Raw genomic sequence first — 72,089 nt, 5'->3', positions numbered from 1 at the left:
TCCGCCCCTCCCCCCCCAGGTTGGTTAGTCTCTCCCAGGATCTGCCTGTATTAAGAAAATGGTATACTGGGTTGTTTAGGTGACATAAAAACTGATAGTAAATTAATAGGCTTTGTATGTGCTATTAATAATGCATTTCCGTTCTAAATGCAGTTTTCTCATAGTCATAGAAATTAGGATTGGAAAAATATGTATTATGCCATTCAGTTCACTCTCATCCACTGTAAGGTTGTCTTGGTATATTTAGAATGTATATTTCCCAGTGCTTTGTTTTAATTAATCAAGAGATGAGGCTTTCAGTATTTATCTTGGGAAACTAATCAGGAGAGCAGTGGTTCCCACTATTAAGTCATTTTTATTTTCTGCAAAAATTTCTCTGCTCCTCTCTCTCTGTCCACTTTTTTTCTTTAAAGTTTCTTTTAAGCAGCTTTTTCAGCATGTTCTCAAAATCTATAAACTGTAAAGTGCTACACCTATGTTTTTTGGTTTTTTGGTTTTTTTTTTTTGATTGAGCTTTGGGTTTGTTAGTAATCGGATAGTGGAAATATCTCTACACTTGTAGGATGGGCAGATAAAGATTGCTATGGGGTTTGCAATGTGGTCTACACGTTTAGTATTTAATGTAGATTTACATGCCATGATAGCTTGACCTGAAGTTGAATTTGGGTATACTTTTTTTTTCTAAGAAAGCTAATACCTCTAATGAAAAAACCTCAAAAAATCTAAAGGTAATACCTCTGGAAGGATTTTGCTGAAAAGAAACAAAAAGAAACAAAGGTGACATCTGTTCTGGATAAATATAACTTAATATGTTTTCTATTTTTCAGGTTATTCAGGCTAGGAATTTACTGAAAGATGAACAAATACTGTCCAAAGTATTTTCCTATAAAATCCTCTTTTCTGGATGTCGCAAAGCAGATATGTATAATTTAAAACGGTGATGATATTATTCTGTTGTTGAAAAGTCACTTGCCTGAGTCCAGCACCAGTTGTTGTGTGGAAGAAAAGGAAGTCAGGTAATGGATGAGGAAGAATAGATAAAGAACTACTCCAGGCATCTTTGACAGCCACCTCATAACCTGGGCTGAATTTTGGCACTGGTCTTGCCCTTGTTTGAAAGGATTCTAAACTGCATAAAGCTGTTCCTGTAGTGCTGGCAATAGGTAGTGACTATCTGCGTGCTTTGCAGGCATTAGTTACTAGCAAAAATGTGTGCTGAAATCCTAGACCAACTTGGAAACTCCTGAAAGAAGTTTTGATTTAAATATGAGGAAGAAAGAGTACCTTGTTACTGTTAGAATTGTAGTTACCAGATGAAAGGAACTATTTAATAATGAATTATAATATAGAACTATTTTATTGAAAAAAATCATTAGAACAGAGTGATCATGAAGAAACATTCAAGTTTCTTTTGTTCCTGTCTTTTTTTTTCTTATCCTATGTATTGCTTTTCTGCTTAGAATTCTTTATGCAACAATATAGACTTGATTACAGCAGACTAGATTATGATTTTCTGTTTGAAAGGATATTTATGTTCATTATGCAGAGATCTTTGTGTGCTTCTGATTGTCTCCAGTGGTTAGGCATTTGAACCTCCTGGATAGCTGCTAGTATAATCCAATGCTAATAAAAATGTAGTTTATGCATATCTCAGGAAGGTTTAAGGCAGCTGTGAGCTATTCATACTCTCTCCCCAGGAGAGAGCTAAAATTCTCTGTTTTAAATAAAGTACCTTCTTCAAGTTAACTTTAACTGAGGCGAGGATGTGTGTGTGTGCGTGTGTGTGGAGGGGGGAGATTTCTGACATCTCTAAACTCTTCTTCCCCACCGATGTTTAATTGACTCTGGATAAGTGACAGAACCATCCCTTTTTTAGTACAGTAATACAGTTCCTCTTTTGTTGGGCAGATACTTGAAGGGATTTTGATGGGAAGGGGTTGGGGAATATAGTTAGTCTCTTGACTTGCTTCTGGTCCAAAGTTAAGCAGCTATGCTGGATGGGTTTTTTTGTTTCCTAGTTACTGTGCTTTGTATTTTTTTTTAATATACATATATAAATCTTCTAACATAGCCATCTGTGCTTTTTTTATGCAATGAAATCTGAAAAAGAGAGATGTCACAGATACATGTAGGTACGTTTCCTGGGTGGCTGTTACATCCAGTGTGCAAATGCAATCTTCGGGTGTAGATGTCCAGGAATGCCACGCTACTGGAAGCTGGTAGCGTTCAGCAAGGGAAGTATCGCTGTGTTTGTGTGACCTATACTCTTTCCTAACATCTGATACTGGTCTCTATTGGACCTATAGTAGTGAAACTCATGGATCCTTGTTTTGATCCAGCATGTTCTGACGCAAGCAAATGGACATCTGAAGAACACAGTTGTAGGTAATGGTTAAGAGAATATATATATGTTTTTCATGTGTCTTAAGGATAAGAAAACATAATTTTTTTATTATTCAAAGAAAGGTGTCATACTGTTTATTTTGGGTGAATTAGGTCCTGGTGATGACAGTACCAGAGCTTCAGGATGTTTCTGATCAGTGAATTATTTCTAAAGAGCTCTCTTCCTACCACTATCCCCGAAAAGTAAGGACAGCCTTTTCTGCAGGCTCATGCCTGCAAGTATGCATCCATTTTTTAGAGGAATAAACAAGCTTAGGGTTCAGACTAGGACTTGAAGTACAGCTTTTGTAACAGAGATGCTATGCCTCAGTTCATAAATCCAACTTGATGTATTTGTAGCTACGTCCTGTTTCTGGGACCAAGCTGGCAGCTTTGCATGGCGCTGGACTGTGCTGCGTTCTGTAGTTGTGGTAACACAAGTGTTTATTGCTTCAGGGATCTCTGCACCTGTAAAACATTCCCCTGCTTTCCATTTCTGCATTCAGCCTTTTTTTCCCCTAAGACTGATAGCAGAAATGCTAGCTGTGATCATCATCTATTGTAAAAACCGATGTTCAGCTCGACAATTCGTATTATTTATCCTCATGAAACAGGCATCAGATGAAACTAACTCTTGGCCATCATAGGCATGATTTGATATCGAAACCACAGCCTGTAAACAAAAGGTTCTCTAGCCATTAGCAATCCCTTGAGCTATTCAGTGTTTTATAAGCTAAGCAAGATGATCTGACACGTTTGAGGATTTGTCATACTTAGATGTTAGAATACTTGAAAATTCAAACTAGAAACCTGTGAGGGAGGATAAGAAAATAGAGACTGAAGTGGGTTACGCATCTAGTTGTGTAAATTGGGGTGGGGGTGCGTAGTGAGAGAAGAGAGGAGACCAGAAAACCGTTATCTCTTTAAGGAAATGCTGCTGTCTGGCAATGAGAGAGGGGAAGAAGGGCATTGAAACAGTCATCAAAGCAAATAAGGAGACTCAAGTTACTGTAAAGAGTTTAGCAAAAGATGTGGGTTTTTTTATAAGCAGCTTAATGTTGAGATTATTATCTGAAGTTAAGTTCTGAAGGTTCTCCGATCGCAGTTATAAATGCAGTGAGACTGAAAGGGGTGCAAGTACACTGCGGAGAACATTCAGTAATACTTTTATAACTATACACTAAGGGAAATGAATAATTTTGCCAATATGTGTTTTTTCCATTCAAGAATCTGCAGCTTCCCAGCTTATAGGTGCATCAGCTAGTATCTTGTGCAGAGATCTGCCTGGCACTCCTTTGCTTTTTTTAGTCCACCTTTTCAAAGAGAATTGTGAAATATTTGAACTTGTTACATAGTTCTGTTTCAGGTGAAAGAAGCAGAAAACCACTCTCGCCTGCAGGTACACAGAGCATGCTGGAAAGATCAGAATCTGAGTAAAACAAGGATCAAAATTTTGAATATGAACTATAAAATGAGGATTCATATGTTGTCTATCTCAGGCTTTGTTTCTGCAGTCTGACTCTTGGATAAACTAACAAGATTATTTTGATGACTCTTATTTTTGCAGAGAAATGTATTTATAAGCTATATGTCTTGAAAAATAGGAAATAAATGCACAGGTATCTGAATCTGTATTTTCTTCTTGACTAAATAGAAATTCTGTACATTTATGTGAGATATCTGTTACTCCTGCACACATCTCTGATAATTACCTAGTGGCTGTATGACACTGGTAAACCTGAAGCTGGCTTGTATGGGGAACCTTGCCATAACAAGACGTATGCACAATGCACACATTTCCTAAATGTTTGCAAAATAGTCTCTTAATGCTATGTTGCAGTCAAAACATGGAAAGGCAGATTAAGTGAACTGCAAAGTAAAGAGGTTTGTATCGAAAACAGAAATTGCATATCACCTTTTTTTTTGCAGACTTTACCTGGAAATCTGTGTAGTGAAAACAGATTGCGTTAAGAAAGAGTATTTTGATAAACTCACGCAGATTCAAAGACTGAACAGGAAATCCTTGTCCCCTGTCCCCCACCTAAAACATATTGAAGTTTCTCTGATGCCCCCATCCCCTCCTGCACAAGATTGGCTGTATCGACCTTAGGACCTGGTTTTCGTACCCTGTCTCTGAATTGTGTGTACACGGAGGGAGGAAGGCTCCCTGAGATAACGGAGACAGCAATGGCAGGATGTTCGCTGAACAACTGCTCTAATTAGAGTATGACACTAATTAGGCGACAAAGATATGTCTGCGTAGGTCAGAGAAAGAACAGCAACAAAGTGAAATAAAATATTTCTAAGGGGGAGATACAGGTGACAGCAAGAAAAAAGTCCACATTTTTTATTACTTTGAGTGCTTTTAAGTTGAACTTTCTAGTGGATTAAAGATTTTGAAGTTGTTTTTTTTTAATGTTGTAGTACTTTGTAATTCTATGACTTGCAGTGAAGTTATCTAGTAAGACAGTTTTGCTTAGAAAATAATGGGAAAAAGGTATTCGTGTTTACTATTAATCTTTGTACTAAATGTGCTTAAATTATGAGTTAGTCCTGATTTTTCTGACTGATATCAGTCCAGGAAAGCCAAGGACTACTTCAGCTTTGAGTTTCAGTAGCAGTATGGATTCCTAAATCAAAATTTACATGATAGCACAATGACACAGTCGAAAAAGCAACTAAGCATTCCTATTTCATTTGTGTTGGCTTTTGAGCTGTGTCTTAAATTGATAGAATTTGAGATTTGCAGGCACTACTTCAACTCTTGATGAAAAAATGACGGTTTTTCCTTTGTGTTTCTGTGGTCTACAGAGAACGTAGAATTCTAGCACAAAATAAGCATTTTTGCAGTGAAACTTTTGCTTATAACGACATTTTAAGATGTGATTCTTGAGTGGAAACCAAAATCCTCACATACTGTATTCATTCTTTTAACTAAAACTCCTGAGAGTGCAAATGGTGCAGCAGTGTCTTTTAGGAGTGCGAAAAAATATTCCATACTGTTGATGGGGATTTCCTCAGCAGTATGCTTAGCACTACTATTAGATTTTTCTGGCATAATGACACTGCTTGAATAATGTCCTTTTTTGTCATTGCTGTTTTGAGAGGTAAACCATTTTAGTGGTATAGAGCTTATCCAGCTGTCCCGTTAGCTTTTTAGACATTTATGTGCGGGAATTCAGTCTGTGTTTTGCTTATAACTGTTTCAGAGAGGCCAGGGGAGATGAATTTGCTCACAGAGGATGCTCTAGAGTGTTGGAGACGTACCAAGAGCTCTGTCAGTAAGTTCCTTCAGTTGCAGTCAGGTGAATACTTTCTCAATGCAATTTACTGTACTGCTGAGGAATTAATTATGTCCAGGGATAAAATTTTGTTATTTAAATTAAACTTCAGACTGTGGAGAATTCCTAGAAGGCTATTAATTGAATCATTACATAAACAATATTCTTAGGTGTGTTTTTCTTCCTTTTTGATCAGAAAATAATTTTGATGTGTAAACTATCTCGTATAGAAGTATGCAGCTAAAGTATCAACACTGCAAGGGAGTTAAATGGCAAAATATGATACACACCATACCCTTTCTATGTGCTATATAATTATCTTTTACTGTCCTAAATACATTCTACATCTTTTCTTTTGACCATTTTCTTCTGGAAAATTCTAGATTTATTCATATAATAATAAACAGGCTTCAGATTTTGTGTATGGATGGATGTGTTTTCCCTTTCATAAAGGGAAAGAAAAGATAGTGAAGGTTTTTATGGTTTGACTATGATTCATTGCTAGGAAGGAAGTTTGTTTGCTGTTGGTTTTGTTTAGAGAATACAGGGAGAGGTATGGATGATGATGTGTAGCTTTTGTGTCAGATTTCTTACGAATTCAAATTCTGGTTCACAAAGGAAAGAGTGATGGAAAAGACCATCATCTATTACTACTCTGATGGTCAAAAAGATGACAAAATCCTCAACCATCCTTTCTGTATTAATTGGGAAAATGATAATTTCAAAATATTATATAATCTCCTGTTCTAAAGGAATTTATCTTGGATGGGTGGGGGTTTTTTTGTGGGTTTTATGTGTAGCACAAGCATGTATTTAATCTTGTAGCAGAGCAATACTTTAGCAGTTGTAGCAATAACAATCCATTGAAATCATGAAGCTGAGATAAAAATTCAAATCTTCTACAAGTATTCTATCCTGAATAAAATTTTTGGCATTGCCTCTGGCAGCACATCAAATATTTGTGGACTGTAAATTGACCATGAGGAGAGCATACTGGCTGTATCTCAGCAGGATGTATACTCTATTTAATAGTGAGGATCCCTCACTTACAAAGAGTATTTATATGCAACTATCTTTTATGTTCCATAACGGTAGAAAATGAAAGGTTTTCGTGTGTGTGTTTTTGTTCAGTGCATTAGTTTTTTACTCAAAAATATGTGTGTCTTCCAGCTCTGGGAATTGGCAGAGGTGAAATTTGGGTCCGTATTTATATTTTTGGTTGCACACTGAAATAATATATCTGTTTAAAAGCCCACATTCTTTGGAGATGTTATTCTTTGTTAGCAGCTTTGCTCTGGAACACCACTGAACTTGGTGGCAGCTCTGCAGACACAGTAGCTGCAGAACTGTACCCTCAATAAGAGAGACGAGTAGTATTAGCTGTTAACCAAGGGCTCCCTAGAAAGCTTCAGGAAAGCAGATATCCGAGGGCTGTTTTTACTAGGAAGAGCAAAATGACAAAAAGAGGAGATGGATGACTCCTAAGAAGCCAGATTTCAACTTATTTTAAAGGAGCATAAGGAAATAAAACAACCTAGTAGACTTTGTAGCCAAATGGAAATGGCAGCAGGTTTACTGTTGTTAAAAAAAAACGTCTGTGGAAATGAAAATGTCACTTAAATTGAAGTCCAGTTTTCCCACAAGTGCTTACAATGAAGTCTTGTCTGTGTGTACATGCTTATTTTTATTTAAAAAATGACTGAATGACATTAAAGGTGTAAAAAAAGAAACAATATCTTTTTCACTGACAAAATATAAAATTCAGTTGGACTGTAAAATTTCCCTTCAAATTTAGGAGTTTGGCTGCTGAACTAACAAGCCAGACCTCAATCTGCCTTCCTAGGGGTTAACATCACTGTGGGTGTCTCAGAACATTCTGCGTTGCTCTAAAATTCTTCAGGCCACTCATGGTTTTTAAAGCACTCAATGCCTTTTTGAGACAGAAGCTAAAAAATGGAGCAATCTCCATTTAGATGTCTAAAAGTGAATATCAATATCTCAAAGTATATGCCATCAGAACTCTTAATGAAAGTTATGGGTAACTGAGATGCAAGATATCTTTTATAACGGTGATATGTATTCTTATCCACATTTAATACATAGAAATCAAAACACACCTATCGTTTACTGATGCGTGATCAGATATATTCAGGTGAAACTCAATTTCACTCGGTTGCGCAAACAACACTTAGCATTGAGTGAGTATTCACACTTCCGCCAAACGTAATGTAATTCTTCCAGAGGTAACCTGCAAACAAATTAGTTTTCTTTTGCCAGGCGTACTTGAAAAGGTTGCAGGAGAGAGTGGGAGATCAGAGAGCATATGTTATTGTTCAGTAAGCCATGCAGCAGGTATCAGGAATTAATGAGGCAAAGAAAGCAAAGGCGGCAAGCAATGCAATCAGCGGCAAGTGAATTTGGAAAAAGCTTGAGTGTTCTGGGAGACAGGAACATTAAGTGTTCTCTCACTTTTCTATATGACAAACTCAAAAACATGGAAACTTCAATAAAAGCGTTAAAGTAATTAAACATGGAGGGTGTCACTGAATTTCTAAACAAAACTCTAAGTTGCTAGTGCTATGTACCAAAATTAAAATGAGCAAATGAAGAAATACAAGACAACTGGATTTGTAAATAGTGTAGTTTCATAAAACAAATTTTCTAGATGGGATGAATAAGTTAATGTTTCCCAGAGAAGCATCAGAATGCCAATTGCAGATGGGTTGCTCTCTTAATTCTGAAATTGTAAGCAGTTTATAAACAGCTGTCTTCGCTGCTTTGCTACAGAAATGTTTGTATCTTCCATCAAATGGAATCACAGCTTAATGATTTTTATGGGGCTGCAGAACGGTATGAATTTACTGATGCTTCGTCTTAGGGAATAGAAAGATACCTTCAGGCCTCTTTCCATGGAGGGAAGAGGTGACCTATCTGAGTGGCACACTGGGTGTCAGTACTGAAGAGGCCAAGGGTAAAGAATGTTGAAATTCTAAGATACGCACAGTGCATGTTGTAAGTCATTCAAAGTAAATAAATGTAGATGTTTCGGATTTTTTATTTTGTTTTCTGAATTTTAATGAAAGAGAAAGCCTTTGACACCAGCTGTTGCACTAAAAGCCGCACTATTTTTATAAAATTAATGGTAGGTTTTCTGAAGCAGTTTGAGCTTTGCCTCTACAAATATAAGTTAAAATAAATTAAGTTTATGGTTTTATTGGTATTTAAGTGGGCTTTATCACACAGGTATTATGTGAAGTTCTTCAATTCAGGTAGTGAAACCATTCTACCGCTTTGTGCTTTTGATATTTGGAGTTTCAAAGTGAGCCTATTTCAAGTACAGCTCTGCATAGCTCAAAACAATTTTATCTTACGTAGAATAATTTTAGACCTGTGTATATCTTTGCAGAATTATTTGATTAATTACGAAAATGTCTACAAAACTCATCTTGCTTTTAACTGCTTGGTGGATCCCAGCGCTACATGGAGGTTGACAAAATCCTAAGCTTCATTATTGTGTAATAAAGCAGCTCAGTTTCAAAATTGGTCAGTTTATTGATTTTTAGTGCCAAGAGATTTGAATGCACTGACTTCGTAGGCTGTTACTCTCCTGCTTTCAGAAACCAATCTACTGTTGTGAGTAGTGAATTAAACATGGAGATATTATGATAATTGGAGAAAATGAAATCTTCACACTAGGGATGTATCTCTGAAAAATTGTGTGGAATATGTTTTCTGAAACCTTTGTCACCAAAAAAAGACTTTAGCTTAGATTATATTGTGGCTTTGTTGTTATTCACGTTGGAAAAACTAAAAGGAAAATAGAAATGTTTTAATTAGTATTTTGTTTATTTTTCCTATATGCGGCACTTGTAAAGAGTCAAGTTATTTATGTAGTCATTCCATTGCCATTCCACCTTCTCCTCTATTTTTTTTTCTGGTTAAAAATCTTGGAATATATTCTATTTGCTTTAAATGCAAAGAGAAAGAAGCAATCGATTTACCACAACAGAGATGTTAGTTATGCTTTCACTAGGTCAGTCTATGGTACAGGCTACGTCTTGCCTCAGAATGTAAAGATAGGAAAAGTCCTTTGCATGCCCGCATGGTCTGAATCGTACAAATTATCCCAATCAGGGCAGAGTGAAAGAAGCGGAAGGGTGAATTTGTTTCTAGACAGTTGGCTATTGCCTTCCTCATGGAATGGTGGTTTTTTTTGTTTTTGTTTTTTTTTTTAATTTATTGAAGATAAGGGACCAGGCTCACTGCGAGCCACGGCTTAGCCCCTGCTGTGCTCTGGCCCCCATGCTGCTCTCTGCTGCCCGAGAAATACACAAACAGGAAAAAAAAAAAAAAATCCCCACTGAGTCTCCTACACGGTGAAATCAAACTATTTAGATAATTGCTTTTCTCAGATGGTTTTATTCTGATTATCTAGAACTTTTGTATGTTTAATTTTGTTGTGGGTGCTGGCTTTGGAGATCATTTTCCATAAAATTAAATTACAGTAGCTGAAGAAACAAAATCTTATTAGAATATCTAGCCTAAACAAGCTCTACTTTGAAATTGTTGTGCAACATTAAGGGATGCATTCATTAAAGGCTGTATCTGATTTTTTTGCTTTTAGATGTCCTTTGTATTTGCATACCATTTCAAACCTTCAGAATTGTGCAGTTAATGTGACTGAACAGTTTTCATTGATACCATCTCCTCAGAATCCATAGTATAGTGCTATGAATATTGATTTTTAAAGATACAAGTTTTGAAGTAAGGTGTTGATAATTTGAGTTGGAATGGGTCCAGCTAGGTGCAGTCATGAAGTTTGATGCCTACTTGTGCTGTGAAATGTAAGCGTAAAGGAATAGTGTAAGCATCTAAGGCAAAATTCAGATCTTAAGTTTCTTAAATTTGCCTTGAAAAAGGAGGGTCAAGGAAGCTACGTTGCAAAATCGGAAAGGAAACCTATTATTTGGTAGTTAAAGTCTTTTTTTTCATTAGTCAAAATAAAAAGTGGATGCTAGATAGTTTATTGACAAATGCTTTCACAAGTGTTTAATAATTTGTTCTGGTATCTGTTTAATGTGGGCATTAATAAGGGTTTAACAAATATCCAACATGGATTTTCAAGAAAACAAACATGTGAAACTGAAGTAGTTTTTATCACAGACTGTTGGATAGGTGGGCCACAGCAGCTGTGATACATTTTGACTTCAGAGAGGTTTCTTACACTGGTCTCTGGACATCTCAGAAGCAAATCACCAAGATGTAAATGCACATGATGCTGAGATGAAAATGTCTGTTTTCCTTTGTGAAGTTAGAAAGGTATTCATTATGGACGGAGTCTTAGTTTGGTGGTGTTATAGTGCAAGGGGTAGCAAGCACTCATGAAGCGAGGTTAGAAATTCAGAACCATCTTGGTAAAAAAGAATTTTGTGATTAATTAGATTATTGAAGACAAATGCAAGTGAGAAGATGGGGAATAATTAGTTATGCAACAGTGCTGCTGAGAAGGATAGCAGCTCAGTGCAGTCCAAGTCAGCAATATGTTGCTATTCTAGAAAAGCCAAAAGTCATTCTGGGCTGTATTAACAGAATAGGAGTTTCGGAATATAAGAGTTATTTTTTTCTCTGTTTGGTCTAAGTTGAAGATCTCAGATATGCCTGTAAAAACGATGATTTAGAAAAGAGAACATAACAAGAAGTATTGGTAGAATTTTAACTAAATAAAAGAAAATCTGAGAGGTTATGTGATATCAGCCTTGCAATTACATTGGTAGAACGAAGTGGTCATCAGCTCCTTTGGAGTTTGCTTTGCTGTTTTTTTTGGTTTTGTTTGGAGATTTTTGTTTCCTTACGTTTCTTTGCTAATGGAACTGGGTAGGATTTGTATGATTTTTGAAATCCAAGCTGTTTTAGAAAAACCTTTCCATCTGGAAATTTAAGCCCTGGAAGTTCTCCTACAGGAGACTCTACTGGGGGATTTATAAATACCCAAGCCCAAATAAACTTAATACTACAGATTTGAGAAACTCACCTGGAATATGGGACATTCAAATGAGGTTACCATATCATATGACAGAGACTCCATATATCATAATTAGGCTATTCAGTGTTTTGGAATGGGATATAGTTTTTTTGCATTTAATCTGAATATTTCCTTCTGTTGCTACTAATGTAACTTTCATATGTTTTAGATTTCAAAAAATCTGTTTTTCGTTAAAAAAATACATTTGGCCTCAAGCTCTTGACAAACCCAAGAAATTTAGTATTTGTATACATTAAAAGCTATATAAGGGATTAAATTGCTGTTTGACAATGAACGCTATATGTCTTTAAATTGTTATTCCAGCTAGGCACCCCTAAATCATACAAATGACCCTAAAGATTTGAGTCTTTTAATCAGTCAGCTCTAATTTATACAGCTTTGTGTTTTTTATACCAGGAGGAGTTTTGTCAGCCCTTTTATGAATTCACAGTACTCGGAGTGATGAATAGTTGAGGATAAAGAGGGTGAATTTCTGTTGCTTAATGTATTAATACATTATTGTCTACATATGATTATATATATTATATAATTTATAATTATAGATGCATAACTATATATATAGTTGTTCCATAAAAATACTCAGAGTGCCAAAGGACTGAATTAACTCTTTACCCTCACAGCTACTAAGTAAACTGGAGGATGACAGTTAAGTCTTCCAAGTTGATTACTTGGTCTTAGCATAAGCCACCCTGCCCTGCTATAACTCTTCTATCGGCAGGGCAGCACCTAAAATTATATTAGTATATTAAAACATAATATTTAGAAATAATATTTATGCAGCTCAAGATTTAAAACATAGCCTCGTTGACTATCTCTAGAACATATAAATGTAGGTATGCATTTGCTTGAGTATATAATAGCATGTAGAGTTTATACTTGCATAATAAGTTTTTTGAAGTATGTTGTCTGATCATCAAATGGCATTAATCGCAGTTAAAAGGAAGACTTATTGTATTTTCTGTGCAGTGGCTGACCTTGGGAAGACTTGTGAAATTGCTTCAGGAGAAGAGGAAAATACAATCTATTTCTTTGGCTTCTTATCTATATTCACACTGAATAATACTTAAAATAAAATTTGGGAAAGTGCGTCTGAAATCTAAAGAAAACAGTAGCTATGATGAAACTGGCTGTGGCGTTTTATAGCTTTTTTCTTAAAAAAAATCTTTATGACCACTCTGTTCCCTGCAGTGTATCTGTGAAGTGCAGAAAAAGTTCACAGCAGACGATTATACTAAGGTACCAAAGCAAGTGAAGTGTGAGATAATCTTTTGAGCTGAGAATTAGTGTCTCGAGCAACCAAGCGAGAAACCAAACGGGAATTTTTTCTTCGGTGAAGTTTAACATCTAAGACACACCTAAAGCTGTATTTCTTTATTACTCTACAAATCGATACCTTTGACCATCTGCTTACATGTTAATAAAGGTTTTTTTGATGGGAGGGAGTTGTTTTGACAGGAGACACTGGCTTTGCTCCAAAATCCCATTTTGATTTTGAAATCTGAATTTCTAAATTTCAGATAGATTAGAGTGTTCTAACGCAGATGATATAAACTTTACTGGTTTGTTGTACACACTGACCAAATGTGTGTATGCAATGGACACATTCCGGTATTTTCTTTGTTAAAAAAAAAAAAAAAAAATCAGGAAAAAGGAAGGAAGAAATATGAGTATTTAAGTCGATTCTGATTTTTGTTCCTAGACTATATTTCTACCTTTTTTGTTATTTTTTTTTCTTCCGTTCCACTTCTGAATCTCAGAAATGTTAAAAGAACAAGTTTCTGGAAGAAGTTTTTGACTTTTTAACAAAGTCTGTTTCTCATCAAGACTGGACGTGACTCCTTTAGTACTGTCTAGTGGAACAACCTGAAATCACAGGTTAGGGAGTAGCTATTGACAGTTTCAAAGTTTATTTCTTATGGTAAGGCTGCAATGATATAAAATAACCTTGGCTTAGTGTAAATTATGGAAAACTGTTATGAAGTATGTAACGTTGATACTGGTTTCCAGATTATGTTCATTCACGAGTTTTATGAACAAAGAGCAGAATCACAGAATCAGTCTCTTCCAGGGCAAGTTTGATTTTTCTCTCTCAATTCAATGGCATGAGAATAAAGAGTTGAATGTAAGGCAGTTTGAGGGGATATATCAACCATATGTAGCACGGACTTGAAAACTATATAGAAAATGAGGGAAAAATAGAGTTTCTAATACTGATGTCTTTTCAGAACATTATGTATTTTGCTTATGGTAATACTGTCACATGTATTTGCTGAAACATAAACTTTGGTAATAGAAGTTCCTCTACCTGCTTTTTTTAAGTTTTCCTGTGCTTTTTTTCAGTGATTTGTCAATCACTTTGTGTATTTCTTGATCCTCTTTCAACATGTCTCAACATGGACTCGATGATCCAATGGGTCCTTTCCAACCTTGTGATTCTGTGATTCTATGTCACCTTCGTATTTTTACAGCAAAAATTGATATTAAATATTCTCTCAAAATTTAACATATGAGACCAAGGATGGTTAGAGTTGTTAGCTGCTGATAAAACATCTCACATACCAGACAGTTTTTGAGTAAAACACATAAGCCTGCTTTACAGTTGTAACTAACCCACTAATTACGTGTTAGTGTCTGTGTATGATGCTGCTGTGTGAATTGAGCGCTCCCCATTTCTTGACTTGTGAGGGACTATAAGTAGGATAATAAGCGATGCTTTAAAAAAACAATTGAAAATTAAGAATCAAATGGATATAGTGTTTGATTAACTGTTAAAAAATATTTGCTTGATGCATGCTACCAGCAAATGCTCCACCTAATCTTCCAAATGGGATGAAGCAGCTGGAGTTTATTAGTGATTAAAAGTGTGTATGTTTGTATGTTGTCAGTGCTGTTTCAGAGCAAAGTCTTTCTTTTTATGTTGCCTTACTTTCATATGCTCTCACTCAGAAGCCTGTTCCTTTCATACTGTGAGATGCATGCATGAATTATTGTGCGATTGATATAGAATCACAGAACAGCTGATGTCAGAAGGGACTTCTGGAAGTCACCTAGTCCAACCCTCTGCTCAAGCAAAGTCACACCAGGACAAGTTTCCCAGGACGGTTTCCAGATAATCAAAAGCTATCTCCAGGGATGGAGACTCTACAAGCATTCTGGGCAGCCTGTACCATTGATCATTAACTGTCACCGTGAAAAAAAGTGTTTTCTTATGTTCCAAAGGAACTTCCTGTGTTTCCGTTTGTGCCCATGTTGTCATCTTGTCATTGGCACCACTCAAAAGCATCTGGCTCTTTACACATTAATCATTTTACAATTTATAGCTAATGGAGAAATATGCAGAAAATATTTTAGGAGGAAGGACCACAACTTTGACCCTCCCAAATCACGCAGAAGTTTTTCTAGTCATGTGGCCTATTTATGAGAACCAATTCCTGTGATTTCTACATTAATGGCTGACATGCCAATACTAAAACTTTGAATAGGATAAAAAGTGAAAATACATGCCTCAATGTTCAAAGAACTTGACGGAAAGGAAAAAGTACTGCACCATGAAATTGCCTTTTATGTATGGTGACTTCTGCATGGTAGTTTAGAGTGGCTGGGAACTCTTTTTCTGTGAAAGAATCTTTCCTAAGCTTTATCTCTGTAAAGTACGTGCACACAGAGTAAGAGAGAAGTAAATAAAAGTATCTGCATGTGTGTATATCTATATGAACATATCAAAATCCTCATTGACTGAGGGATAATCTTGCATATCTTGCTAATGAGCATTCTACTTCAGTCACCATTGCTGTGTTGAGAGAATGGAAACTAGTCTTTCTCATTGCTTCCTGCAATTTACTGCGCTTTTTTCCCCCCCCATTCTTTTGTGCAGTTGAATGAGTCTTTGCTAAAGCATTATTACATTTTCCCTGGATCATGCTAATTTTATGAAATCAGGAGACTTCATCCTTATGGCTTAATGTGAAATTTTTGATTGAGTACTGAATACATGTATTAGGCCCTTACAACAACCATGACACCCGTTCAGCGTTCCAGAGGACTGGCAACATTGGCTGAGGAAGGTCGCGCATCCCCTCTCATACATCCACAAAGGACTTCTGAAAGTCATGAATAAAGGAGCTGGAAAACTCATCGTAAACTTGGTTGAGTGCAACAGACTCTCTTTGTTTTGACTCAGTTTGTTAGTCCTCTTAGTTTCATTGCTCCTTTTACAGTGTCCAGTACCCCTTCGCAGAAGACCTTTACTTGCATTAGTCTTACCACTTCGTAGAGTGGAGAGAGATATCATGTCTTGCCAAAAGTTACATTTCTGTTTCTTCACTGCTCAGAAGAGTTCATGTTGTCTTATATTCATTAGAAAGCTTCATGTATTCCTTAGGTTAGTGGTGTTGAGTGCTTTTAATGCTTCTGTGATTTCTGTTAAGATTATTTAGAGAAAATTATTGCTTTGCAGGAAAGGGAAGCAGCTTTTCTGAGAGCACGAGGATTCTTAGCCTAAGGCTTGAGCTCATGGCTAAGTGGCAGTGCCAGAGCAAACTGTGTTACCAGTCTTTACAGGGACCGATATAAGTGAAAGCAACAGAACTTGCATAAGAAAGAGGAAACGAAGGGTTGTGCTATTGATGTGAAGCATGCCGTGTTCCGGGTGGCAGAATGGAAAGAATCAGATGAGGAAATAGATGTATATAAAGGAAAATCTTCACTTAGTAATATGTAAAATATTCATGTACTCTCCTATGTGACTTAAAGTTCGGATACTCTTCCAATGAGACTGTTAGAAGTGTGAATCCAGTGTAAGTATACATGGAAATTTTTGTTGTTAAATTCTATTATCACTAATGGTTTCGCTCTAACAGCTTAATAGAACATTTTAAGGTTGTCACGTGCATGATAAGGAGGATAAATTAGGTATCCAACTGATGTAGCTACACTGTGACCTGCCAGTAGTGATAACACCTAGAGTGGATGTGACTGCCTACTATCACATCGTGTAAAATGATAAATGGCAAATGAGTTAAGAAATAAAGTTGCACTCTTCTCATTCTGATTTTAGGGACAAAACCTTGTTATGTCCAGTAGTAAAAAAAAAAAAAAAGGTGTTCTCTGACATTTTTTAATGGATATTTAAAAAAATATATTTTTGCTCAGTTTTTGTATTATTGGTATCTTTCTCCCTCTCCTATTCCCAGTTCTGGAGAAAATGTATTTTAGAAGGTGGTTGTTTCCCAGGCAATGAGTATTTGCTATCCAGCTAACTTGGCTGTTGTGTTTGTTTGCTTGCCCTTTGGATCAACAGATGCTTAGCAGCTCTCAGTGTGGCTGCTTGCCATGTGGTGGAGAGAGAGAAGTTTTCCTTCCTCCAAAATATCTCTTGAAGTTTTATTTCTTTGCCTCACGGGGGAAAATCCCGAGGAGAAAAGGTAGGAGCTTAAGTGATCCTCATGAAGGTTTCTCATTAAGGGCGAATTTTGCAAAGATTGTTACCTTGTTGCCTGCTCTGCCATTCCAGACAAGCAGCAGCATCCAGCGTTTCTGCTTTTATATTTATTTTATTTTATTTTAAGTGGGTTGTCTTAGGAATTCTGCTTTATCTCTGCTGTAGCTTGTTTGTGACAGCAAGAATACGGCTTTGCTAAAGAAAAGCCTCATAGCCGAGACTTATTTCTGTAACACAGAGAATTTTCTTTGACAACAGAACAATTTTTTCTATTGACTGAGGATCGTAATAGACGTAAGTGCTACTCACATGCACCTTTTTTGCTTGTATTCTCAGTCTGCTTCTAAAACAGAATAAACTAAGCTGGCTGCTGAAGATATCTACTAAGCACTTGACAACGTTTATTATTCATTTATTTCCTTAGAATAACTGAGATGCTGCTAGCAATAAACAAATATTATTTTAAATCACTCAAGATTTTTTTCTTTCTGCTAATTAAATTAGTTTTATGACTGGTAGTTTTCTCAATTAAAGATTTCCTTTATCCATTTGGATAAAGGATGGTTTTGGTATTCGAAGTGATCATTAATTTTGATTATTCTATTGGAAATTACAGCCCACAACTTGTGACAAACTGGATGAGTGACTACAATAAGTACTTTCAGATCTTTGAAATGTGCGTTAATGAAACTTGAACTTATTTATACTGGCAAAGATATATATATTTTTTTAAAGGCTTCATTTATTTGATTAAAAGTACTAGTAAATTTCCATATAGTGGAAATAGTTGTCTTGGGGAAGGAGATGTAATTAAAGTGAAACGTAAATATAGAAACTGAGATTGATATAGATTAGAGGTATTGAAGAGAGTTTCTTGTGCAGTCAAAAGGTTTTGAGTGAAGCAGCGAAGCAAGCAAGGAGTTTGCCTGGCTTTTCATCCTGGATCTTGTGTGGGGAGCTCCTTGTTGGGTTAGAAATGTGTTGAAGATGTCTTTGCAGATATGAGATAAGTCAAATACTTATGAAGGCAATGGACGGGGATCAGTGCCTAAAGGTGTGCTGGGAAAATTGTTCAAATTTGCAGCTAGAACAATATATTTAATGCTACTTTATATATATTGCTGTTGAGTGTATGTTCTTTGGTATACAGTAAATCGAACTTCTATGGATATGGTTCATCTGCGGTACAATGTGTAAAAATGGTAGAAATTGGGAATGTTACATTTATTCTCTGTAGTTTTAGTTTCTGTGATATAATCACGGTATCACGGACATGCTTTACATGTAATAACATTATGTGTCTCTAGACAGGGTCAAGCCTGTTTACACTCTTGTTGTGGTTTAACCCAGCTGGTAGCCAAAATCCATGCAGTTGCTTTCTCGTTCTACCTGCCCCCCCCGCCCCCACCTTAGTGGGATGGAGTGGAGAATCAAGGGCCAGGGGTGGGTGGGAAGTAGAATTCACGGGCTGAGATGACAACAGTTTAATAGGATGGTAAAGGAAGGAAAAAAAAAGAATAATGATAGAAGAGTACAAAAACCAAGAGATGCATGGTGCAATTGTTCATCACCCATCAACTGACCGCTACCTAGCTCATTCCTGAGCCCTTGACCCACTACCCCTATCCATAAATTGTATACTGAGCGTGACATCATATGGTACGCAATATCCCTTTCACCAGTTTGTCCTGGCTAGGTTTCCTCTCAGCTACTTGTACACCTGCTCACCAGCAGTGTGGGAAGCTGTAAAGTCCTTGACTTAGTATAAGCAGTACTTAACAACTAAAACCATTAGTATGTTATCAACATTATTCTTACACTAAATCCAAAACACAGCAGTATACCAGCTGCTAGGGAGAAAATAAACTGTATCCCACTTGAAACCAGGAAAATTCTCTATCTACTTCTACCAATTACGCTTTGCTAATGACTTATAAGAGCAGAAGGTAGGCAAATGGAGTACATTTATTTTTTTAGTCTGAACATTTTTTTTGTTGATTATTAATTTGTTGTGGTAGGATCAGAACCCTGTCTCATTGTGTAGAACTAAGGTAAGAAGAAAGCAGATGATGTGCTCAGGATCCTGTACGTAGTCATGTAAATCTGCATTATGACCTCTTTAACCACACTGGAAAACTATGCTATGAAAGATTATGAAATGCGTCCGGACAGGAATATCAAATCTAGAAACTGGACCTTGTAGATGCTTTGTGGACTGTGCCTGAGAGTCTAAAATCACTACTGTTTTCTTCTAACTCATGTAAACAAGTAGTTTGGTATGGTTATATAAACCTATCTGCTTTCAGTGTTTCTAAGTGACTTCTCGTTCATTTTCCTTAGAGTTGATTTGTTTTTACAAAAAGGTTTATGAAAAAAATTATGCAGAAAATTAGTTTTCGGAAAGGTTATCTTGATTTTACTGCTGTTTTCATTTTCAAAGCTATATTTAAACAATTTTTAGAGAAAATAGATTTGTATTTCGTAATGGTTTATTTTTTCGTGGTGAGTAATACGCAAAAGAACATAGCACTTTCATGATGGATAAGTGTTAAATTTTGTCTTTTAAATGTTGTGTGTGAGAGAGCAACATAGAACAATATTTTAGTAGCAAACAGAAGTTCACTAACAAGACTTAATTAAGACAAGTGGAGTTATTCAAATCAGGCTTTGAAGTTTCCTCAAATTTGACTATTTCAATTTTTATTAATATTACAGACTGATTATATTAGAGGGTATTTGCTAAATATATTCAGTTATTTTCCTTGGGAGTTGCATATGAATGTGTTAATATTATCTGCTAAATCCAAAACCACTGCTGAGATGAAAAAAATAGAAAGAAAAAAAAAATCACAAATACAATACCAGTAACCACATATTCGGTAAATACTGATGCTGGGAAACAGAGTAGTTTTTTAACGTGTATTTAGAGGATTCAAGATTGTCAGTCTCAATAAGGAAGACAAGGCTAATGTCTTTGATGTATCCAGTGTATTTTAGTATAGCATATTGGATCGTTATTTGGTTAGCTGATGTAAGAGGAAATGTTTTTCTGAAGAAAACTCGAATAGTAAGAAGTTCTTATATGTAAAGAGAAAAAACAATGCTGTAAGGAATGCACATTGCTTTTGGAAGGAGAAATTGTGAGGTATGCTATACATAGCACATTAGTGTATTACTTGTAAAATTAAAAATATTTTGATAAGATTCCTGCTCTTTTTGTATCCTACTGTCTTTCTTTCATCTACAACTGATAATACTGTTTTAATAATTTCTCATTTGTCATTAATATGCATACACATTTTAACACCACATTTGAGTGCTCTCATTTATTTGCCCTCCACAGCTGAAGAGGAAAAAAAAGAAAAGACATTCTTTGTTGCCTTAAACACATCAGGTTAAAGGAGCAAAATCTAAAAAGCTGTTTCGTTGGAGATAAAAGAAGGAAATTCAGAAAACAGGCTGTGCACAACTAGCAACAAGAAACTTGTTTATAAGGGAGAAAACCCTGGCTATCTGATATAAATGGAAGGACAAACTATGAAATGTGTTTGTATGTTTTTCTCACTTTGAAACTAATGGGAATTAGATAACTAAATGCCTTTTGAAGTCTGACCCAAACATTGTAGGTGAAAATTTTTCAAAATCTCAAGAAACACTATGTATTTTCCCCGTTTCACCATTGTTACTTGAAAGTAGCTTCATTGAGGTCAAGAGTTGAAGTCCTTTAAGATGTATGTGGAAGGCTGTGTTTGTCTTGAAGATTCAAAACATTTGCATTATAAAGGAAAATTTTTCTCTCTATATTCATAGTTATCATCAAAGAATATCAATAACTGAAACTCTAAGGAGCTTGCTGCTCAGACTTGTTTCTATTATAGACAGAAGTATTTGGATTTAAAAATTGTAAGCAGAGAGTATATTCATTTACTTTTATGAACTTGTTCAGTCCTTAAGGTTGCAGTAAAGTTCATGATCCTGACTTCTTTATGAAAAGTTATTCTTTTCTACTGTGGACACAGTAACTCACAAGAGGAGGAAATACCTGCAAAATTAATTCCATGGTTTCTTATGGGAAATCATTACAAAGTAGTATATTATACTTGAAAGCCATGATTTTTTTCTCTTCTGATTACATGGGATAAAGCTACTTGAAGGTAGCATTTTCCTTTAAGGCTTTTCTTTCTCTGCTGTACCTGAAATGATTTCTGCCCATGCTTGAAGAACCTAAAAAAGATTATCCAATACCTTAGAAGAGACTTATTCAATATTTCTCGGCCAATAAAAGACAATACCCCAAAATATCTATATCTATCTATATCTATCTATATCTGTATCTATATCTATCTATCTATCATCTATATCTATCTATCATCTATATCTCTATTTATATCTATCTAGATATATCTCCTTCACTCTTTGTCTGTCGTTATATATATATGATAGGAATTCTTTGGATCTCAGACAAAAACTGATTTTCAGTACTGAATATATATATATATTTTACTTCTGCTGTACACAGTTTAAAACACTGAGCTGTTATACAGCAAGGTGAAGTGGCATATTCCGTTATTTGGATAGCCGCCTTAGTTCTTGAAAGTCTGTATTCCTCTCTTTTTATGCTCTGAGTTGTCTTGTCCAGGACACTACTTATTGTCATAATTTCTAGATATGTGCTGTTTGAATTGGATGGATGGGCAGACTTACTGTATCATTTTTTGTCTTCTAGGCATGCATTTCTGAGGCTCTTGGCTCATCGCTTTTTTTAATACATCATAATGGCCTGATCTATTTAAATGAAATTTCCTCTAAAATTACTTCTCCGTATTTGACACGCTGTCAGTCGAGATTGTCAGATTCTGTTACATCAAAGAGAACCTGAGATGTCAAGTGATCCTTCTTCTAGAACCAATGCATATCTATTTTATGTCGACTTCCTTTGTGTGCAATAGCTCAGTTAAAATACATTTCTCAAATGGCCCTCATCCATATGAAGAGATAGTTGATGGTATTCGGCTTCCATTGAGTGAGGAGAATTTTTGGCTTAGCACACAAGAAAATAAGGACCATAAGGAGGCTGACCAAGCTGATGAGATAAAGCAGTTAAGGAGATTGTAATATTTATCCAAAAAAAAGAGAAGCCCACTCTCACCTCTGGGGTTATTGATGTTGATTCCTGTCTTTAGCTGCTTGTTAGACTAATGCATCTATGGAATAGAATAGAATATTTCAGTTGGAAGGGATCTTACAGTGATCAGCTAGTCCAACTGCTTGAGCAGTTCAGGACTGACCAAAACTTAAAGCACAGTATTAACAGCGTATTATCCAAATGCCTCAAACACTGACAGGCTTGAGGCACTGATTACCTTTTTAGGAAGCCTGTTCCAGTGTTTAGGAAACATTTACTGATGTCGAGTCTGATCCTTCCTTGATCCAACTTTGAACTATTCCAACGTGTCCTCACCAAAGCCATTTTCAATTGTTTATTGGCAGTCCTGGCTCACTGGAGAGGTCCCACTTGATTGGAGATTAGCAAATGATTCCCATCTACAAGAAGGGCTGGAAGGAGGATCCAGGGAACTAGAGGCCTCCCAGCCTGACTTCAGTGACAGGGAAGGTTATGGAACAGATAATCCTGAGAGACCTCACACAGTACGTACAGGATAACCGGGTGACCAGGCCCACTCAGCATGGATTTAGGAAAGGCAGGTCCTGCCTGACTAACCTTATCTGCTTTTATGACTAAGTGACCCACTTAGTAGATGAGGGAAAGGTGGAGGGTGTTGTCTACCTAGAGTTTAGTAAAGCCTTTGACACTGCTTCCTACGCTGGAAGGAAGACCTGGAGGTATAGGTCGATAGCTGGCTGAATATGAGCCAGCAGTGTGCCCAGATGGCCAAGAGGACCAACAGCATCCTGACTTATATCAGAAATAGTGTGGACTAGGGAAGTGGTTGTTCCACTGCATTCAGAGCTGGTGAGGCTGTACTTCAAATGTGGTGTTTAGTTTTGGGCCTCTCACTAAAGGAAGACATTAAGGTGCTGGGAGAGGTGCAAAGAAGGGCAATGAAGCTGGTGAACGATCTGGAGCACAAGTCTCATGAGGAGTGGCTGAGAGAACTGTTATTGTTTAGTTTGGGGAACAGAAGACTGAGGGAAGACTTTTTCACTCCCTAGAACTCCCTGAAAAGAGTTTGTAGTGAGACAGGTGTTGGTCTCTTCTCAAAAGTAATAAGTGATAGGATTAGAGAAAATTGCCTCTTGTTGTGTCAGGGGAGGTTTAAACTAGATATTGGGAAGTATTACTTCACAGAAGGGGTTTGCAAGCATCGGAACAGGCTGCCCAGGAAGGTGTTGGAGAGTCACCATCCCTGGGGGTATTTAAAAGGCATGCAGATTTGGCACTTGGGGACATGGTTTAGTGGTGATTTGGTAGTGCTATGTTGAGGGTTGAACTTGATGATTTTCCTTTTCTCCAAACGAGACAAACCCAGTCCTCAGCCACTGCTGATAAGACACTCCTTCCAGGCCTTTCACCAGCTTTGTTGCCCTCCTCTGGTTGCAACAGCCTATAGACTTGATGTTTTGGAGATTATGACTTAGTTTGCTTTTTGAGGATGATGGATGTAAAACAGGAAGTTTTAGCATCACTACATGGTTGGTTTGGTTGTTTTTTCTTCCCTTGAGTGCCTATTGTTGGTATCTGTTTCTTCCTGTGCTGTTGGTGGTGTTACTGATGTGGTCAGCCATTTATTTCCTTGCTGTGGTTGTTTAACTGTCTCCCTTAAATATCTCTGTGAAGGAGAGGCCAAAGGATAAATGATAGACTTGTTTGTGGTTGCTGGTATTGGAGGGTTTAAAAAGTGTCCAGGCTTTGATTGACGATTGCCTACCGCAGAGTTTGATATTACATATTTTTATGTGTAAGTTATACATATGTAGTCTTTTTAGTATCCACGAATGTCTCACTCCTATCTAAAGCCAAATGTGTGAATTGTGTTAAAATGTCATGCACGTTTCACCGTTAACTGGTTGAAATTATCTAGTCTAATTAAACAAACTGAAAACTGTAACATGCCTGTAAAGAACATAAAGGCATAACACGCCTGTAAAGAACAGGCATGTTATGGGCAACAAAAAGTGGTTTTTGAGAGGGGAAAAAACATTTCATGTATCCTTGAGGTACGAGAAATTTTTGAAAGTGTAAGCTTTCACAGTCTCCTACTTGACTCTTAGGAGCTAGAAGTAAGTAGTAAATCACGATATGCTCACATATTTAAATCCATATAAAAAAACCCAAAGCCTTTACCCTCAAATCCTGAAAGCCAGCACCTCTCCTTCCCAACCCTTCATTAAATTAACTGACACTGTATAATTTGTTTATAGTTAACTTCTCCGTGGAATTTGTCTGGTAGACTTTTTCTCACATTTTGAGATAAGTTTCTTTGCAGAAGTGAGCGAGCTGACGTACTTAAGCCTGTTAAAATATGGATATGAGCAATTTCACTCCATTAACATTTAAGTAGAGCATTGGAAGTACAGTTGTACCTTACAGGATAGTCTAACTCCCAGTATCAGAGAATAGATGAATTATAAAATAAGTTTGGTGGCAAATGGTCCCTGAAAGGTATTCATTTGATCACATAATCTTTTTACATGATTCCTACGCTGCTTAGCAAATCCAGTGCAGTTATTTTTTTTAACCATCAGAGAATAGTAAAAACAGTAGTTCACTAAACAACTTCAGTTATGCAACGTACCAGTTTATGAAATAGCTGTTCAGTAGGTAAGCAGGTCTTTCCTACTTTACTGTAGAAAAAATAGATATGTGGAGATGATGAAGGTGGGAAAAGCTGATGAGATTCTTGAAAATTTGGGGAGAAAGAAGATGAAACAAAAAAATCTGCTGTATCACAGCTGTACCTCAACATCTATTGCTATAAACATTTGTTTCAAGTAAGCAGTAAGTTTTTTGTTTGGGAAGCTTGGTAATGTGTTGCAGATGTAGACTGTTAAATCATTGAAAGTCTTGTCTGAGAGGAGCATAAGGTACTATACTGCTGAGTACCGTGGAAAGTTCTTGAGTTTAAATTTGCATTTTTTTTCCAGTCTCTGCATGCTTATCCTTCATAAAGCCAAATGAAATAAGCACTAGATGTCAAGCATCAGGATTTCCTTTCCCTTTTTCCAGTGAGATTCAGCATTGAAAGAGGCTACATCAAAATGAAAACACCTTCCTTTTCTCTGTGTAGGTCAACTTATTCATTATTTGTAAAACCTGTGATCAGTATGTATTCCTGACAAAATGGTGTTTACATCTAACCATTGGTAAGAGAATAGGAAGGCAACTGTCAGGAGTGCAGGAGCCAGAAAGGCGTGAAATAATGAATAACTCAGACTTTATTTTTCTCTAGTAGCAAATCGAGATTGCTTTCTCTCAGTAGAGAATGTAGAATGTGCAGGATCTGGCCCTTGTTCAGGAGAGCAACTTATTAAATCAAAATACATCAATGTATTTTGTCCCCCTCTCTACTTTGTGTAATGCTTCTAAAGTGTTTGAATGATGTGGTTTTGTACCTGTGAAATTATGAACTAGATGGTGAAGCAATCAAAGGTTGAAGTGTGCTCTTGAGTATGCACATATCAGCCCGGCGGGGGTAGATAGAAGTTTCATATACAAATACAGTGACTGAATTTAGTTCACAGTATGTAAATGGACTGTTGAGAAGATTTTTGTGTTGCACCCTGATGCCCTTTAATGTATACATGCTGTGATGCTCATTTGTTGTGCCATAGTCCTGTTGTAACCGTGAGGATTTTACAGTGGCCTTCATCTTCAGAAGAAGAAAAGCAGAATATGCAAAATAAATGCAGTTGGAGGTTTTCAAAATGACTAAGAAATAAATTAAGTAATCAGCATTTCACCTGCTGTACTAAATGGATGCTATTAGTAAACACTAGAGGGTAGGTTTTCAGCATATAAAGACTCTGAGTAGCGGCAGTCTTTGATAATGATGGGAATTGCATGTTTAATTCCCTGCATGCCTTACTGAGAATTAGCTGGTGGCTGTATGGGACTTAAGATCAGCTAAAGCTGACTGCAACTCCAAGTTCTCATTTCCCAAAGTTGTGAATACTTTCTCTTTTGGTTTATAAATCTGTAGACACTCTGCTCTGATATTATACATGCAAATTGTCTCTAACTGGATCATTCTGCGTCAGTCTGAGCTGATGAGAAAAGCCCCACGCTAACCATATGTTGTACTATCTCTGTAAAAGGAGCAATGGGATATTCTGTACTTTTTCTCGCTGTCACTGGATCTGTAGCTTTTTTTCCTAAACTGCATATTTAGGCACTCAAGGAGAACTAGATGTACAGTCCTCTGTTTCCTGAGATACAGCGATTGTGATCTGAAAACAAAATAAAAGATTTTTAAAGGGGAAAATAAAATAATCTATACATCTGTGAAGGGACAAAAGAGGCTCCATAGCTGGAAATTCATAAAATATTTTCTAGGTTTCATAAAAGTCAGACATTTCAATTAGTTTCCTTTATAATTTTCCTTGTTCTGCTTAAATGAAGTATATTATATCTGTAGGGTTTTTTCTTTTCCCTTTTTGAACATCTGTGCTAAAGATCAGTGGAAGTAGCTTCAAATTCCTTCAATAGTCTTTACTTGCTACTCCTGTTTACTGAGAAAGCATTCCTTACACTTTGGTCTCATGAAACTGTGGCAAGTTTTCCCTATTCCCTTGCAGTTTTGCTGTATATGTTTTTTTTATAACATGATGTTACCTTAGTTTTCTGGTAGTTAACATGAAATGTACTGTGGTTATTATTAGGCAAATATATAATAGCTCTTTTTTTTCCTTTTGTTTTAAAATCTTGCTATGTGGTTTACCTTTTTTATTGTTTTGGGGAGGGGCTTTAAGAAACTGTCGGGGATTTGTGAAAATGAGGAAAAAGTTGCCAACCAGACTTTATCAAGCTGGGAGTAAGATCATGCAGATTGAACACAAGGGTAGTAGCTATCTTTATTTTATATCTTGCTTTGCAGATCATACTCAACGTTGTTGAAGCCGATCTAAGACTTCTTAAGATTATAAATATCTTTATTTCTGAAAAACTTGAACATATTGTCTGAGGTATTCATAGAGATTTAAAAAGATGTTTGACAACAAAAGGAATTATGTCCTTTTTTTCCACTATGAACTTCATAGTAGCTAGAAAGATTAATTAAATTAATTAATTAATTAAATATTCTGTAGCTCTTAAACTATTAGGAACTGTAGCAACTGAGCAAGATTTTTGCATAAATTTAAACTGGGGTCTGTGGTGTACTTAAATTTTTAAAAAAAGGTGTGAATCAAGTTGAGGATCTAGAGTATATGAGTTTTGGAGGGTTAATAGATGTGAAATACTTAATGGAGTAAATGTGGAGAGAAGTTGTGAGAATGGGAAAGTAGCTAAGCTGACCTTCCTGCTGAAGATAGACAATCCATTTTATGTGCTGAAAGAATGTTTCTTTGGTAATTTTATTCTAGTAATTTTTACCCCAGAGAAACACAATTTTTGATGTCACGTATTTCTATCTCTAATAATTTTTGATGTATTTTAACTCCGTTTGACAGTGTAATAAGTTCTAAAAGATGAAATTACGTTAAAATAAGGAGATAGACAACATGCCCAAATAAGAGAGATGCTGTATTACTTGATTGTCTAGTAAAAGCGAGATAAATGTCCTAGCCTCTGAAAAGGGTTCAGTTGGAGCTTACGTCTTCAATATGCATGAAGGTCAATCAACCACTGGGCATAAATCTATAAGACACCAGAGTTCATTAGTGTTCATTTGATTGCTTTTTTTTGTTTGTTTGTTTGCATGGAAGTAGAGCTGAGTAAGAATTTCGTCTGAAGATGTTTTCTTTACTGATTCACAAACGGGTGATATTTCTGTCAATTGGATTTCAGTTTCATTGCTTGGCTTAACTTTTCTTTTTAAATTAAAGTATCATCTTGAAATATTGTCAGCTCTAGATTTTCAAGAGCATAGGGGCAAGAATCCCAAGGAGGGGTGGGAGGCAGAGTGGAAATTAATGTAGGGCAAGGAGAATGAGGGCATGAGAAGGAGAAAAGAGGACAGTGGAATTTGGAACATTTTTCTACTTTAAACAGAAATGTATAATTGCATATATAATATATAAGACTGTTTATGTGTGTTTATTTTCTTACCTTTTCTTTCATTTAGTGCTGTTTCTCAGTTGTTTTTTGTTTAAGAGACGTTATTTTACTATTTTGTGTAAAACAGAGATTTGTTTCCCTTCAAATTTGTCTCACTTCCCTGGCTATGGGGCACAGTGTGGGGAGCTGTGAGGAGCTGACGGTTAGGGTTGGGGGTTTTGGGTGGTTTTTGTGTGTGTGTGTTCTTGTTTGCATGTCCAGGAACAAGTAATTTGTTTGTAACTCAGGAAAGGTCACTCTCTTGGGAACAGTTTTGGGGCCAGAGTGGGAGGAATAAAGAGGAGGGAGTTCAGTCTCCAGACGTGCAGTGCTAGTGCTCTCGAGGGTGATGGGCCATAGGTTCCTTGGATGTTAATGTCAGGAGTTCAGTAAGATACAGTTGAAGAATAATTGGGTCCAGTGTTAGCGACGATAATTTGGCCTCTGAATGCTAATAAATAAAGGGTATGCTGATCAATACTAGAAGGGAAAGAATGCTAATTCATTCAAGAAATGTGAATCAGACTGCATTTTTAAGAAGACGCCTGTCATAGAATCACAGAATCATAGAACTCTTTGACCTGGATTGGACTGCTAGTTCCAGCCCTCTTGCCATGGACAGGGATGCCTTCTACTCGTTCATGTTGCTCAAAGCCTCATCTAACCTGGCTTTGAACACCTCCAGGGACTGGGCATCCATAACTTCTCTGGGCAACTTGTTACAGTGCCTCATCACCCTCATAGTAAAAAATTTCTTCCTGATATCCAGTGGAAATTGACCCTCTTTCAGTGTATAGCCATTACCCTTCATGCCGTCTGTGAACTCCCTGATAAAAAGCTCCTTTCCAACTTTCCTGTAGACCACCTTTAAGTACTGGAAGGATGTTATACAGTATCCCTGGAGCCTTTTCTTCTCTAGGCTAAACAACCCCAACTCTCTCAGCCTGTCCTTGCATGGGAGCTGCTCCAGCCCTCTGATGATCTTTGTGGCCCCGGTCTAGACTTATTCTAACAGATCCATGTCCTTCCTATGCTGAGGACTCCAGAACAGAATGCAGTACTTCAGGTGAGGGTCTCTCAAGAACAGAGTAGGAGGGCAGAATCTCCTCCCTCTCCCTGCTGGTCACACTTCTTTGGATGCAGCCCAGGGTACGGTTGGTGTTCTGGGCTGCAGGCACGCGTTGCTGGCTCATGCTGAGCTTCTCATCCACCAGCACCCTCCAGTCCTTTTCAGGGCTATTCTCAATCTATTCTCACCATTCTCTGTTGGAAAGACAAAATTTGCCTAAGTGTGTGTGGGGGGTATTTTGTCAAATCTCTTGATAAAAGAACAGAAGCTCTTGATAAGAAGAGCAACAGGGCTAGAATTTTGGTATGGGATCAGGAATTTATTTGATGGGGAATTTGAGAGTTAGATAATCACATGAACGAGATCATTATCAGAACTTGAAGATCTGAATATTTTGACAACAGCCACCTTTCAGTTAAATAAACATTTATGGAAAGTTTCTTATGCAACTTCTTTCCTGTTCCCTTCTTCCAGCATGGAATGACATAGGTCTGGTTGTAACAGCCCATTCATATTACAGAGAAATTTGGCAGTCACTAGGATAGTCTTCTCACTTCATGATTAGGGTTGTTAAAGCAGTTTTTCTTTATGTAGATTAATATTCCCTAGTTTATTTATATTCCCGACCTGAGTGAATATTATGTACAAGGGGCTGGTTGATATGAAAATCACCATATTTTATATAAACCGGTCAAAACTCTTATGTACATTTATGTATAGTAATAATATCCAGAGTCACAGAACTCCACCAAAAATTTTAATGAATATGACGTTTTTCTGGTTAAATAATTTTATTACATATTTCCTTATTGACTATAATGCTGACCAGCAGATTCCTTTTACTTTTTTATTTTCTAATTAAAAAGTGGAGGAAAATATATGAAGGTAGTTTCAAATACTGAAAAGTATACTTCTATCTACAGTGATGTGGCTACCTGTGTTAAAACCCAAGCGAGATTAAACTGAAAAAAAAAAAAAGATAATGTCATTTGAGAAGCATCATTTCCATTTTCAGGATTGCTTAATAAGCATTTTGCTTTAATGAGCACACTGTAGTCCTTCCATAGGAGTTTGAGAGTTATTAATAGCGATGTTATTTCCAGATCAGTCCTAAGTATTTAGATCCCTATACTGAGTTTAACCGGTTAAAATATATATTCTCTCTGGTTTACTGCCCTCAAAACATACTCTTCAGCTGTCAGACCAACTCTTTCTTCTTCAGTGCTGTTAATCAGCTCAGAAGAGTTAACTCTTCATTATTTAATTAAGCGTTTTTATTATAGAATATGACATTAATTTAAGTCCTAATTTAAGCTATTTAAATAACCTTATAGACCTGATTATGTGAATTACATTGAATATCTGCTGTTTAAACAAATAACACAAGTCTCTGCATAAATGACATCTAATCCCTGTAATTATGTTTTGTTAGGATTCCCTCTTAAATATTAAATATTGCTCTTTTTTTTTTTGATTTTTTTTATGTTCACACAATAGTAACTTAAATATTCCCTAGTGGAGCACCATCTGGAAAATATGTTGATAGGCATTGACGGTTAAGTGTGAATGTTCTTGGTGCATTGAGACTGATAGTTGCCCATGAATGATGAGAGACAAGCACTGGGCATGAGACTAAGTTGATTCGATGTTTAAGAAACTGATTTAGTGAAATATTTGAACATGTTCCTAGTTTTGAACACATGTATATGTATACATATATATGTATATATATATACTTGTGTTACTTATGCACTTGAATTTACTCGTGATAGTTGTTTTTGAGTCCAAGTCACGTAAACCCAATTCCTTCATGATAAAAAGTAAAAATATTTCAAGATAAAACATAGTCAGTCCTTTCATTGGCTAGATTTCTTTTTGCCAAACTATCAAATGAATTCACAGAAAAAGCCCTCAGGATTAAACCAAACTACCTAATTAATTCAGAGAAAAAGCCCTGAGGATTGTACCGGAACTCTTCATTCCCAGTGATGCCAATATGGGGGATTGATGAGTCACCTTGCATTGGATACTTCTCATTTCCATTCAGTTTAGTTTTGAGATTTTAAATAATGCTCTCCAAGTTTGAAAAGCCACCTTCTTCGATATATGTTTCCTTCCCACTCTTTTTGCAAACAAAAATCATAACTGTTCTGTTTTTTTCAAGCCTATTACGTCACTTTTTCATGAACTCAGAGAATGGACTCACTGGAGTGACAGAACACTCATTCCCATAACTGTTGTCTTTTAACCCACTGAACGCCATGTCTACATGTCTAGTTTGGTTTTTTTTTTCCTTTTTCTGTAATGACAATTATTTTTCAATTCGTTTGCTTGCAGGGGTTTGATACAGGGAGAAAATTGGAGCTCAGAAGGTGTCTGTGGAGAGCTGGTAGTTGGAGGTGTGTGAGCAGATGGGAGCACTTAACATGGGAGAATGTAAAAAGCTACAGGAGGAAAGGTAAGCACGGCATTAGCAGTTTGCATCGTAACAGATATGTCAAATCCTTGGTCCCTTCTTTACCTTTTAAGCTCTGCAGCTGTATGAAATTATTTTCCAGAATAGACTTCATAGGCCATTGCAGTAGCTGTTTGCTCTTCCAGATAACTTTTGAAGAAAGCACGTCTTGACCTTGGACTGGCAAAGATATTCTTATTAGTAAGAAGAACATGTTCCTTGCTCCGTTTCTGCATAGTGATTGTGTGAAATGTGAAAACCCTTGGGATGTTGAGTGGACAAGGCTGTGTTCTGCAGTTTTACCTTTCTCATCATAAGGTTGATCAGTGAGCTGTAACAGAGAGAAAAATAGGATAGGAGTATAAGAAAGAGAAAATCCACTTACACAGATTAGCCTTGATACGCATTGATTTAATGCAACAATAAGAGCTTTTAAGGGAGGCTATACAACAAAACAATAGATTTTCCATTTTATTACAATATGAAGAGAAAAAGAACTTAGAAAAATAGTTATATAAATTAAATTAGATAGCCAGGACAGAAAATTATATATAACAAGAAGAAAAACTATTGCTTTGTTTGTTTTCAAAAGAAACTGAAGTAAATTTATGGAAATTACTTCTGTTTTCCAGTTTCACTAGCTTTCACAGAAAATTCCATTAAAGAAAAATGAAAACTAAATATATGTTTTGTATAAATATGTGAGTTTTCCAAAGATGAAGAAATTATTGGAAGAACCAGAAGTTAGATATTGCTTTTTTTATTTTTTTTTCCCTTGGGGGAGCTGAGAATTATTCAATTTAAATGTCTGTAACTGTGGTGTATGAAATATTAGTTTACCCTATCCATTTTTGCTTAGAAATGCCTCTCGAGAAGTGTATGTTCCACTGTCTTCTTGTGGTTACAGTGTTTTGGGAAGCATCTTTTTCTTTCTTTTGTTGAGCCTTGTTTTTCACAGCACCCTGGGCAAAGGCCTTGTTCTGCCTTTAGTTTCCACTTTACCTTCACTTAATCAGTGATTTATTTAAAGCTTAAAAAGAGCTTTTATCTGAATACACACAGAATAGAGTAAAAGAAAAAAAAAATCAAGCTGCACAATCAATCTCCCTGGATTCCTATACTGGTTCATTGCCCTCTAAGACATACAAGACATTGTTGCAAATTAGCCAGATCTTCATGTTTGGAAATCACTGGTGGTCTGCAGATCTGTAGGTGGGTGAAGAAGCAGGACAGTGGCTGCTGTGCACCCCAGCTGGTCCCACAGAACATAGTCTGCAAATCCTCCTTGCAGCGCAAGGCTACGACATTAACTCATACAATGCTTATGCAGTAAGTTGAGTGGAGAACACGAACAGTGAGGTGCTGATATTGTAAGACATGATATAATAAGATGATAGTAATGCTTGCAGGTCTGCAGAATTGACCCAGCCATTGGCTATGTTGTATTTATAATGCCCAGTCCAAAGGTCTGCTGGGGTAACTGACAACAAGGGCTGTCTTTAGTTACAGGATGCTTTAGATTGAAGTCTCAATGTGTAAGAATCATTGATAAAGGAGGATTTCAGGTTTAAAAATAATAGGATTGAATTCTGTGAAAGTACGTGCCTGTCAAAGATCTAGAGAGCATTTGATAGCACGTCAATGAGCTTCCCAGATTTTATCACAAGCGCGTTTGTTCTCTATGTAGATTTGCATTTATCTTGTTTATGCACGATGTTCATAAGCAGCAGTCAAAAATGCATATTGGAGATTGATTCTGTCCACAGTTCCACATTTTTGGTGCTGTTTCTGGAAATCGCAAACCTAATGCATTAACACCCATGTGGCATAATAGGTGGATTAACTTTTTTTAGAGGAAGTCATCTGGTACTTTTAGAAATGCATTGTTTAGTTTGGAATAGTCTAACCCCAAAACAACCTTTACAAGGTTCAGTCAAATTTTTTTGACACACTAACTGGAAAGCATGAGTTTACTTGTATTGATTAAGTGATACATCCTAAGTAAAATCTGATGAACACGGGAAAAGATGTGATTGCATGAACTTACACTTAGTAATTACATTATTAATACAAGAGAAAAGGTGAAGTTGGCATCACCTTTGCGTCAACTGCTTTGCCATTCTGGTATGATGTGCATTTAATTAATCTGTCAGTATCACTTAGACCCATGAAAGAATCTCCATATCTTCATTTTAGTTAATGGCCATCAAAAAGGTAACCAAAATGGACCCAGTTTCTTTATATCAGTGTGCTTTGTTATCGTTCAATTATTTTATTGCTCCTTTGCCTGAGATTACTTGTATCTGCTTAAGCAATTTGAGTATAAAGGAAACAACAGAAATAGGCCAATACATATTTAATTTTGACCTATAGCCTCCTTTGTGGAATTGAAATCTCTTATGCTTTCAAATTAATGGTAATTTATCTGAATGAAGAATCTCATTAAATATGCCATCAATGCAGTTATGACTAGCTAAAAGAAAGTAGTAATTCTGCAAAACTGAGGTTCCTGGTTGTGTACTTTTATTTTAATGAGGATGAAGATGTTTCTGCTTAGACACTTACATGGGATTCTGCTATGTATCTAATTGGATACGCGTTGAAAACAGTAGGGTGACCAGTGCCTATCTATCCCCCTTCTAACTTATCTTTTTTTTTCCCTCATAAACAAGCTAGACACCACAAACAATTTGTCTTGAAACAGATCCAAGGATAAGTTTGACGGATGTGAAGCTTTGATGATAAATCCAGCTTCAGACACACATTCATTAAAAGAGAATGGCAGGTCTACAATAATAAAAATCAAGTTTCAAGTGTCTAGAATGGAAGCATCTACAGACGTTCTTTCCTAGAATATCTATTCACCTTCAGAGCATCCAAGACAGTTATATCATTCCTTTTTCCGAAGGTTGCAGCGTAAAGGCCGTGATACTTCCTTTCATTACAGAGTCCCAGTTTATAGTGTGTTGGCCTGAGCTGAGGTTTGAAGTCTCTGAGGGAAGGGCTATTTTTTTGTTCTAGCAATATCTATGACTAGAGTTCCTCACCATGGTTAAAAATTACCAACAAAGTATTGAAATGCTGTCCTGCTGTATTCCTCTCACCCTACCATCCAGTCAAGAATAACTTCTCAAAGGTAATTTATTCTTTTATGTAGAAAAACACCTCTTGAAAGTAAGATTTTTCTTTGGAAGATGGGCAGCGTAGTGTTGGCTGCAAAATTCAGTCTGAAACTTGAAACGCTGAAGTCTTAAGTGGAGAGGTAGGGGCTATGATGGCTTCACCTCAATTGACAATTTTATCTCAACCTGAAACTCTGACTAGAAAACACAGTGATGTCACTACAAGACTGTAACTACAAAATAATCATAGTATTTTGTTCCTCTGCATACTGCGTTAAGCAGACTTTTCACTTGTTATTTGATTAATTTTCTAGTGGAACATAATAAATTAACATGATTTTTTGTTTTATTAATCTGATTCTTGTAAACACTATGGTATAAAATCATTATTTAATTCAGTAAAAGTGCTACAGATTTAAGTGTCTAGCAACAATACAAATGATTTAATTTCATCTGGAATGCTATTTCACTCTGACTGACATATGGCAACTTTATTAACAGTCTAAATTGAGAATAAAGAGTTGGAAGCTTCTTATTCTATGAAGCAGGCAAAGTACTTGAAATAGGCAAGGTACCTGTACTTCTCAATGATAGCATGACATTATGGTAGCTTTTGAGAGTATGATTATCAGGTGAATTTGGCTATGTCAGTCTTCCATGAGATATTGCTTTTTCAAAATATTCTCGAGACATACTATTCCAAATAAAAAAAGTTACTTTTTCCTATATTGATTCTTCCCTCCAGTCAATGACGATTGAATTTTCTGCATCTAATTGATGAACAACAATGAAGTCAATGCTGTTATTTATGCAAATGAGAAATATAAAGCATAATTCATTTTGGTTTACTTACAGATATATGGCCACGTGATTTTGAGCTTTAAAAAGTATATTTTGCCTGTTTTTTTTTTCAAAAATACATTTTACCTCTCTTTGATTCCCCCTAACTCCCATTTGTCTTCTCCTTTGACCTTCATAGCATGGCATTCAGGTCATCGGATAACTTGATCTAATGAGTATACTGACCAATATATTTGTGTAAAAACATGAAACCACTTTGTTTCCTTGCTGTTTATCAATGAAATACTGTGTATGTAAATTCAAGAAATTATGTATTGTCATTGTCTATGGTTAGAAAATTCGTATGGAAATTGCTGATATAATTTTGAAAAATTAATACTCTGATGGTATCCATATTCTCCCCAGTATTGCCAAGAATTTGGCTGTCATTTTGATGCCAGAGAAGTACGATGTTTCTTATTGATGTGATGTTTTCAGTTCAGCGTTGAAATATGAGGTTCTTTTCCACAAGTGACAAAATTTTACTACATGTTCTATAGAAGTAGCAGTCTTAATCCTTCTTACAACTAATCCAATCCTTGCGGAAAATTTTTGCTTCTTTACAGCCTCATAAGTGTTGCAAAAACTTTCTTGTATCTAATTCTTTAATTCTAGTGCGCTAATTAATTTGGGCTGTTGTGAAAGTTCTTACGCTCTTTCTGTTTATTTTCCAGTGACTGAGCATCACTGGAAGTGGCAGGTAGCATAAAGTGAACTCTCGGGGTAAATAATCAAATTTTGAATTAGCTGCAAATTACCTAAAAATTTAATGTTGGTGGTTATACTTAAGCAGTATTAACTTGCACATCAAGTAGATTAAGGCTAAAATACTGGACTAAGTGGGGCTTGGCTCTGGTGACAAGTAACAATTGAGCTCTGTGATTGGCTTGTCAGTGGTTATCCTGATGTTAGCTCTGAGAGAGGAGATAAAATTGCATTGTATTAACTACCTCAGTTCTCCTTTTCTTTCAGAATGGAGGATGATGATAAAAAATCCCTGGATTTGAGGAGAATAGTTTGAAAAAACAAAAGTTGGGAAATTGATGAGGCAAAGTACTTGAAATGTTCTGAAAGAAGTTTCTACTTCTCTGATGAAAGAGAAGGTGTTGAGTTTCTTTTTAACCTTTTGGCATCATGAAGATGGGGAATGAAGTTTTTCTCTCTTTCAATTCTGGTTGAAATTGATTTATGCTAGTGGTTATTGAAGAAGACTTCTATCTGGGCCTGGCAATATCGCAACTCTTTTTTATCAGTATACAGAGGAGGATCGCAAGCTGTGCTTGCACTTTCCGAAAATCTCTTTTCACTAAGACTTACTGGGAATGTGAGTCAGTGCTCAAGTCAGACAGAATCGAAGCAGCCCTCAAACTAACAATCCAGAAGCAGCAGAAAGGAATCACCTGTACTGACCACGTTTGTGCTGTTTGGTTAGTGGGTTTTTTGTTAGTTTGTTTTTTGTTCTGTGGGGTTTTTTTTATTCTAGGTAGGTATTATTTAAAGTAAAATTACTTGAAAAGATGGCCCTATATCTGTATTAATCAAATCTGTAGCATATTCTAAACCAAGATCAGCCTCGTTCTCAGAGGAACTAAGAACATGTAGATCCTTTCTAAGGTCACTTAATTTCTGGGCTCAATTTTCATGCAGGAAGTGGAGTCAGGAATTCACAGATCTATGACTTCAAAACATTAATACTTCGTATCTTAAAAACTCCAGACTGTGTTTGTGAATTAGATTTTGTATCAGTTCTGCAAGGTCATGATTCCATTTCCCAGGAATAAATTCCAACTAACAGAACTGACTTGTCCATAACTTAAAAAAAAGTATTGGAAGGATTAGTAATAAATTCTGGATCTTCTGATTTTCAGCACTAATACCTCACTTGAGTGTGTGCATGTGAAAATAAGAAAAAAACCAAAAACCCACCTTGTAAGTGCATCCTGTGTATTTAGCCACAATTTTTATGCCTATGCAGACTGATCTTTTATATGCACTCCTCTGGGAAAACAAAAAGTTGCAAATAGTGTCATAAGGACTTTGGTTTTTCATTACCTTGCTTATGGATATCGGAATGTATTTTACAATTATTAGTGAATTGCTCCTCTTCTACATACTGGTGACACCTGCATTAAGCAGATGGACAAATAAAGGCACACACAATGCCATTCTCAAAGGAGAAGCGGAGCAAAGCCAAGGAAGGAAAAGACATCTGACACTGTGCTGAGCTGTAATCACAAAACTTTTCTTCCTTTCTGCAGAAGATGAAAAGCTAAAAAAGTCTGTAGTGTTTTGAGACTTGGTGGATGCGTTGAAAGTAATGAATGAGGAAATCCCTAGCTGGAAACCTAAGCCCAGTCATTAGTCTGAAGATATTACACAGACATAGTTGATTAGTCTGTTGTGCTGTACTGTCTGGAAGAAGTTAAAGTATAAAATGGCAGTCATTTGTATCCCCTATGAGAAAGCAGCGCCTTCTGCAGCTTTCAGATGATAGATCATTTTTTAATTAATTTTTCTTACTGTTCTACTTTTTATTTTTGCTTTAAGATTTTCTATTAACTTTAATTAACTTCGCCAGCCTTGCAAATGTGCTTGTAAATCAGCAATACGCATGCTGATTCAGAGAGCCAGCTTCCTCCGACTTGGATATGTACGATCAGTAGTTCTGATGCAGATTATTACTAAGGGCTCTCTCTCTAAAATGCGAATATCCTTGGGCTGCACAAGAAAAAAAAAACCAATACACAAAACCAAACAACCAATCACACAAAAAAACCCAATGAAAACTAAAAACCTGAAACCATTGGTTTCCCAGCCAACACAAGGAGAAATCTGTATGGATCTATGTACCTCCCTGGTTATTGTTAGTTTTGGTCCTGTTTTAATATTTGTTTAGATCAAAGTATTGAACTTTGGAGAATGGAAGAAGGCTGTGGAGACATGAGGAAATTGGAGGCTAAAGAAACCAATCTACCTTTTTAGCTGGGCATGAGAGGGGAGGGGGAAGGCTCCTTGGTGGTTTTTTTCTTTTTGTTTGTTTGGTTGTTTCCAGTGGTAAAAAAATTTTCAGACATCTCAAGAACACAATGTTTATGAATAAGAACAGGAAATTAGTATCACTGAGGTACTCCTCCAGAGAACGCCCTTCACTCACTAACAGTTGCAGTGAGAGTTGAGATGGGCTACATCTAGGAGCATTGTCACCTTTATAGAAGCCATGGGCATGGTATTCCACAAGTGCCAAGCAATCGTATATGTTATTTACTGAGACTGGATTCCCAGTTCGTACAATACAGAGTTGTCCTGCAAAATCCAGTTCACTTGTCTGCGAAAGATCCTTCTGTCCTGGAGGCTGCATCCTGGAGTCCTGCCTCAGTCGTCTCTGCAGTAACAGCATCTTCTGGCTGGTGTCCGTGCGCCACATAGGCACAGCTTTTGTATCTCCACCAGCTGAAGCAGCCCAGGAGGGCATTAATTTTTGCAGACCCAGTACCTAAGCCTCCTCCCAGCACAAATAGAAATGCAAATTGGTCAAAGATGACTTAAGTCTTGGGCTGTGAGTTCTTTGGAGCAAGACTGAGTTGTGTGGACTCTGGCAGCAGAGGGCTTTGGCCTGGTTAGAGCCTAGGCAGGATCGCAAATGGAAGTGTGTACTAAAACCTGTACCAAGTTGTCAAAATTTGGTCGCTGCCACTGGATCTTCTAGTTGATCAAGCAAAGACCTGGTACATGTTGATTTCTAGTAGGAAAAGTAAACATTTTTACCCTACCTTTTTCAAGTCTCTTAAGTTTTCCCCAAGACAAATTGTGAAGAATTGTTCAAATTATCACTTTGTTACATGCGTGGTGAATTCTTTCCCAGCAAACCAAGTGACTTGACACAGCATTCCCTTGACAAACTTACAAGTCTGTGGTTTGGCTGAGATGTGTTAACGTGAATCTAATTCTTGATTTGTAACAATTTACCATCCTTGGGCTGATGATTTCAGGGCAGATCAAGCTCTAGAAAAATCCTAAGTGAGGGCAATTTAAGGAGCCATTTAAAAAAATCTAAACAGCAGTAAATAAATAGAAACTACACTGATTTTCAGAAGTTTTAATATGTTTCTTTATAAACAGTTTTAGAAGGCTTTCCGTTTTGAGCCGAAGGTTTGGTCTTGCAGACAGATAGCAAAATATTAACATGGATCTTAGGATAAAATGTTGAATAACTGGTACAGTGTTATAACAGCTTCCTTATTAACCACTTCTCATATGACTTGCAATATTATTTACTCCATAGATTGCGTGTTTCATAAAGAGCTGTGCAGTTGTGTGTGGCACGTGAAAGGATAATAACATGCATAAAATACTGAGTGACAGAAAAGAAAAACTAAATACATATTTCCTTTGTAATCCTGATGGAGAAATTCTTTTCTTTATGAAGCATCAGGGAGCATATAGTCACAATGTGTATTACAGAAGCTGTGTTTCCCATTATTTTTTTTGTAACTTAGTTTCTTTCAACATAAAAGTGAAGAGCTTTTTGTTTTTGCTTTAATTGGTGTCTTTGTGATAAAGCACTTTTTGCTCCTGTGGCTGATAAAATAATCAGCATTATGGTATGTATACGAATATTCCCTTAGGGCTCACTTCAAAGACTGTAAATGAGGCAGATTTTCATACGCATGAAGAATTGGTTTAGCACTGTATGACATGTTGTTTGATAAACACTTCTGAGGCCTACCTTATAGTATGCAATGTACAAACAAAGTACATTTTAAATTAGAGTTATTTTTTAATCAAAACAGTTTTTCGTCAGCACTTCACAATGGAATCATAGAATCATCAGGTTGGAAAGGACCCACTGGATCATCAAGTCCAACCATTCCTAACACTTCCTTAAACCGTGTCCCTCAGCACTTCATCCACCCCTTCCTTAAACACCTCCAGGGAACGCGACACAACCACCTCCCTGGGCAGCCTGTTCCAGTGCCTGATGACTCTTTCCATGAAAATTTTTTTCCTGATATCCAGCCTGAACCTCCCCTGGCGGAGCTTCAGGCCATTGCCCCTTGTCCTGTCCTCAGTCACTTGGGAGAAGAGGCCAGCTCCCTCCTCTCCACACCCTCCTTTCAGGTAGTTGTAGAGAGCAATAAGGTCTCCCCTCAGGCTCCTCTTCTCCAAGAAGGCTATTACAGCCTAGACATTTTAGAGCTTCTGCAGTTTGGTGTATCCAGAATGCAAAAATGCAATTTTAAACTGTTTCTAAACTCACAGGAGATACGGACTGTAGATCACATCTGTATACTCCTGCTTACACACAGGGGAGCTTCATTGTGGATTGAGATCAGAAAGGAATCAAACCTGACATTGTTAGTCGAAGCTCCCTATGTGCCATTTAATCTCAGAAGTATTTGTCTGATAGCAATGTTTTGAACATGAGTATTCACGCTTATAAATTGTGCCTCTGTATTTATGACTTTGGTAATCAGCCTGGACTTTGCATACAGAAGACATTAATACAGAATATTTGAGCCTTCAATACGTATTTGTCCGTGTGACAAATGTGACTTGGAATATTTGGAGATAAATGAAAAATTTCACTGCTGCTCTTAATCACCAGTGCAAACTAAGTGTGGCTAGATATTGCTAGTGCAATAACAAGTAGCAATTGTGGTTGCACTGAAACAAAAATCACATGGGATTTTGCTAATCAGAAAAAGGATTAACTATCAGTAATCCTTTGCCCTTATAGCATTTGCAGAACTCTCGGTAAAATCATTAGGGAGTTTGTAGAAAAAAAAACAATGGAGATAATCTGCTGCATCTAAATCCTTATACTTTGCCCCTTGAAAGGCTATTTTATTATGGAACTAGCTGAGAGCTCATGAAGTGGAAAGGAGTGTAAAAGGTCACTAAGAAAAGCTACCTGCTTGCAGCATAGACTTTTTATTTGCTAAATAGTCACAAGGATTTGCTGGGTTTGAGATGCATATTTTATTTTTTTTTTATTTTTTTGTTTTTAGGATAGGAGTTTTTTAAGGAGATGATGTATATGACCATATTCCTGAGCACACCAGGGGAGCACTTCAAGGTTAGGATTTTTATGTGTGTTATGTACAACTTTGCATGTAAATGTTTTTCCTTGCTCACTGCGGCAAAGGGGCAGTAGGATTACTACCTGCTGACCCTTTGTGTAATTTAATCTTGTTGAATTCTTGTATATGATAAGTGTTGATTGATGTTCTAAATTTGAGTATGGCAAAAAGAGAGAAACTAATTCCTGAGGCTGTAGCCAGCAGCTTGGTTCACAGTTGTGCTCTTCCGCATTCTTTTACTATTGTCTTAATCAAATTATTTATTTATTTTGTATCTCAATCTAAATTTAGAGTGCCCGTTGGAATGAAAATCCAGCAGGAGATTTTTGTTTCTATACTGCTTAGAGAGATGGTATATCAGTTAAACCGTATTTTATTTTAGTTTCGGTAATATCAGTTACAGTGCTTGTCTTTCTCAAAAGAGTATTTTGATTTCTGCAGGTCTGGCTATAGTGTTTGTAACTGATACTTTTTTTCTTCTTAATCAAGCTTGTCTTCTCTTTTGAAGATATGACCAAAGTAACTTGTTTGGTGTATTAATTGACATTTTGCACTAAATGTTGTAGATTGTGTTCATGTTTCATTAAGCTTTCGTCTTTTTTTTTTTTTTTTTAATCTGCTCCTGCCATGTACTGTAGTGTCACTAAGGATAAGTTTGATTTCTGTCGCTTCTGTTAGTAATACATGTGCTGATTATGGAACAGTTTTGATTCCAAAGGATATCTAAACCTGAAGGGCTGTTTTTCCAAATAATGCTACAGTATTTACTTTGGTGTTTTGTTGGTATTTACAATAAATTGCAAGTATGTGATGTACACTCGTGACAGAAATCTTATAGGTGACATAATTTGAGGCTGATAAGTTTTCATGATCCAGTACTGCTTCATTGAACCTAGGTTTCTGTAAGTGCTTGGGTATTTTCTTTTACAATCTAATTGCTGACTTAATCCATTCTGATGATCCATCATTTTTAAGCTGCTGAACTCCACTGTACTGTGGAGTTCTTTATCTGTCTTAGACCTTCTTGTTAATCTTGAGAGCGTGATCCCCAGTACATCTCAGTCATACCGTATTTGCACTCTCTGCACGTCAGAAGACATGCTATGTGTTCAGATGTGTCAAAGTAGACTGTTCTAGTCTCTCCCTTCTTAATTTTCTCTCCTGTGACATATCCTCTGATAAACTCCACTGATGCTATGACTTGTTTTCAACTCAGCAAGCTTTTAATTCCTGATATTTTTTATTAACGTGTTTTGCTACTTAGAAAAAGATAAATATATATATATATATATACACACACACACAGCCTTTTAAGCTTAGTGATAGAATATTGCATTTAATTCCTCTCATTTTAGAAAGATTGTAAGCGGAAGATATCCATTGAAACTTCTCATGGCTCTCTTTCTCGCAGCTTTTTCTATAAGGTTACGTAGCCACATCTTATCAGCACTGACCTTGAACATAGGGAGCCTAATACCTTGGTAAGGGGCCTGACAGTGGGGATGCAGTTTGCCTCATCTCTAGGTCATTGATAAAGCTATTACACAGGATAGGTCTCAAGATGGACCCCTGAGGAACCTGACTTCTAGGTACAGTATGAACCATTAATCACTAGTCTTTGTTGATTTCGGTGGGAATCCTTTGTGAATGATTTCACATTTAGCAGGCAGAAACTTCAAAGCCTGGACAAAAGCAATTTCCTTTACATTTGAAGAAATTTTGGTCGTAAAGTGAAGTCTATAAAAAGGAAGACATTTTCTTCATCGTCTTTTCAGTTGGAATGACTTTGACTCTGCTTTTTTCACTACGTTGCGGTCCTTTCAGTAAATGCTTAGCAATTAGACTCTTAACATTTCTACCTACTGTTCTGCATACACCTTCTATATATAGAAAAAGATTCGTGTAAGTGAAAAGGCAATTTAAGGTAGAATTAGGGTACTATAAGTATTTGGGATAAGTTGAAACAACTTATGTGACTTTTCGCAGCCTTTAGCTATTGCAGTTCATCTAAGAAGAAAATATGCTATCTCAGTGCTACATAATGAACAATTAAGCCTAAGAGACAACAATTTTCCACTTATGAAGGTGTTTTTTTTTCTGTTCCAAAAAGACTGACACGATGATTGACACAAATTTGTATTTTTGTTTGTTGGTGTATTGAGAATTTCCTTCTCAGATATTGTGTTTATTTTTTTTTCTTTACTGCGTTCTGTGCTGGAGCAGAGTTTATCTGGAGAAACAGTAATGTATGGCACAAGTGACTGGTAATCCCGATAAGAATGGGGACTGGTGAACGCAGCTACAAACAATGCTTTAGTGGCATTACTGAACGGAACAGAGCCAGCGGAGCTGGGTCTTTCTCTAACTCATTGGTGAATCACTTCGGTTCCCTTGACTGGAGTATGTTGTCTTGCAGCTTCTAAGTTCCCTTACGCAAAAGAGTCTGATTATATTAGAATATTGGGAAGACTGAGAATGATTCTGTTGTTATAATGAACTCTTTGTTTTGAAATGTGAATTTAAGACAGAATAGAAAATAAAAAATTGATTGCAAATCCAACACAAAGTTTCTCAACCTTTCTAGTTCTCAGAATCAAATGTAGATGGACATGGACATTAACAATTGCTTGTACAATTTAAGTAAATCTAACAGGATTGGAGTCAGTGAAAGGGTAATGTGAATTGTGCCAAGATCTTTGGATATTAACCATTTTTATACTACACTTTTATCTGTCTGCAAGGTCTAACCCAAACATCACTTGTGCAGAACTGCCTGATGGCCCTAGATCTTATGCCATTTACCTAGACAAAGCCTTGCATCCCTTCTGTTTGGAGGCTCCTGGGCCTTTACCACTGAATGGGAGAAAACTGGAACAAGCTCACAGATCATTTCAGCACTTTTTCCCTTCTTTTCACAACTTTTATTTTCTGTTCTGGTATTGCCTTTTGTATAGGGGACCTCTCCATGGAGTCACCAAGAAACCGTCTTACCTTTCCTCAGCTGCTACTTCAAGACTACTTTTTTTCAAGATGTTTCCGATAATAGGTAGGAAAATGACAAAGAATAGTTTCTGCTTTTAGCACTTAAGGTTTCTATATATCCTATGTTTTATTTTATTGTAGTCATTCCACTTGCATTTTTCTTTGCCTCTCATTGCATTTTTTTCTCTTCAACAAAACGAAATGGGAGATGTCTGTCACATGTGGTCTGTTCTGGTGAGAAAGGACTCAATCTGGTTAAGGTCACTGGATGCTTAAAAAAAGTTATGTAAACAGTAGGAATGTTAACAATGGTACGATTTCTTATGGTGTAGCGGAATAGCAGAGTATCTGCCTGGGACCACTAGTAGAGAAATTACGCCAGTTTTCTTTATAAGGACTACGTAATACTTCTCTCCCCAGGGAAAGGTTCCACCTAAAAAGAATTCTTGAACACTTCAATACATAATTTATTCTGCAGTTCCTGTGCTGCTCTTAATTTTACTTGCTGGCAGTCCTTTTTGTAGCAATTACTATTGCCATTGCAGACTTCTATATATCGCTTTTATCTATTCTTGATAGCAAAGCTTTGAAAGTACAAAGCCTGATATGAGCTTCCTCCCTCTCGGAGCTGTATTCTCATTCTTTCAGATACTGAAATTTCTTGTACATGCCCTTTTATTCCACTGGTTTTCCTCAGTAATCTAAATTTCTCCGCAGCTCCTTGTGCTTCCTTCTCCCTTTAATTTTGGTTTGTTCAGCTTTCCTATTTTAGTGTAAAAGCCTATTTTGTTGCTCTTGTTTCACACACAAAGGAGCTAACACCAGCCTTTGCAAACAACAACACTTTTCTTTATCCCAGTTAACTCTCTAGCTATATCCCCAGCATCTTACATGTCTTCCTTTGGTAGTTAAGCTTGCTGAATTTACATACAGTGCTCTGAAAAGGCTTTCCTCAGACACTATCCTTGGCCCTCCCTATTCAGTGGTTTCATTTCTTGGGGTTAACTTTTGCTGAAGGCATCTTTAACTCCTTCCTAGCCAAGACTGGTTTTCCATGACCTGTCAGTCACTTTTGACACAAATGACTGGTTTTGTTCCCTTTTTTTTATTTTTTATTTATTTTTTTTCTCCTAGTTCGCCTCTGCACCCATACCTAGTCTTGATGTGTCTTTTGGAGAATAAAGGCATAGCCTTTAGTGTCCCTTCTAGCTTTCTGTGACACTCTCATTGGTGTGTCTGTTTTCCCTTTTCATCTCCCCACACTTTTTGCTCTTGAGGTAATTTTATTCACGTGCACGAATTAAGAGAAGATCTATTTTTCTCCTTTCCAAATTACGTTGGTCTGTGCCTAGTATCTCTGGAGATCTCCTATCGTTGAGCTTACTGTGTTTCAGGGAAGGATTGTACTTCTGAGTCTTTTTGCTGTTTCTGATATTAACCATGTGAACATCAGCAAAGCTTCAGTTGATCCAATTTCTTTTTTTGACACAGATGTGTCTCAGAAGTTTTGGTTTCTCTGACTATGGCTAAGTTTTGCAGGTAGTTTCCACTTAATGTGTGGAAATTAATGTAATGTACACCTTGACACTAAACTCCGTTCTGGGCGCTTATCTAACAACTTGATTGTTATCATGTTCACTTTCTTGAATTTGACATTTTAACTTGCTTCGCTGTGATCTCTGTCAGACATTTCTTCAAAGAGCATTGATTGTTTTGATCATCTACTTTTTCTGTATATCTCTTCACTGATTATCTCCTTCCATCCTTGATAAGGAGTTTGATAAACTTTCAGTGCCCTTCAGGGACCATCCTCCATCTGTTGTATCTCAATGCCCTCTCTCTTTCCTTTTCACTCATAAACCCACTTTTCATATCTCATTATTTTTGGTTGTGAATATTCACGTTTCCCTTTTACTGTAGAAAGATGTCTTTGTGGATTTTTCAGGACAAACGCATTGTAGTCCTTCAAATCCTACCCCAAAATTCCTATTTTTAGTGACAAACCAGGTTGTAGTCTATGAATTAGTTTTTTGGGTTTTTTTTTCCCCATACTTTGCTCATGGCTCCCTAGATGTTGTCTTCATTTGAACTGTCAGAATTTTTGTGGGTAGAGAGTGGCTTTTTGTTGCAGCGTTCTTAGAGTGCCTGGAAGCGTAAGGTCATGGTTCATACTTGAGGTATGTTGCCAGGAATTGTAGCAGTTGGAAGACCAGCATGTCAAAGAGTGTCAAAGGACGCAGAGATAGATGTACAGGATAGAACATTTCTTCCTCCCATTCTCCCCCTCTGCCTCCCCCCACAGTATTTGCCGCTCACCTTGTGAACTGGCTTACTGTTTTTCAAAAATTATAATGAGGAGAATAACTGTGTCCTCCTTGGGTGGTTTATGAGCCATACCAATTTGTGTTGAGACCAATATATTTCAAAACAGATTGTAATCCTGTTGACAAAAATGCACTCTGTTCTTTGCCTTTAGCATTCCTATGGCCTATACTTTTCAGTTCAAATATATGTGAGATGAGTTATTATCTTCTTTGCAAGGGAGTACCACAGTTTTTGACGTGATTTTGAAATATACAATGCTTCATAGAACAGTTGCTATTAAAACTTGCGCGATGTACTTACAAACTGAAGAACATAGTTTTGTACAATTGTTTTCTCGCAACATATCACATGATCATTGATTTATAAAGACAATTTTTGTTAACCACTTATTGTTGTTAATAAGTTATTTAGAATTCCTACTTCAAAATAAAGTATTATTCATTCCTTTTTGCCATGCTAGTATGCTGTACTATTTCGGATAAGAAAACTCATTATGAAAACCACAACAGTTTCTCTTGGTGAAGCCACATATTTCAAGTTCAGTTTTCAACAGACAGTTTTTAAATGTCTTACATCATTTTAATACCTGCACACTTTACAGAAGTGTTGCAACGCAGCATATGAAACTGAGTAAAATGTGTTCAAACATCCTTAGTTTCTTTGGTTTTGTTTGTAGCTTTGCATGTAGTTACTGAACGTTGCATTATTAAATATATTTATAAAATCAACTAATATTTCAAAATTCACCTCTTCAGCAAAAGAACCTGTTGATGGAACTAGATAACAAAGTGGGAAGGGTTGTCGAGGGAACGAGAGTTAACTTGCTTTGTTAATATGAACATATACACCACCTGTAAGGACTTGATATGAGATTTGTAAATACATGTGTGATACTGTGTGTTCTTCCTTTGTATAACAGTTAATACTCTTTGCGTCCTTGTTCTTTTGTTCATCAATATGTCTATTGGCTGCTTCTGATATTTGATTACATAGTACTTAAAAAGGAGATGGGAGAAGAAAGACATTATTTCTTACTTTTTCAGTTGTTATTTTTTGGTACTTTGGAATCTTTATTTTTCCAGTGCCTGACAAATGGAAATTTGTATTATCTTTAAGCATCCGTTGCTTATAGTTTGATGCTTAGTCAGAACATTCCCAAACACCAGCACATTTATTCTTTACTTACTAATGCAAATATACCTTAAGATACTTGTATCAGCCTATCTGTTTGAGTACTGCAAGTATAATGCCAGAAATCATCTTTCGGATATCAATCCCTGTTATCACAGTAGCTGAAAATAAGATTCACGAAGTAACTCTGTTAGTTCTATTGGTGGGAGAATGGTGTACAGCTTGGAAAGTTATTTGGATGATAGAAGTTAATTGTTTGGGGCGTAAAGGGTTGAAAAATGTCAGAGAATAACATGTATTAATCTCTGAATAGTTCCAAGTTTTGTTTAGCAATGTCTTATCTAGCTAGTATTTCAGTTTCCTAGATTCAGTTTGGGAAAGAATATTGCCAACGGTCAGAGGCCATTCTCCAATCTTATTCAAACCGTAGCATCGTCTGTGGAAGCTGTTGTTTTCTGGTAGATGCACTTGTACACCTGCCTGCATGTGAAAGATTGATGATTCAGTCTTATTTCATACGTCATAGATCATCAGCATCCACTAAATGTTGGCTGCAGAAGGACTTAAGTATTTGGTTTTCGAATGTTCACAGTCACTTGATTCTCAAGGTCATTGCTGCACATGGCTGCCTTCAAATAATTCATAGCAGTTACTCAATAATTTGTTTTATGTGGATTATTTTTTTTTCCACCAAAGAAAGCTCTTTTGAGAGAACTTTTATCAGCAAAGTAGGAAATTATCTAGTGAATGTTAATAAGCATGTCTAGTGCCTGATGCTTGAAAGTAAATCTTTGAGTGTTTGATCCTTAGCTGTACTGCACTCAGCTTGAGCCACTTAAGTAGATGCGAGTAAAACAGAGAAAGAGGAGGAGGAACAGGAAGGAGGTTGTTGGGGATCATCGTGTGAAATAAGTGGCTTTACATGCTCGAAGTGAAACGTTTAGTTCTCTTTTTTTTTTTTTTTGGACTCGAGATCCAAAGTTTTTATCCCTCAGAGCACAACATTATCTGCCACAAAGTAAGATGCAACGCTGATAAGAGGGCCTCCACTCCTGACTTTTCATACCACATAGCCAAAGTGGCTCTACGGCTGAGAGTTATCCTGACAGGAGGATGGAAAGGCTCCGTCTCTGTGATTCTGAAGATCCTGTGTTTTTGACCACATAGGGGGAAGGAAAAGAATGCAGCTTTTCTACCAACTTATGAATAGAATCAGAATGAGAGGGGCTTTGCAGCAACTCTTTATCATGTGCACAACTGGGGAGGGTATCTCCCGTTTCTACAATGCCTACTCAGGGCACTGTGCTCAGTCCTCAGCATGGTGCAGGGTTGGGTGAATTTCACCTTGAAAGCTTTAAGGTTAGTGCCTGGAGTCTGTGATTACATTTGCAATTCAAGTTAGTCTATTTTCTGCTTTTTAGCTTTTATTCAACTGAATTTAATGCTTGTGAAAGATGTCAGATTGTTATTTCTGGAGACTGAAATCTCTCATTTATCTATGTAACAGATACACCTTAAAGCAGTGGCAATGTAATCCTCCCCCTGTCCAACACTACCCCTTTCTGTGTTCCTTTTGCTGAAGAAATATCTCTTAAGAGTGAGTTTTCGTGTAGCTGTAGCAGTATTAATGAGTAGCTTTGTGTGGATGAACGTAAGAGAAATCTGGATCTATCCATATTTTAGAGGAGTAGCAAATAAATTATGGTGACCATCACCTGGTAGAATAAAAAATGATTTCAAATATGCTACATTAAAATTGTGATAATACAAAATGGTAGGGTACAGAATATCCATGTGTGAAACTGACTTTGTGAATATCTCAGAAGCGAAGTAGTGTGTCTTAATATTGGAAAAAAAGGGTACATCAGCAAGGGTGGTTCTTTTGGATTTTCACAGACACGTGGACCTAGTGTATACTGCAGTCCCCTCCAGAAAAAAAAGAAGTGAAACATAAATCAATTATCAGAATAATTTAAAGATAATTACTTTACTACAGTGAAGTTAATATGTTCAGAAACAGAATGTTTCTTTGTACTATGGGAATAAACAGAATACAAAGATGTTGTCTAAGAAAGGGGATAGTCATGCAGGGCTGAAGTATGGAAGTGGTCAGTGATGTGACACCTCAGCTAAGTATCTGTAACTTGAAGTTGAAATTCCTGTTTCCCATTAGAAGTTGTGTTAAAATAGGGACAGATGGTTGAATGCAAACTATGTGCAAGTCTTTTGCAAAAAATCTCCCAAGACCCCCATCTGAAGTACAAAGCTCTGTGTACATTTTAAGTCATTACAGCTGCTTTGATTTCGTTCAGTAGTATCAGAATATTCTCTGTTCTCTGGTTTCTAGCATGTGGCCATGGTATAATGGCAGAATCATTGGGCTAGGGAGAAAGTGAATGTAACCATGCACCTCTAAATTAGGAAACTCAGCTGAAAGCCAAATCTTGTGTGTCTTTTCCTAATTCAAGAAATTATGAACAAGGAATTCTATAAAGTATCTCAGAGTTCGGATAGGGTAAGAATCATGTTCACTCTTTGATCCTTAAGAGATGAAAATATCAGGTACCAAATGGAATATTTCCTAGAGGTGTTTATAGAGCATTCTTTCTCTCTCTGTAATTCATAGATCTATTTATATAGATACACTGAAGGTTAACCTATACACTAAAAGTATGTTTTTCTAAATGATTCTACAGGTGTACTTGAATCCTTTTCTCAAAGAGAAAGGATTAAGACTAAGAGTCTTAAGTACTGGGTTAAGTGATCAATAAATGAGGAGGTACCGTATCCTTCCAGCTGTTATTTGTAAGGAATCGGAAATCTGCTGCATTTCAGCTATATTTATTGTGCAGGATGAATGGAAGGCTTAATTTTTTAACCTTGCTGGGAGGTAAACATGAAATAAACGTCAAGTTCCTTAGCTGTGTCAAGACCCAACGAACTTTTAGTCTTCTCCTGTAGAATTTTAGGAATCGTAAGGAACCTGGGCTTTGAAAGCTGATAGGCCTATGAAGTTTAGATGTTTCTAGGGTAATGTTAGCTGTATGGAGATCACAATTTTAAATTTATGAGCCATCTGTAAATCTCACTTTCAGACTTAATGTATGGATTTGGATTTTAAAGTGCCTGTCTTAGTCAAATGAATGTGAACTTTGCTAAAACCTATAAGCTAAAAGTGTGAAATAAAAGTTCGGAATAGGAAGGCTGAGTTACTTTGCTATTTGATATTACTGAGCATAGTGCTAGACTACTGTTTTCAGATTCCCTTCTCAGCACAGAATTTTGAAAGACTGGTAGAACAGTTGAGTAAGATTTCAGAAAAAATGCTACAAGAATGGATCCTTCTGGAAAGAGAAAGTTTTGTGCAGTAAGAAAACTTGGAAGCTAAGTTACTGAAAATAAGATATAGAGATGGTGAGTACTGTTTATAAGTATGGCTATAAGGATGAGATATGCAGCAGAAAGTAGTTCCTGGTGTGGGAAAAACAAGATCTAGTTGTTTGAATTCGAAACTAGGTAAATTAAAATCAGAACTAAATGTATATTTTTAACCTGAAGTACTTCAGCTATTGAACGGCTTCTTTGAGGATGTGTTTAAGTCTCTGAATTTAATTAATTATTTGAAGTCCATAAATTTAAGACTGGATGTCTTCCTAAAGGTGAGTTGTAGATTAAAAGGAATTTTACAGACTGGATATTAAGGTTGCCGTAGGGTCGTAGAGGAAACAGTTCTAAATTCAGCTAACTGCAAGCTAATCTGTTGGTAAACTACTAATTGGCACCTGACATTTAGTGAGCTTTGAAAGATGATGCTGGAAAATGCTAATTCCTTTTCTTTTAATATCAGCCTGCTGAGAGGGTGTGTAAGCATCTTTCCTGTGGTGCATGTCAGACGCTAATTGTTCTCTCACGGGAAACCAATTCTCCCTTATTTTTACCTCCTTAATGCGGTGTTTTACTCATGGAAGAGATAAGCTCTCAAACTTCTGTGAGAGGAGTAGGGAGCCCTTACTAACATAATGATTATACACAGCAGGAAAAAAAAAACCAAACACTTTGTGATCCCTGACTTTTGCATTGTCTATAGTACCGAGCCAGAGAGAAAAGTAGCTGCTTTTCCCCCAGGCTGTCTCTGAACACTGAATTTATTTCAGCTAAGCTATCTAGGCATCTATGAGAACTGAGGCAGTCTTTTCCAGGTTCGACTGATTTATAGTACAAACATGGCATGTAGACTTCCACTTAAACCTCTGATTGGTATTGTTTGTTAGAGCTGTAGTTTATTAGTTTTGTATTTAATTTTATATAAATATTTTCATTTCTGTTCATACCATACGACCAGTTTAATGTGTTAATAGTTTTTGTTTTGTAGTAGAACAAAGCAATTTCATGCAATTTAAGCAATCAAGAAATACTCACGAATGGTAACTTCTCATTTCAACCCACAGACAGAAAATTGCTGAGTTGTGTTATGTGAGTAATAGATACATGCAACTGAAATCAGGATTGCTTTGTGAACAAATACCAGAAAGAATAAATTTGCGTTGATTACAATTAGTGTCAAACTGATATCCTAGAAAATGTGATCTTAATTACAGTGCCAGTTTAGGAAATACTTAAGCACATGCTTAAGTATAATTAAGCATATGCTTAGTCCTTCATTGATTTGGGACCTCTTCACTGAGGTGTATGTACAGGGCTGGTAAGTTGTGCAAAGTAGGACTGCTGGGCTCAGATTCTGATTTGTTTCAGCTTTAGAGTAGAAACTGTAACTCATTATGCAGTTCTTAGTCAAGGGCTGCAGTTCCTGCTGTCCGTGTCTGTGTCTAAAACACAAACATAGGTACATTAGGAATTACGTTAAGTATATATATATTATTTTTTTCCTTTGGATATTTAAGTAGATTGATACTATTTTTCTTCCGTGGATAGCAAGATCCTAATTTGAGTCAGGGAAAAATATCCGGGAGGCCTTCCCTTTGCAATTGTCAGAATTTATGTAGTGATGTGTTGTTTAACGTTAGGATTTTTGTGTGAATAATCATAGCAGTATGCAGATGGAGTGTTCCTGTAGTGCTGGCATCTTCGCTTGATTTGATGAGCAGTGGTTTTTTAAATCCAGATACAATGCTATTTTAACGTTTTATTAATCTTGCACGTTTTTCTCTTTTATGTCCTCTTCATATTTCTGGAGTGCATCGTAAGAATGTGGAATAAATGTATATTCATAAAATCTGGGATAGTATGGATACTTATGCTACAAGGAAGCAAATAACGATCCTGTGTTTAAAAAAAGGAAGTATTGAACACCGGAATCTTATTCCTAATCATCGCTTTATATTGCAACTTTACTGGGTTTCTTCACTGGACTTCTTAAAGCAAAATATTAATTTAAATGTGCAATTTCATTTATTTGTCTTTGAGACTGGATTTGAGGTGCAATTTCTTGTTAATTTCAGCGTATAACTGAAAAGTCTGAATGAAGTGAAAATTAGAGGCCATCGCACTACATTTAGTTTTCTATTGATGCCCCCTATTTTTTGTTATTGTATGTCTTGGGGTTTCTTTAACATTCATCTGGTGTGATACCTTTTCTGCTAACAATTTTTCATCCTCAACAAGCGACTTCTGTTGATGACCCTGGCCTCTTGTGAATATGGAATTAATGAGTGCATTTACTTTCATTCGTACCTCTCCTGTCAGCACATTATTTTTGCCGTCTCTCTGAATCTGATCTGTGTTTTCCACAGTGTTTTTAATGTAGTTGGGGAAAAATGTTATCTGAGCGTCTTGTATAGTTTATGTCCATTTTCCATATTTGACTTATCTTTCCTTTCCTCATTTCAACTTCTACCTGTATTATATCATATCTGATATATAATACCTCCTTATTCTTGATTACATTATGCAGGTCTGATTTCATCCAAGCTGGTATCCTGTTTCCTTCCCCACATATTCAGCCAAATGAAATGCAGGAAGACTGAGTCTATTATGCAGAAACACCCTAGGAGCAAACATTTCTTCTTGGCTATCACAAATTATTCACCTTCTTCAGACATATTATTTCAAACTTTTTTCCTTGGCTTGGCTTCTGTGTTGTTATTTTATTATTATTTTCTGGTTTACAAGTTCAAGTTTAACAAAATTCAGATGCTTAATCTCTTTTCGGTGCATATCATTATTTCTCTCTCTTATGTTGCTACAGAATAAAGAGGTAATTTGATTCCCAACCTACTTTCTAACCAGTAAATGGCCTTCTATCTTCTCTTAAGTCTAGGAGCAGTGTGATTTCTAATATCCCTTTATTGTGCATTGATTTGTAATATGGTAACTAAACAAAAGCTAATGATAGAAAAGAAACTTCGTTTCATAAATCCGTCTCAATGACTGAGCAGGCTGTATGTGGTATGTAAGTGATCGGTTTGCTTGTTTTGTTATTCAGTGTATAACAGATATTAATTAGTGTTTGAAGAAAATTGCTTGAATGATATGATCGATGAGATGACTTTTATCTGTTTTATTTTTGTGCTGTTGTCATACCGTTCATTTCTAAATTATAATTGTATGCATACATTAGTGTGAGTATGGTAGAAATCTCCAGGCAAACAGAGTTATACAGGTAACTGGAAAAATACATTTGGGAGTCAGATGACATTGAGAAGTAGGTTTTTTTGACTGGTTGAAATGTGCGAAAGGATCTCACTATTAACAGCAGAGCTTTACTTAGCTTGTCTATGAATACCTCTTTGTATCATCAATGATTTGATTACGTCTCAGATGAGCAATGTGATGCTCTGTTGCTGATCAGAACCCAAGAGGGGCTGGTTCAGTATAGCTACACAGGTAATCAGTAACATTTTGTCTGCAACCAGATCTTCGACTCCAAAAATAGCAAAATATTACACTCAGTGGAATACATGCAGATTTTGCTTTTGCATAGTGTCTGCATTTTGGGTGCGTCTCTGATGATGCCTGGATTTGTCAGGAATTTGAAAAGAGGTGCTTTTATCTACAGAGAGTAGGCTGATGCTGCTTTGTACATCAGTAACACTTTCAGACTGCACAGGAGAAAAAGAATAAAAGAATTACCAGCACTCCCCCTCCCTCACAAAGCAATACTCTATCTAGACAGTAGCTTTCCAGTGATATTAACGTTGTACTCTAATCAAGAAACTCCAAGTTTTAAAATCTCATCAGCATCATCTGAGTCAGCATCATTAAAGATCAACCTAATGAGTAAACCATGCTTGATTATAATGGCTGATATTTATATTTACAAGCTTGGAGTGGGGAAAGAAACATAAGAGTGGAATTTGTTAATCTGCTAATTCTGAACCATAAATCATTCATTTTACTCTTGAGAACAATGTGTTTTTTCATTTACAAATTAACATCTTTCCAGCTCCTTTTCAAAATCTCAATGCAAGCAAATTAGTTCTCCAATATAACTGTATAGGAATGTGTAACTGAGAAAAGTATTGCTGATGCAAGTATGCAGTAGTATTTCCAGAGATCCTGAGGCTGGGACAAAACAAAACAATGTTTTTACTGGCTCCAAACCCATAATTATGTTTTGTTTAGCATTTGTCTTGAAATTACTGAGAAGTTTTTGAAGCATTTCTATTCAGCTGGGCCTAGTGAATGTTAATTTGAAGTTGTGATTCCCCTGTCATGCTGTGTTTCCTCAGTTGTATTGTAGCATGAGAGAGAAATTGCAGAATTACATTTGGATGATAATCCAAAAGATCTCGAAGAGAGTGGAAAACTGGCTTTGAGGTACAGTTATAAGCTAAGCTGCTTTTGGGAGAATATTAATTTGATAAATTTCACTTACAGAGTTAGTGAATAAAAGTTATCCCATCTTCTGCCTATTGTAATATACTTTGCAAATTATTTTTCTTTCTACCTGGAATGATTGGTGACATTTTTCTACTTGTGTGTTTGTCTGTCTGCCCACCTAAATAGGTGGCTTTTACTGTTGTGAAGACTACTAGTAAAATATATGAAAATTTAAGATGTAACACTTAGGTTTTGCTTTGAAAGAGTTAAAAATACTGTTGACGAAGGCAAGACAAAACCAATACTGTATCAAGTATCACTTGGCTCTCACAGACTGCTTGGAACGTGAATGAATGTATATTCACTCATATTCAACCTTCTGATCTGTCTTTGGTCTTGTTCTAAGCATTTGAGAAGAACTGGCAACTGTTAATCTGTCTTAACCTATCTATCTTACTTATCTCTGCTAGTGAAAAAGGTACTTCTTACTCAACTAATACATATTTTCTGACACATCATAATTATCATGATTCATCTTGGAAATACAGGCACTGACAGAAAATACCACCCTTTAGTATGCACGCAAAGGAACTTCTTAAAAGCAGGTGTTACTTTAGGGTGTAAGAATTCTTTCCAAGGGTGCACTTCAGGAAGGAGCTTTGCTCACAGAAGTGGATGTTCAGGACTATTTTTATAAGTCTGTTACGCCGGGTGTCGTAGTTTTAAACACATATAATAACAAAGCAGCTGTGTTAAATCCTGTTGAATAATGTGGTGGTTGGGTGTTGTGCCAAACCCTTACAAAATTCCTAAGGCAGGCATAAAAAAATGTTAAAATAATGGAACCTGTGCTGTAAAATTCAGACTGAAACCTTTAAAGTAACCAAGAAGAATATGAATATTTGAAATAATTTTTGCTGGGTGAGATTGAAAAGTACGCAAACTCCCCTATAAATTACTATTTGATGTAAGTGGATTTATGCTGTTTTTAAAGGAACTTTGGTAAGATTGTCTGCTACTGTCGAGACATAACTCTAAGATTAAATGTTAAAAACTGAAATGGAACAGCAGGTAAAAAAACCAATACTCTTTGACACACAAAACTGAAATGTAAATGATTATACTTCTGATGAAACAGCCTACAATGTAAAATGTGTGTTTGCTTCAGTTTCATTTCACATCACTTAAATAAAGCTGCAAGGTTCACATTTTTTTTAGATCATTTTATGCTGATGTATCACTTTTGTACAGAGCTGTACTCCAGTGGGTAAAGGAAAAGTTGTACTCTGTCAAAGCTAACAATTGTTCATCCTGATGTGGCATTAATGAAACAGCTATTATTCCAATTACAAATGTATTTGAAAAATAGTGTGGCATTAAATTGCTCAAAACAAAAAGGTGGGGTATATTGTTGACAGCGGTTGTAGTTTTACATCACAGGTTTATTTTGCGTATTGAATAGAGAAATTTAATTGTGTGCAAGATAAATATATTTTAGTTTATCCATTACTGAAGTGATAGCTCTTAAATGGGAGAGGACGTCTTTGAGTAATGTTTCTAAGTGATAGCGCTCTGTGTTAGCTTTGATCAGGTGTTTTTGGTTTTTTTTCTGACCAATTATTTACTGAGGAAATAACAGGAAGAGAGCAGAACCGAAGAGAAATTTCACACAATCTAATTGAGAAGTGTTTTTCCTCTTCTTTGCTGTTCTTGCTCTTTCGTCAGAACTTACCCTGGGCTTTACTGCGTGTGAAATTGATTCTTAGTTGATTCAGAATATGAGCTAATATAGGCTGGGACAGTGAGGCCAGTCTTTTTCTGTCAAAAATGTTAGACGCACATATAGTGTGTGTGTGTGTATATATATATATGCACACACAGAGTTCCACCAGGGGCTGTGTGGATGGCAATGCTTCAGGCCACGAGGCACAGATTTCCTCCCTCTCTTTGACTTTTCTACCGTGATAACTTGCACTCTATAACTAATCTGAGTCTTAGAACAATAACTCAAGTTTTAGCAAAAACTGTAGCTACCAAAGAAGGAGAGCTTAATCCGTGAATATTTACACTCATAAGCTTAAGAATATGCTTAAGATGCTGTCCAAGTGACCTGAACAAAGTCTGAAAAGATGACTGCCTAAAGGATAAAAATATCAAGACTATTTAATATGACTGACAAGTAATTTGGCTTTGTTGCAGTGGTGGGCAATACAAGGTGTAAGATCTCGGACGATCTGTTCAATTGTTATCTTATATCCTCTTTTCTACGCTTCAGATCTGACCGTATGTCTCCTTTAATGGTGGAGATGGGTGTGATGGGTTTACCCTGGCTGGATGCCAGGTGCCAACCAAAGCTGTTCTATCACTTCCTCTCCTCAGGCGGACAGGGGAGAGAAAATGTAACGAAAGGCTCATGGGTTGAGATAATGGCAGTAAGAGATAATTCACCAGTTACCATGATGGGCAAAACAGACTCAACTTGGGAAAACCAGTATAATTTACTACCAATCAAAATCAGAGTACAATAATGAGAAAATAAAAACTAGATCTTAAAACATCTTCTGCCCATCCCTCCTCTGGTCTCAGGCTCAGATTTACTCCCAAATTCTCTACCTCTTTTCCCTCAGAGGAGCAAGGAATATGGGGGTTGTGGTCAGTTCATCACATATTCTGTGCTCCTTCCTCCTCAGAGGGAGGACTGCTCACATCCTTCTCCTGTGCCAGCGTGTGGCTCTTCCCATGGGAGACAGTTATTCATAAACTGTTCCGGTGTGGGTCCTTTCCATAGGGTGCAGTCCTTCAGGAACAGAATGCTTCAGCGCGGGTCCCTCACAGGGTCACATGTTCTGCCTGCAAACCTGCTCCAGAGCGGGCTCCTCTCCCCCCAGGTCCTGCCAGAAGCCTGCTGCAGAATGGACTTCCCATGGGGTCACAGCCTTCTTCAGGCACATCCTTTTCTGGTATGGGATCCTCCATGAGTTGCAGATGGAGATCTGCTGCAGGGGCACAGCCTGCCTCACCATGGTCCTTCACCACAGGCTCCTGGAGAATCTCTGCTCTGGTGCCCGGACCACCACCTTCCCCTCCTCTTCAATTACCTTGTTTTGTGCAGAGTTGTTTCACTTAAATATTCTCAATCCTCTCTTCTCCATCTGCTGTTCCAATGCAGATGGCTTTCCCCTTCTTAAATATGCTCTTAGAGAGTTGCTAACAGCATCACTGATGGACTCAGCCAAGGCCAGTGGTGGGTCCATTTTGGAGCTGATAGCATTGGCTCTGCTGGGCATGGGGGAAGCTTGTAGCAGCTTTTCACAGAAGCCACACCTTTTAGATCCCCATGCTACCAAAACCTTGCCATGCAAACTCAGTACAGGGTGACAGGCAGCAGTCACAGACATGCTATCTCTGCAAAGAAAGGTATTTCTCTTGCCTCTGTTCATCCTTACTACATATTCACTTCTGATAGTGGTTTCAATTGGACCTCTTTTTTGTTGCTGGTATGTATAGCTTGGTCAAATATGCAGCCCACAGATTTCAGACTGAGAGTAGACCTTGGACAAATATGGATACGACAGTCTTTTTGAAGCACCTCTGATTTTTTTGGCTAATCTACCCAATTGCTTCCATTTTTCTCTGATTTCTCCAATTTCTTTCTTCCTGTGTCTGTGCCAACTGTAGCTTCATGGAGCTGCAGAAGTGGCAGCCCAGAACACGTCTTCTTCCTTCAAGCCACTTGCAGCTTTAGAATTTCTGTGCAAGGGTAAAAAGAAAATGCCTTTGTCTCCGTCAGCAAGTAAGTAATTCAGGTAACACAAGTTTCTATACCATTTTGACAATGTTCAGGCTATCACTCAGTATTAATGTTCTTCCCAAAAGGTTATAAAAGCAATAAGCATGTTCAATTAGTAAAGCAAAGGAAAAACAGCAGGTGAGATTTCTCTCTCATTTAATCTCCTTCTTAAAATATGGGAGATGTTGATTTATTATCCACCTACTAAAATAAAAGCCTGCTTAGCAATATATAAGATAAAGTCCTGCTACTGGGACACAACTATACTCAGGTTTGGACATTCCAAACTGAATGATCTGCCTTTGACAGAAGGAGAATTTTGCTTGGGAGCAAGAAATCCTTGAAGTCAGCAGAAGATCGCTGAAATGGATGGGAATATTTCTAATCAAGGTCAGAGTCTAGAGGAGCTGTTGGAGCCATCCTCTACAGGCTTGGCAGCTGTAGTTTGAATTGAAAGAGATAGCCAAGGCGTGTACCAGCTAGTAGCTGTAGAAGAGAACAAGGGGTGTAACTATTGCAAATTAGACTGCCGCGATGCCTGACGTAATCAAAACTGAACCAGTCTTCACAGTGGGTCTGGAAAACAACCAGCCAGTGCAGACCACATGGCAAAAATCAAAGCAGTCACACAGAGGCACAAGTTGTCAGATGCTGTATACATTAAAACAAAACAAAACAAACCCAAACAGGCTCATGTAGGCAGCACATGGAATGGTTAGGTAAAAACAGAGAGATACTTGGCCTAATAGAATTATCAAGGGATGTATTTAATGGCAGTTCATGCTTCTTGGCGATTAGTTTATCACCATAAGAAATACATTTTTCAAGTGACAAAATGTCAGTTTTATGATTAATTTAATTTCAGCAGTTTTCAGGGCTCTGATCACATGATAATGACTTATAAAAGCTTAAGAGTGCAATTTCAATTAAAGATGTGCAGGTGGTAAGAAATCTGCATATTAGAGTAACAGATTCCTTATAAATATATTCTTTTGAACTTTAAACGCTGTTTTCTATTTTCTAATTATGACGAAGTGTTTGTCTTTCATCCATCCTTAGTATGTGTTAACTTCAGGTACAAGCTGTTTTATTGAGCATGATATAAGCGAGACTGATGATGTAGAACCTGTTTCTGAACAGGTGAAAAAACCCTATAGGAAGCCCTATTTATGATGAAAACTTATGCTTGGGTTAAATTCATCTGACTTTTTTCCCATTCTATTTGCTAATGGCCACTGTGGTATTGCAGAGATAAAACAGCATAAGTGCTTTGTTTTGAAGGAATGCAACAGCTGGCTAGAAAAATTATATATTAAAAAAAAAGAAAATTTTCTGGTTTTCTAAAAGAAAATAAATCTCAAAATTCCTTTAGACGTCAACCTGTTCTTCCCTGGGAGGAATAGTACCATCAAATGTTTGTCATAGCTGAAAGGAACCTGCTCCTTAGAAACACAAAGCAGGATGGGCTTACTGAAATATTTACATTTATTGAGCAGAAAGCTGATTTTCAACAAGTAAAAGACATTGCATGATGCAGCAATTGAGCTTTTTTCTGAAAAGAAGAGATACATACAGAACTGGTAACCTGCTCCTCTAGTGACTGGGATTTTTCTCACAGTGCAGGAGCCACAGGGGCAGTGTAATTAAATATTGAGGTCCCAGTTGTGAAGTCTAGATCAAAAATAACATGTAGGTACAGAGTTTTCTCTATGTGACTGAAATCCTAAAAGTAAGAGAGATCAGACAGATGCCTGCAATGAGGCTGGCTGCTGTCGGTTCCAAACATTGGCATTGGGACTGTTGCCTTGCAGAAGGTGTGGAAGGAGCCAAGTCTGGCAGCCATGGATAGTAGGAAGTCTTAACTACCTTCTCAGTAGTCTTGAGCCTGGACGCTCTAATATGGACTCTGGCTCTTGTCAGGACACAGGAGGAGTGCAGAGTATTATAATGGGGAGCACATTTACATCTTTAATGTGGCAGGAATCAGGTAAAGGTGCCAAAAAAGAGCTGAATAGAAGAACAAATTGGTGTAATTGACAATTAAAAAAAAATGGAATCTTATAATGGAACATTAGAGAGAAACTGATTAGAACAATGAATCATTCCCTGTGTTTAACCAGCATGACTGTTGCCAAATAGAAACACTGAAGACTGAATCCAGAGCAGGAAACAAAATTTTTAAAGTAATTTTATTTTCTGTATTCTGGTGTTTTCAATGGGCTCCTGAGCATTTACTGAAATCTCCCTTTGGGACACATGCTTGTGAAAACAGCATCAAAACAGAAGAAAGTGTAGTGCTATAACTAAATTATAACTAATAAATTATACAGACCTAATTCTTGACCGACTTTAATAAAGTCAGATGGTGCCTAACAACTGGCTGGAGCTGGCACTTGTAGTCTGCTTATCTCATCGGTTTTCTGGAGTTTTGCAACTTTAACAGTAATTGAGAGGTGGGTTAGGCTTTTGTTACTTCTCTATTCTTACTTAAGTTACTCCTTATCCTGCAGGGTTAATTCAAGTTCATCAACATATGTTAATGCTAATTGCCAGCTAGGCTAACATAAGTTAAATCCTACAGTTGGTAATACATGATACCTAAATTGCAAACACAGTTGAGGTTGGAAGAGACCTCTGGCAGTTGTTTCCTCCAGCCCACCTGTTCAAGCGTTGTAGAACTCACTTATTGATATACTGAGCAGGACTAGAGTGTGGTAATCCAGATCTTATTTCTAGTTCAGTCATGTTCTAGTTCAGTCATGTTTCATGTTCAGTCTAGTTTCAGTCTGCTTATGGAATTGCGAGTGTTTCCATCTAGACACTGTGTGCTTTTCATATTTTGTTGGATTTGATATTTTAGTTGGATTTTTTTTTGCTTTGTTTTTAAATTATAAAAATAACCAATTTCTTTAGAGAAAATTATCACAGCCCTGAAGGTATGTCCTGTTTAAATAGATCTATAGCTTTTCCTATGGACTTTTACACAATTTAGATGATATAAGTGGAGAGGTGATAATTTATATTTGGAAAGTAAGGTGTTACTTATTTCAGTTTATAAACTAATTTTAAGTTGGGTTGTTCTACACGTTACTCATTTTCACATATTTCTTTATGCAAATTGTAAAGCCACTCTGCAATGTTTGCTACACAGTGGAACTCAACAAATTACATTCTCTTGGCTCATAAAGGAGAAGAAAAGACTGACCTCATCTGCTTTAGCTCACTGAGTCCAAACTTTGCATGAAAGAGATGCATAAAATGCTTTAGAATGAATTAGCTGTGTTAGAGTTATATTAGAAGAAACTATGAAAAGTCAAGGACAAGGACAGAAGGAAAACTTCTCAAGCTTGACAACAGGGAAACAAGTATTTAGCAGGCAAGCAGAACAAAGACTAGCAGTACTAAAACCCGGAGAAGTGCAATGATAAATAGAAGGGGTAGTAAAGACAGAGATTTAAAAATACCAGTTTCCAGATTCTGCGTGGTTGGAATAGGTTCAGCATGAAAAGTTAAGCTGAGCAATATGTAGATGCAATGGGAAATTCTGTAATGTTGTGATGCAGCCTATGCCAGGGATAGTCTGAAGTGACAAAGACTTGTCTTAAACAGCCATTCTGACTTGGATGAGGAATTCTTAGCTTATTCTCAGAGATTGCAACTCTGCTAACTTTTGAACTCAACTTCTTAATTTTTGTGTCTTTTCCTTACTTTCAGTAGTGAGAATTTAGAGTGGTCTCCTAAAAAGACACTAATACACGTGTAAGGTTGCAAATGAATGAAAGTAATTGTCCTTTCACCTTTCACGCACCGTCATGCTAACAAAAAAATCCATTGGAATTTTAGCAGCTCTTGTTTTGAGAAGATACTATTATTTCTCTTGGAGAAAATCAGAATCTTAAAATTGCTAGATTGCACATCTAATCACAGTTGCCTTTCTCTTCCTAAAAAAAAAATACATACTGATTTCAAAACATCGGAGACAGCTCTGTGTAATTTTTGTATTAAATAAAGTTGAATATAGTTAAACTAATGATGTAGTGTAGGCACTAATTCACATCGCATCATTAGCCCCACCCACATTATTCAGTATATTTTGGTTGTTGTGGATATGTTCACCAAAACTTGGAGTGTACGGTCGTGTTTATATGTTGTTGTGTTCTTCTAGACTGTGGGTGGCACGGAGGGAATAAAACTCAACAACAACAACCAAAATATGACTCAAAACCAAACCACAACTTCCAACCAAGTTGGAGTAGTTAGATAGCAGTGCAGGGAATTTTTACATAACTGCAAAGAAAACAATAAAAGGAAACAAATGTGGAAACTATTTCAACAGCTAGTAAGAAAGAGCCTTTTCATTACTTTTTCAGATCAGACTTTATTTCAGATGACTAGGGTGTAGAGTATAAAATGCTGAATACTATCACTTATGTTCTACGAGTTTTATAACATTCATGGCAGAATAAGAATTGTTAAACACCTTTTGAGGTTGATTAAACACAGAAGCAAAGCTGAGGAATTGACTGCAAAACTCATTTATTGACTATCTGTACTATTGCAAGCATTAGGTTACTAGATAAACAAAAAAAATATCCCCCAAAATAAAAATGAATTTTGATCATCATCTGAGCTGCTAAAACTGTTCTTTTTCTTTGCTACTTATTTTGCATTTGTAATGCTATGGATTAAGGAGTTAAAGATAAAACTTTTAAGAAAGGTAAGCAAGCACGCTGGGCGCAGTTTAAACTTTTCAAATGGAACTCAAACATTAGATAGTCCATATGCTATAATTTTAAAGAAAGGAATGAAGTAGTAATTCTCTGCTTTGAAATTGCGAGATTCAGAAATCAAGAGTTTTCTCCTGGATAGATCTGAAACAACGTGATTTCTTTGGCCCAGTACCTTCTCCCTCTTGCTCTTTTTTTTTTTTTTTTTTTAAATTAAAAAAAACCCAATATATTCTGAAAAGGAAGAGAGAACAGAGAAATATCATTTTTTCTATCTTCAGAATCACAGATATGTTTCTAGTGGATGTACTTGATTGCTAGCTAGATAAATGGAGATTAACATTCAGACCTAGAGTTCCAGTTCACATTGTCCCCATCAAAGAATAATAGGCAAGGCAAGAAGCAGCTAGAGGTGTCTAAAGCTATTTCTGTAAAAAATGCCAAGGACAAAGATAAAGATGCTGTAAAGGACAGTGGTAGAATTGGTTTTATACTGAAAATCTGACGGCTAGGATAGAAAAAAAAATAGCCTTTAGTCATGGAAATTCTTCTGAAAAATATTCAGTAAGGCATAATATGCGTTGTCTCTCTTAGCACTGTATGAACAAAGAAGACTTCCTGCTCTACTGTGTCGTACTTTCAAAATTATGTTATGCTCTGCTAACATTTCCTTTAGGTTATGTAAGATTTTGATAAATACAGAACACTGAAGGATTTATATGAAAAATCCTGCTTGTTACAAAGATTTCTTTTGTATCCTGATGACCACGTTTGTGAAAAGCGTTTTTAAGCAAACAGCAAAACCTAATCTGAACAGTAAATGCTACCATTCATAACTGGTGGCAAACTAAACGTTTATAAGGAGTGGGTAAGTTTAACCAGCGCATATGTACAGCAAGAACACTAGTTCCTCAGGATGTTTTGTGTCTAATTCCTCTTTTAAGTCCAGGTTATATGCTGCTGATGCCCTGATACCTACGATGCCGTCATTTGGCTGTTGTCTGCTTGGGTTTTTAAGTTGAACTTAAACTATTGTGGCATGAGGACATTTTGATTGAAATAAAGCTGACAAGATTGTGACCTATGTCTAAAATATAATCTTAATGGTATTTTGCCAGTATTCTTTCGACCTGTCCTCTATGAGCACTTATTTCATCTACCATCTCTAAAATACAGCCTGTTAGAAAGTCAGATTATAAACTGTATTTTGTCTTAAATCATAGAATTATATAATCTGTTCACAGAGGTCATAGAGTCTTGGCTTGAAGGTTTCGTTGCCGTGAAGGATGTTGGAGGTGTTACCTTGTTGGATAGACATTCTTTTTCTGGTTCCTCTAATGTAAGAGGCTGTACATGCACCATTCATAGGTTTTTCATTTGTCTTTAGGCAGCAGAAACATAGCTCACAAGCCTATAATGTAAACATACTGTTTAGTTAGTATGGAAATCGTAGTTCTTAGATGAATGCAGTCTGAATATAAAATGTGATCTATGCATCATTGTAATTTACAGTCCAATTTCTTCATATTATTATGGTAAAGAATATATATATGGCATTTAAAGGGACAGGTAGACGTTCCTACTGGGGCACGTTAAGATGATAAAGTGAAATCTATCGAAAGAGTTTCTACTGAAATTGATAAATGGGTTATATTTCCAAAATATCTCTTATTCCTGTATTTACTTACTAAACAAAATATTTATATTCCTTATTTTCTTAATCTTGTTCCTTAAAGGAATAGCAACACTACTAGTATGAAAGTGTGCTGCAAGGCAGTTTCAACACAGCTTTTCTCTGGTGAGGGCAATAGGATTTGTTGACAAGAGAAGTCTGCTCATTAGTTTGCCGTCTACCTTCATTGTCAAAAGTTAGGTATTTGAAACTTTGGTTCCCTCATCTCTATTTTGTTATGGCTCTGATCTTCTAGCATGAGAAAATTGTAGTTGCATTGCTTTTGCTCCTCCAGAACCTGGGAATGCAATAGGTTTTTAGGGTATTCATTTCCTGAATGCACGTTCACAGGTCACACCTCCACGTACAGTCTCATAGCTGTCTTTAGACTGTGTAGCATAACAACTTGCTTTGTGCTGCAAGTGATTGTTTTCCTAACTCAGTCTTAAGTGCTTCCTGCTTCATCACTGTAACATCATTCTGGGTAAGCTATTGCAAGATTTCCTTTATTTGGCTCTGTTGTGAAGGCCTACAGTATCCACAAGAGGCAATATTTTGATTGAAAACAATCCTACACACCAGGAGACCTGTGAGAAAACAAGAAGGAAACTATAAACATTTTACACTATAACCTCATGACCCTTGGAAAGACTGTTCTTTGTCCTTACCCGCAAATGCTGTTGAGATCATGAAAGTAAGGCAGCTACTGACTATCAAGCTCAGTAAGCAGCTTAGAATTAACCTGAAAAACAACAGTGCACCTGACTTGCTGTCTTGCAAGTAGTTTTTGCAATGTCTGCAGTTGTTCAAATGTGCACATGCATGCTTGTTCAAAAAAACAAAAAAACATGCTTGTTAAAAAAATTAGGTTTCTATGCGTCTTTAAAAAAAAAAAACAAAAACTTAATTTTGATTCCAACAGAGGGTAATACAATTCTTTTTGACATATTTATTCTGATTTGGGTTCAGCAAAGAACATGCATATTATTAAGATCATATTTGATTTTCTTTAATTCAATTTGCATTAAAGTTTCTGTCAGAAGTATGTATATGCTTAGAGGTTGTCAGTTTATGTCATTTTATATAGAAGACGGGTGGAATGCCTTCCTCCTAGTGGAATTTCTCTATTATATTTGGGAGAGGGCAAATACAAAGTTGGGCTATTGATTTGTTGCCTGGGAACTTCTGAGAAAAGAGTATTCTGTAGGTTTAGACTTTTCCTGAGATGACATTTATACTGCTTTTATTTAAATTCATAACCAGAACAAGTATGGCAGTAATTGTCCTTAATGCTGGCTTGTGAACTAAACTGTGTCCATTTTTCACACCTCAGCAATTTCTTCTGTCTTAAAAATAAAAGCTTTAACAGTCACAATCCTGTTCTTTAAAACATGTAAACTAGAATTAAGACACAAAGCAATGAAATGTTTACACAGTGGAAGAGCATTGAGTATGAGAGAGAATGTGCATCGTAAGTTTTTTTTCACTATGGTTAAAGCGTATGTTTTATAAATGTGTTTTTGTTAGCACAGTTTGATTAGTATATTGTTGGGGGTTTTTTTTGTCCATTTGAAAATGGACTTTGCAGAGCCTAACTTAATCCCTAATTGGATATTTGTCAGCATCAAAAAGGATACAGTCTGGCACCATTCAATATGATCATTCATACATAAATTTATAAGATGTTATCACTGTAATATTTAAGCAGTGCATAGGTAATTAAAATGTTTATTCTGGAGTAGGAAGGTGGTTTTGATTTCAGATCACATTGTTACATTAAACCTCTAGGAAAAAAAATGCCAGTGCTCATGAAATATTAGGACTACAAGCAGTGTTTCTGAATAACATATCTAGATTAAACACGCTGTTAAATTCATGCATTGTTTTCTGCCTAGAGAGTGTTCAAGCTTTTGAAAAGGTGGAGAAAGTGATCATAAAATGATAGAAAAATAGAGCTAAAGAAGACCTAAAGAAGTCATCTCATTCACACTTTATTCTAAGGTAGCTGGAACTATATGTAAATTTCTATTAAGAATTTTTATTCTCAAAGACCTCTATAGGTAGTTGCATTTTTTTAACTAATTGCCTTTAAGAACCTAGTTCTAATGAAAAAGTTAAATTTCTCTCTGTTCAATTTTATTCCTCCTTTCCTCCGTATTAGCTAAGTTATTTGGAAATATTTATTGGGTGACCATTCATTCTCAGTCCTGCGATCTACTTGTTTGAATTCTGCCACTACATCATCTTACAGGTAGTTTATTTTTTTTTTCTTTAATGTATGTATCATGTATCCTATGTAGAAGTTTGTCTTGAAGTTTTTGTAATGAAGTTTTAGAAAGTTACTACTGCAAATATATACAACTTTACAGATGCCATAAATGCATTATTTCATGTGAATTTTTAACATATATCATAGTTTATTCCTCCTTTATTCCATTTATTTTTTTATGAAGTCAATAAAGATTTAATTATAAAAAGTTTTAATGAAAGAGATCCGAATATAAAATGTCTGTTAAAATGCTTCTTTTATGTATGCTGTGCTTTCTTTTTGGCTGTAGTCAGCTATACTGACTGTGAGACAATCGTGGTTCTGCATTGCCCTCCCCTGCGCATCACCTTCTTTTATGGATGTTTGTGATGCTCCCTTTGTGTTTATCTGCCACACCTGTTGAGATATTGCTTTGACAATGAATGATGGTCTGTGTGGGAGGTTGAGGATCTTGATTCTTGTTGGGATGATATTTTAGATAAGATGACTTGCTTTCTTGGAGTATAATGCATAAAATAACTCAATTAGGAAAGCAAATGTTTTCAACTGGACGAGGAGAAGAAAGGGAATACTTTCCAGGAGCTTTATTTAGTTACAGGGGAGAGAGAGAGAAAAAGAGAAATTTTCCACTTCCAGACTTCATACTGCTGGAGGGTCAGAAGGTAAACTCTTTCTGTATCATGTTTGGCTCTGTGCTGCAGTGGGAGATGTGTTATAATCACGTGGCGAGCCTTCTCCAGCCCACCTTTAGTTTAGTTTTTTGAGAATTTTACATGCCTGTGAGGATTCTGGTGGCTAGAATCGTGGCATTTTCACTTAACTTTTGAGTTTATACTGTTTTCCCAGTTACAAATCTCAAGATATACATGCCTTGTAAGGTTTTCTAATCTCCTTTCACCTTTGTCTTGTTTCTTGATTTTGTGTGTGTAGGGCAGAGGAGGGGAGTGGAAGGGTGGGACTTGTCAGAGTGCACTGTTGTTCCAGTCAATTCCTGTTTTCCTTTCCTATATAATGTGATTGTCAGAAATGTTTGTTAATTCTCTTAAATACCTGATATTAATCCTATTAGACATGTATATATTCTAAGTAGAACAGAACCAGGTTCTGTTTTGCTTAGAATCCCATATGAACCCTTTGTCTTAAGAAGACTGAAAGAATAAAAAAAAAATCTAGACTATAGCTTTTCTTATTTGTTCTGAGATTAATTTTCCACTTTATACATAACGGCTTTTCATTGAATGGGCTTTGCACAAGAGTGTACACTGAAAAAAAAAAAAATAGATTGAGCATTTGAAAAAAACCAAAAAATACATTGAGCATTTGAAAAAAAAACTGAAATTCAAAATCCCCTCTGGAATTGCCCCTCAGAACAGAATTTGTCATTTACGTGCTGTATTTGATTTTATTTATTATTGTCTCCCTGTGTAAGTTGTCATTTAAATTCATTAGCTTTGCTTACTTCAAATTTTTAGCTATTGGATTGAATTTTGCAATCAGGACCTAGATTAAGAAAATGTTTCTATTGTATGTAAAGATGGGGGAGGACAGAGGCCTATTTACAGAAAAGGTCCATTCTACTTGGAAAGGAGGATTAATTTGATGGGTGGAGAACATTGTTTTGTAGCTGAGCTACTACTCTAGGGAAAAGCAAACAAACAAAAGACATTTATGCACTTTAATGTGCATGTATCAGACTTGTTCTGGAATGGTGTTCTCTATTTTAAACAAGATGACTCTAGAGAGAAGATCATAAAGAGGCAAATCTTGAGCAACAACACCTTGTAACTGGGGGCTGTCGTGATTTGTGTCCTCTGTAAATTGACATAACAGGGGTATCCAGTAACATGTATTCAACAGTGAATTGCTTATTATAGTGGAGATTTGTAGGGTTTGGTATCATTAGAGGAAAAGACTTCCACATTTTTTCATAAGGATTGTGTAACTAATAGCACAAAAAGAAGAATATGCGTTGGGCTTATGGTGCAGGGAGAGAAAGGAAGCCTAGGATGTGATCTGAGTCCTGCTGTTTAAAAAATAAACCCACCATACTCATGCAATTGTTTTGTTCATCTTTTACTTTAAGAGCAGAGATCAGGATTTTGATCGGTAAAGATCTTTCTCTTTTGTACTGAATGTAATGTATCATCATAATACATTATGTTTACTCATTCTAAGGAACAATTGCACTCAATACTTTTGACCCTATCGCACATCAATTCTCAAATCGTGACTGTGGCTTCACTGGGGAGGCTCTCATATCTGCCAAGTGAGATCCAAGCAGACTCAAGGAATGTTGATAGTATGTCTCCCTTTTTGATTTTCATGAGACTTAGTGCAAGCATAGGCTTGTAATGAGGATTCTGTCATGAATAGAAAATGAGAATCCTGAAAAGTTAAATCTTTTATAAATTTACATATCTGAAAAACTTGGTCTTGAGCTGTTCTTTAGTTTTTATGTCTTTAAGGATCTACCTGAGTCCCTACCTAAGGTCTCTGTTCTTTCCATATTTCTTCTCAATGTTCACTGTGCTTTAAGCCTTTTGTAGTGTTCTGATTAATGGTTGCATATTCCCACTGCTTCCTTCAAATCTTCCATTACAATAGAAACTTTCTCATGTAACAGCTTACATTATCTAATTCTTTTCTGAGATGGAGATTCAGATCTAGTCAGAAATGTTAGCCTGTCTTTGAGACAATCCCTCTTAATAAACAAGAGACATTATAGATATGATTGCAGGCAAACAGAGGAATAGGTTTATGAATAGTTTTCATAAGTAAATACATATACACACATATGTACGTGTTCACATATTCTAAGCGTGTGGTGCTGCAATTAAAGGTAGACTAGGAGTGAAAGAAGGCAACACAATGACAGGGTGTAGTGTTGCTGTATTTAGAAGAGGATTGTGAAAATGAAAATCTGAACAAAGTAAGGTATATCTTATATAATTTACCAACTCTTTTCCATTACCCAAAGCAGTCAGTGATTAAATTTCCCAATAATCTAAAAACATGAGAACAGTTTGAAGTTTATGTCATTCTTTCTTGTAAAAAAAGCTTTTAAATTCTATACTCTTTTCAAAAGATAATTAGACGTAATAATCTGTCATTCAAGTGTGCATTTATTGTTTTCTGCCCAGCAATGTGGTGTTCTGCCAATGCCTCCTGCAAATCTAAGAGCAGTACTGGACTTCAAACAGTCTTAATATCTGTTGCATTCAATATAGTTCATATTTTCCCCTAGATTTTAGGGTATGAAGAAGATTCTTGTACAATCATGCGATGAGCTGGTTTTTAATACATAGATTACGTTGCAATTTGAAGTGACTTTGGTTGGTAGCAGTGAAGAGATCTGCAGGTAGTTTTCCACTGTTTCAACTGGTCCATTGACCAACCATATATAGTGTCTGTAAACTGTCAGTGAGCTGGAAATTATGACTACAGCTTCCAAAAAATCCTGGATCCCTTATTGCTGGAGTTAAAAGAT

Source organism: Cuculus canorus, chromosome 4 (assembly GCF_017976375.1).
Source record: "Cuculus canorus isolate bCucCan1 chromosome 4, bCucCan1.pri, whole genome shotgun sequence".
NCBI lineage: Eukaryota > Metazoa > Chordata > Aves > Cuculiformes > Cuculidae > Cuculus > Cuculus canorus.
The sequence above is the reverse complement of the archived record's forward strand: the minus strand, read 5'-3'. Positions refer to the sequence as shown.